The sequence below is a fragment of the Phodopus roborovskii genome, unplaced genomic scaffold (assembly GCF_943737965.1).
Source record: "Phodopus roborovskii unplaced genomic scaffold, PHOROB, whole genome shotgun sequence".
Lineage (NCBI taxonomy): Eukaryota > Metazoa > Chordata > Mammalia > Rodentia > Cricetidae > Phodopus > Phodopus roborovskii.
This window is the reverse complement of record NW_026125489.1, coordinates 1,164,285-1,225,232: the sequence shown is the minus strand read 5'-3', so window position 1 is coordinate 1,225,232 and position 60,948 is coordinate 1,164,285. Positions and strand designations below refer to the sequence as shown.

The 60,948-nt window shown below is 51.7% G+C and overlaps 5 protein-coding genes and 1 non-coding gene across 6 annotated transcripts in view; 3 read left to right on the top strand and 3 right to left on the bottom strand.

Moving 5' to 3' along the window:
- The first annotated feature begins 568 nt into the window (after positions 1–568).
- Positions 569–20,666, top strand: Cs (citrate synthase). Its single transcript, XM_051176065.1, has 11 exons — positions 569–780; positions 11,798–11,848; positions 13,062–13,169; positions 13,646–13,711; positions 14,412–14,543; positions 14,757–14,945; positions 16,547–16,746; positions 17,522–17,651; positions 17,750–17,851; positions 18,252–18,461; positions 19,124–20,666. The coding sequence occupies exons 1-11, from the start codon at positions 739–741 to the stop codon at positions 19,292–19,294; spliced, it is 1,401 nt and encodes a 466-aa protein (XP_051032022.1). The 5' UTR covers positions 569–738; the 3' UTR covers positions 19,295–20,666.
- LOC127215862 (U8 small nucleolar RNA) lies at positions 10,938–11,062 on the top strand. Its single transcript, XR_007833980.1, has one exon. It is a non-coding gene; the product is annotated as a U8 small nucleolar RNA (small nucleolar RNA).
- Positions 20,667–21,288: 622 nt separating the features above from the next.
- On the bottom strand, positions 21,289–26,356 carry Coq10a (coenzyme Q10A). Its single transcript, XM_051176064.1, has 5 exons — positions 26,211–26,356; positions 25,642–25,788; positions 22,819–23,011; positions 22,241–22,342; positions 21,289–22,008 (listed from the first exon to the last, which is right to left on the bottom strand). The coding sequence occupies exons 1-5, from the start codon at positions 26,339–26,341 to the stop codon at positions 21,841–21,843; spliced, it is 741 nt and encodes a 246-aa protein (XP_051032021.1). The 5' UTR covers positions 26,342–26,356; the 3' UTR covers positions 21,289–21,840.
- A 7,611-nt stretch (positions 26,357–33,967) lies between these two features.
- Positions 33,968–49,567, top strand: Ankrd52 (ankyrin repeat domain 52). The gene is made up of 28 exons (XM_051176061.1): positions 33,968–34,117; positions 34,456–34,539; positions 35,003–35,081; positions 35,262–35,332; positions 36,260–36,460; positions 37,501–37,588; positions 37,835–37,977; positions 38,189–38,401; positions 38,635–38,713; positions 39,036–39,150; positions 39,338–39,420; positions 39,495–39,612; positions 39,773–39,841; positions 39,951–40,091; positions 40,169–40,249; positions 43,254–43,365; positions 43,549–43,620; positions 44,395–44,596; positions 44,818–44,905; positions 45,318–45,435; positions 46,158–46,377; positions 46,511–46,598; positions 46,690–46,773; positions 46,862–47,007; positions 47,214–47,296; positions 47,427–47,509; positions 47,754–47,845; positions 49,245–49,567. The coding sequence occupies exons 1-28, from the start codon at positions 34,091–34,093 to the stop codon at positions 49,493–49,495; spliced, it is 3,231 nt and encodes a 1,076-aa protein (XP_051032018.1). The 5' UTR covers positions 33,968–34,090; the 3' UTR covers positions 49,496–49,567.
- A 5,056-nt stretch (positions 49,568–54,623) lies between these two features.
- On the bottom strand, positions 54,624–58,828 carry Slc39a5 (solute carrier family 39 member 5). Its single transcript, XM_051176062.1, has 10 exons — positions 58,480–58,828; positions 57,950–58,133; positions 57,122–57,284; positions 56,817–56,986; positions 56,428–56,568; positions 55,973–56,066; positions 55,723–55,890; positions 55,497–55,577; positions 55,202–55,392; positions 54,624–54,883 (listed from the first exon to the last, which is right to left on the bottom strand). Exons 1-10 carry the CDS (start codon positions 58,761–58,763, stop codon positions 54,740–54,742), a joined length of 1,620 nt encoding a protein of 539 aa, XP_051032019.1. The 5' UTR covers positions 58,764–58,828; the 3' UTR covers positions 54,624–54,739.
- Positions 58,829–60,149: 1,321 nt separating this feature from the next.
- Positions 60,150–60,948, bottom strand: part of Nabp2 (nucleic acid binding protein 2) — a 5,993-nt gene continuing 5,194 nt past the window's right edge. Inside the window, exon 7 of the mRNA XM_051176060.1 lies at positions 60,150–60,617. Coding sequence (XP_051032017.1) covers positions 60,421–60,617 — 197 coding nt within the window. The 3' untranslated portion in view covers positions 60,150–60,420. The remainder of the gene's footprint in view (positions 60,618–60,948) is intronic.

Genomic DNA, 60,948 nt, shown 5'->3' with positions numbered 1-60,948 from the left:
AGACAGCACTAAATATTCAGGCGCCCGTTTGTGGCTCCTCTCCACATAGTGGGTGTCAGCATCTATACTGCCAGGGTTTCTGATGGTCTTCGTCAAGCAGCCGGCTTTGGCATCATAGGCTGCTTTCCACATGATGTCACCTGCACGGCCGTGAAGTCATTAACCAAAGACATCCTTTGAGGAAGCATGCCAAGCGGGTGTGTGTGTGCGGGCGGGGGTGTGTGTGTGTGCCACGATCAGTTTGCTGTGGTGCCGTGACCTTCAAGAGTCGCGTGCTGTTGCTGTAGCTTCCACATTCTCTGGAGAATCCGAAACGCGTTAAGGGCAAAGGGAAGAGCCAAAGAAGGAAGTTAACTGAGTTCTCAGGCACATCCTAGGACACCTACGGCCCCCTCTCCGCCCACTCCGAGTTAGCCTAGTCCGCAGGGTCCAATCCCCCCCGCCCTAACATCTGTCAAGGGCTCAAGCCCCGCCCCTCGTCCGCCCTCGACCAATGGCCGCGCCCGAGGCTTCTCCCCGGAGAGGGGCGGGCTCGGGTTTCGGCCAGGGGGCGGGGCCTCGCTGAGGACCCTGGGCTGGGCGCCTCTGCCGGTTCGTCTCCCCTTCCCTCCGCCGCCTCCTTTCAACCTTGTCCGCCGGTTGGCGCGGTCTCCGTCACAGCGGCGGCCGCTGCGGTCCTAGCTGCAGCCTCTCGCTCCCCGTGCTCGCTTCCCGCCGGGTCCCGGAGTCGGTCCCGCCATGGCTCTCCTCACTGCGGCAGCCCGGCTCTTGGGAGCCAAGGTGAGCGGCGGCGTCGCGGGGTGGGGCCGAGGCCACCGCAGGCCCTCCGGCAGCGAGCCGCCCGCCCGCCCGCCCCGGCGCGCAGCCCTCCGCGCCTTAAAGGGGCCCGGCGCCTGGCCGGCCGCCAGCCCTTCCCGCGGCCGCCTAGGCCATGTGCCGCGCCGCCCTTCCTCCCGGCGCTGGGGTGAGCGGCCGGCCGGCCGGCGGGTCTGCGTGCGGCCCGGGGCCCCGGCGCTCCGGCCTGACTGCCCGGCAGCGCCCCGAGGTGCCAGGGAGGCAGGGAGGGATGCGTGGCCCGGGAGGAAGGGCCGGAGAGGAGGGCAGGCAGAGGTGTGGCGTGCCGCCCGAGTTAGGGGAGGGAGTGCCTGGAGGGCCGCCGGCCGGGGGCGGGAGCTGCAGCCGGGGCTGCTCTGGGCTCCGCATGGTAGGGTGAGTCCTGCCAGGACCTGCCTCTCGGGTCGTTGTAATTGAAGGCTCCGAGTGACCCGGCCGCCGGGTCAGTTTTGGGAGAGGAGTAGAACGCCCCCCTCCCGTCCCCCAGCTCCTCTTTGTCCTTGGGACGCCTGCACTTAACTGTATAGGAGGAGCTGGGACAGGGTGGGGCATTTCTGCTAAACCTGCTGATAGAGTATCGCATAGGACTCTGGCGAGAACCAGAAAGGTTCCACCAAGCTGCAGGCCAATAAGAGGAGTAACACCATCCGAGGTCACATGACCGATTCTACTACTTGAGTTGTGCGGGTTCTTGCTGTTTCCTTAAGTCTCCTCTTAGGGGAGTACTTCCTCCCAATTCCCTGGGGCCCTTTAACTTGGACCTTTCTTTTTTGCCTTCTCACTACTTTGGGCTCTGCATGACTCGGCCCTTTAAACAGAGGTCCAGTTGTGCCGAGGGAATCTCAGCCGTCCAATCCCAGTGGGGACAGTTGCCACAGACGACCTTGGCTGTTATAAAGAACAGGTTCTTTTTCTCTTCAGGCAACAGCTTGAAGGTGGTTATGCCTGAGAATGGTTTTGACAGGCGGTGTGTGATGCATGGTTGCCCGACTTACCCATAGGGTTTATCTTGGGGTTCCTTTGAGCCCCCAGAAATAAGGTGGAGGGCCATTCATTTGGTAGATACTTACTTGCCTGTCTTGGCTGTTGCTACTCCTGCTGCCAGGGAACTGGGTAAGGAACTCACTTGGGAAATGAAGCAAGTTCCAGACAGTGTTTTGGCAGAATAGTGGACCTATAATTAGATCATTTTGGAGCTGCTAACCCAGACCAGATAGTCTAACACAAATGAACTGGAAAAGGCCTTTGGATTTACCTTTTGAGTTTGTCTTGCCTATTAAGGCCCTAGGAAATCTCTGTGTTTTGGGGATGACTGGGCTCTCATTCCAGAAATCTTAATTGGTTAGCGGTCTTTTGGACTTGCTTGGCTGGCATGCATGGGTCTCTTGTTTGCCTCTCATTGAGTGTGGTGGTCACATACCTGCTGTCCCAGCACTTGAAGTGGAGACAGTAGCTACATAGTGAGTTTGAGGCCACCCTGCCTCCAAGAAAAGGGGTAAGGTTAACTCTTAAAATCAGCAAGGCCCAGAAGCAGAGCACGGTGGCTCTCAAACACTGGGAGCTTAGGCAGGAGGGTCATTACAAACTCAAGGTCAGCCTGGACTGCACACTGAGTGAGTTCCATTAAGCTTGAACTCCAAGGTTAAGTGCTTGCTATGCAAGCCTAAGAACCTGAGTTCAAACTTCTTTTGGGCTGGCAGCTCACAAAAAGTAAAATGACACAAAGGCTCATTTATTAATTATAAAAGCTTGACCTATAGCTTAGGCTTGTCCCACTAGCTCGTATTTAAAACTTAAATACCCATATCTTTTAATCTGCACTCTTTCATGTGGCTCAGTTACCTTTGTATTGCCCGTCTTGCTTCCTCCATTTCCATGGCAACACCACCTTCCCAGAGTGTTCCCTGTCCAGAAGCCCCTACTATACCCCCTGCCTAGCTATTGGCCATTTAGCTTTTTATTAAATTAATCACAGTGACACATCTTCACATAGTGTAAAGGAACATTCCACAACATAACCTCCACCTAACAGCCATGTTCCATTATGTGTCTGTAACCCTCATAGTACTGGGGTGTGGCAGTTAATCTAGCAGAAACAAGTTTGAATGACAGACTGTATTAAAACTATTAATAAGGCAGAAGGCCAGTAGAGGAAGACACAAAGTTAACTGACACACAACATGTATGTGTACACGAAGACACACAGAGCTAAAACAAGAAATGTATAAAGCTGTCAAAGCCTTAACAAAATTAAGGAGTAGAATACGGAGAGATTCTGCAGTGTACCTAGGATTCTGAGGAGCATATCAGCATCGTTCTTATCTGCCTATACTGTCTAAATTAACCTCCAGTTTGATTAGTCTTTTAATACTAAGAGCCTTTTTTAAAAAGGTAAACCAGGAGGTGGTGGCAAGCACCTTTAGTCCCAGAGCTCTGGCAGCAAGGACAGGCAGATCTCTGAGCCGGAGGCCAACCTGATCTACAGAGTGAGTTCCAGGACTGCTGAAGCTAATGAAAAGTGGTAGTGCTTGCCTTTAATGTGCAAGACCCAAGATTTAGAGAGAGAGTGAGTGAGTGTATGTATGTAATCACCTCACTAAGGCACTAAGGACTAAAGAAGCTGAGGTAGGAAGATTTCATGTTCCACAAGTTTTATGCCAGCTGGGGGCTACATAATGAGACCTGTTAAGGGGAGATGACAATTAGAAAGAAAAAAAAATTTTTCGAGACAGTTTCCCTGTCGAGACAGTATTTGCTTTGAAGCCTCTCCTGGAACTCACATTGCAGACTAGGCTAGCCTCCAGCTCATAGAGATCCTCCTGCCTCTGCCTCACAAGTGCTGGGATCAAAGGCGTGCTCCACCAACGCCCGGCAGATCTTTCTTTTTTAACCCCCCAGGAGGTGTGTAGTTTATATCTCTCCATGCTTAAGCTGGGTTTTTTACAGGTGATCTGGGTTTGTAGTTAGGCCAGGAATTGGAATGACTGTCAGGTCATCATGCTTAATTAGCCCTATCTAAAAGCAATATTGTTTTCTTTTAAGACAGAATCTCATCATGTAGCCTAATCTGGCCAAAAACTCACAACTCTCTCTCTCTGTGTCTTTTTTATTTTTTGAGACAAGATTTTTCTGTAGATCAGACTAGCCTTGAATTCAGAGTTCCACCTGCCTCTGCTTAAGGAGTGCTGGGATTAAAGGTGTGCACCGCCACCACCCTTTCTTTAATGCCATTAACTCTGCCCCAGGTGCTGGAGTTACAGGCTTGCACCATCACATTCATCTTAAGGGGAATTTTGTATCAGTGAGAATTCTTCTCTAGATAGGATATTTGGAAATTTGAAAAGAGCAGTGTGGTTCTACATTAACAGTGACTTAAAGCATGTCTATACCACTACCCATTTTCTATAAGACCTAGTCTGAAATTAATTTCAACAAAACATTCATTTTTCTCCCATGAAATAGGCTTAACACCCAAAACTTTTGAAGACAAGGCTCTAATCTCTATCTACTTTCCAAGTGGAGCTTAACTTTGTGTTAATTGTGGGAAAAGTCTGTTTGTTCCTCCCGGCCTTTAAATTGGGAGCAGGTCAATCTGAAGACATTGGCATAGACGGGCTGCAAAGACAGACTGGTTCTTAGAATCTGAACGTGCTATGCACAAGAAACCAGACTCATCTCAACTAAAGCCACACAGTAATTTCTTGTGCCTTATGTCAGTACTTTTGGAGGAAAAGGGGCCAGGTGTGAAATCTGAATCAGTGGGGGAACTTTGCAGTATCTTCTCTCAACTGCCCTGACTTTGTTGTTACCTGCATGCTTGATCAGATTGTGATTCTGAAGTGGCATGGAATCTGACAGTATTTACTTTTTGGGCTGCTGATGTGTGATGCTGGATTGGGATTGCAGGCGTGACCCACCACACCCAACATTATTTTTTTCACATGACTTAGGAAAGGATTCTTGTAAAACCTAGAGCTAAAGCTTGTTAAAAAGAAAAAAATGTACAGTGAGGAAATCATTTAGTATTTCCAAGAAATGTTGAGGTGACAATCATATTTAGTGTCTGGGTGTATGTCCACAGCACTCTTGGGTGTCAGGATCATTGGTGTGAGTTAATTTTTTTTTTTTCCTTCCACATACTGAGAGCATCAGGCTTGGTAGCAAGTGCTTTTACTTGCCGGGCCTTCTCACCAGCCTAGGCATAACTTTCTAATTAAAAGTAGTAAGAGTTAATGCATTAAAAACAATAATTGAATCTGAAGAGGTGATAAACTGCTTTTTTAAAGGCTTATTTATTATGTATACAATTTTCTGTCTGAATGCCAGAAGAAGGCACCAGATCTCACTATTATAGCTGGTTGTGAGCCACCATGTGGATGCTGGGAGTTGAACCAGGGTCCTCTGGAAGAGCAGCCAGTGCTCTTAACTTCTGAGCCATCTTTCCAGCCCTGAACTGTTCTTGTAGAGGATCTGAGTTTGGTTCCCAACATCCACAATGGGCAGCATTATCATGCTGCCCTCTTCTGACCTTCTCGGGCAGCTGCACACACATGGCATACTCAGACACATAAATTAAAAAGAATCTTTAAAGATACATTTTTAAGCTGGCCATGTTGGTGCTTACCTTGATCCCCTCATTCTATAGTAGAGGTGAATGGAGGTCAGTCAGCCAAGGCTGTATAATGAGACCCTGTCTCACACACACAATTCTAGAAATACTTAGTAAAATAAGCAAACTTATAAAGAACACTGTGGGCTTCTGATGAAAGAAAAGGTCAAGACTCTATTCTTTGTCTTCTATTTTGGCGACTCAGTCCTTTTCTGAGGTTTGAGTGATACCTTTTATGGTCTTTGAGTAATTAGTGGGCCTGTAGGCAAGTAGGACCTCCTACTTACTGTTAGGAAGTGTCAAGTAGCTAGGCGTTGGTGGCACATACCTTTGATGACAGCAAAGGGAGGCAGAGGCAGGTGGATCTCTGAGTTCCAGCTTGGTCTACAAAGTGAGTTCCAGAACAGGCTCTAAAGCTACAGAGAGAAACCCTGTCTGGGGGGGGGGGGGGAGAAAGAAAGAAAGGGACAAGTAACAGCCAGCAAGATGGCTCTTGGCCACCAACCCTGATGAGCACATGGGTCCCACATGTTGGGAAGATAGGACCAATTCTGTAATTTGTTCTCTGACCTCTACACCAAAGCCATGGGGTGTGTGGGTGTCTATCTGTGTCACTTAAGCACAAATAATACTGTAATAGAATTTTTAAAGAAAGATGACAGAATTATCCTGTTAGTATTAAGGGGTCAGGGATCAGGCTAACATCCAGCATGGCCATTGTGAAACACAGCCTTTAAATGGCTTTAGTTAGCTGACCTGGTTCTGGAAAGAGAGGATTCTTTGTCCTAGGCCAGTTTTTGTTATTTCTTTTTGAATTTCTATGAGACAGGGTCCAATGTAACTGAGGCAGGCTTTAAACTCCTGATCCTGCTTTTGCCTCCCAAAGGCCTTCATGTTTTACTTATTTTTGAGATTGATATGCTTAGGAGACTGGTGTTTTTATTTATTTTTGAAGCAGAGGCTCAGGATGTAGACTGGCTGTTTTAGAACTTGATGTGTGGATCAAGCTGTCCTCAAACTGAGTTGCTTGCCTCTGTGTAGAATTAAAGCTGAGCAGGACTGTTGGCTGCTTCCCTTGTTTCACTTTGAGCATGCTTGTGTATTTTCCCCTGAGAGCAGTGCCAGCTTCAGATCCCTCAGAGCTAGCATTGAAGGGGGTGGAGCTGTCCAGCATTGCTGTCAGGAACTGGACTCCATCTGGGCTTTTTTTTTTGGGGGGGGGGGAGCAGGGTCTCACTATGTATCCCTTGTGATCTGGAACACACTATATAGACCAGGGTGGTGTTGAACTCTCAGATCTGCCTGCTCCTCCCTCCAGATTGTTGGGATTAAAGTCATGCACTGCCCCGGCATTGTTTATTTGGTTGGTTGGTTTTTCCGGACAGGGTTTCTCTGTAACAGCCTTGGCTGTCCTGGAACTCAGAGATTTGCCTGCCTCTGTCTCCCAAGTGCTGCCTCCACCCAGCTTCTTTCTTTTTTCTTCATACTACTTCTTTCTGCATTGGAAGGCTCTGTCACTCAGGTTTTTTCCTACCGGTTATGGCAATTCTGCTGGTATTTTTCTTCTGTCTTGTTCTGTCATCTTAATCTGTGCACGTGCCTGTTTTGGGAAACATGAATGAATGAATGATCGAGGCAACAGCGCGTGTGAGGTTTGGAAAGGCCTCTTACTGAGCAGGGTGCTTCCACTGTCCCCACCCGGTAGGGAATCCTGGCTGTCAGCCAGTGTCCTCCAAGCTTGAGTAGCTCTTTCTGGCTCATGCCATGAAGGAACTGACCTATTGAGTGAGGTACTGCCTGACTCACCTGACAGTGAGGTGACTACTTGTGTCAGGCAACCAGAAGCCAGAATCTCTGCTGTCACAGCTCCAGGAGGGGAGGAGCTGGGAGGTAACATTCAAAAGTGAGTGAGTATGACCTGAGTGCTGTGCAAGGCCGGTCTGCAGCTCCATGGCAACCACAGGGTAGCTGAGTGGAGGCATGTGTGGCTTGGTTGCTGGTGCAGGGGTCCAGGTTTTCATGATTATTATATAGAGTTCCAGAATGTGCTTGGATGTAGAGTAATAATAACCCTGTGATCCCAGCACTCTGGGAGAAAACAGAAAAAAAGGAGTTTGAGGCCAGCCTTGGTTACACAGTGAGTTCAAGAACAACCTGTACCATAGATGATCCTGTCCTGTCGAGAAACTAAAAAATGGCACCCTCCCAAGACAATAGGAAGTTGAGATTTATTTCCTGTTTAATTGTTAAAGGAAATTCTCCATTCCTTAGGGTTTGATTGGTTCTTACTGTGATGTATTCTGGCTTGGCAAGGGTTTTGGTTTTTGATTGTTTATTTTTTTAATGTTTATTTTATGTATGAGTACTCTTATCTGCATGTATGCCTGCAGGTCAGAAAAGGGCATCAGATCCTGTATACAGGTGGTTGTGAGCCACCATGTGGTTGCTGGGAATTGAATTCAGGTCTTTGAAAGAGCAGTCAGTGCTCTTAACCCCTGAGCCATCTCTCCAGCCCCCTGGGCAAGAGTTTTGACAATTGATGGTATATTATAGCCACTACAGTTCTGTTTGTTTTTTGTTTTCCTTCTTTTATGATAGAGTATCACAAAGCTTTTGCAGCCTCAGACCAATATAGTATGTAGCCAACACTGATTTTGAATTTTTGATCCCTCCCTCTACGTTCTAAATGGTCCTATTATTCTAGGCCTGTGTGGCCATGTCACCTGGCTCTTTTCCTTTTTCAAATACATGATTTTACTCTGTAGCCCAGGCTACCTGGAACTTGAGTCTCCCTGCTTCAGCCTTTGTAGTGCTGGGATTATAAGCATGTCACTGCCATGCCATACAATACAAGATCAGTGAGACCACACACACACACACACAAAACCGTGTAACAGTTCTGGCTGTCCTGAGATCTGCCTGCCTCTACCTCCCAAGTGCTGGGATTAAAGGTATGTGCCACCACCATCTGGCCTAAGACGGGTGCATTTTAAAGAAACAAGTATTGGCCAGTCATTGGTGGCGCACACTTTTAATCTCAGCACTCAGGAGGCAGCAGGCGTGAGTTCTTTCCAGGACAGCCTGGTTTACAGAGCTAGTCCAGGACAGCCAGGGCTACACAGAGAAACCCTGTCTCAAAAAACCAAAAAAAAAAAAAAAAAAAAAAAAAAAAAAGAAGAAGAAGAAGAAACTAGTATTGAATTTACTATCTATGCACAAATCAGTGTCCTATATGCTTTAGAAAATTTCCTTTAGATTTTAAATTTTTATCTGTATGAATGATTTGCCTGCATATGTGTCTTCACACCACCTGGTTCCCATGGAGATTAGAAGAGTGCATGCAGAGCCTCTGGGAGTGGAGGTGTGGATGGCCGTGGTCCACCATGTGGTGCTGCTGTGTCCAAACCACTAAGCCCCCTCTCTAGCCCCTCTGCATGATTTCATACAAACTTGCTCTGTGTGTGGGACATGCATGTTTAAGTGTAGATACATGTACATGTGGAGATCAGGGACAAGTTTGGATGTCTTTTCTCATTGTCTGCTTTAATGCCTGGGAGCAGGAAGCTCGCCCTTTTCTGGATAGATTGACAGGATTCTAAGTTCTGGGTACAAGCTGCCATGCTGTTGTGTTGCCATTTTTTTCTTTAATAACAGCCTATATTTTTACAGGATACTAGCTATGGACTAGAAATGCATTTAAAACATTCTGGCCGTGGTGGCCCACGCCTTTAATCCCAGCACTCAAGAGGCAGAGGCTGGTGGATCTCTGAGTTCAAGACCAGCCTGGTCTACAAGAGCTAGTGAGCTAGTTCCAGGACAGAGAGACTCTGTCTCCAAAAACCAAAAAAAAAAAAAAAAAAAAAAAAAAAAAAAAAAAAACAAAGAAAGAAAGAAAGAAAAATTCTGAAAAGAATTTATAGATTACATTTATTTGATAATTATATGCCTAGTGATTTAACAAAGCACAATTTAGTGATGTCTGGCTTTCATGCTGGAGATTTGGGCTTGGTCTTAATGTTTGCAAAGTAAATGCATACTGAGTCAACTCCCATATCCCTAAAGTTGGCTTTTTATTACTGTTTGAGATTTAAAAAGTGACACTATGGTAGGTCTCATAGCCAAAGGAACAGTAAAATGTCAGACCTGTATTTAGGCCTTGATGTGTTTTCTCATGTAAACTGTAGATTGAAATTAGGGCTGACATCCAAGTGTGAATTTTCATTAATTTTTTTGGGCGGGGACATGGTCTCTTTTGTTTAAGGCTGGGTGGGCCCAAACTTTTGCAGCTGGGGGTGATCTTATTCTGATTCTTGGCCTCCTGGGTGCTGGGATTGTTTATTTTTTGTGTGGGTGTTTTGCCTGTGTGCATGTACCCTTTGTGCCTGGTACCTGTGGACACCAGAAGAGGGCATTAGATTTCTAGAACTATAGTTACAGATGGTTGTAAGTTGTGTGTGGCTGCTGGTAACTCCTGGTTCCCTGGAGGAATAGCCAGGAACAGCCATCTCTCTAGACATGTCTCACTGTATAGTCTTAGGCTGGCATAGAAGTTGTGATCCTCCTGCCTCTGTGTCCCAAGTGCTGTGCTACAGGTGTGCACCGCCCCATGCTTAGCTTTCCATTCGAAATCAAGTACTCTGCATTCTTTGTAATTAAAGTTATTCTAACTTGAATTTATCCTTTTGTCATTTTGAATAGTTTGTGATCAAGGTCTTAGAGAGTCAGTAAGATTGTGTGTGTATGTGTACAGTATACAGTATGTGTGTGTATGTGTACAGTATACATAGATACTGTATAAAAATGCCAGGAGCACAGGCCTTTAAACCCAGAACTTGGGAGGCCGAGACAAGCTGATCTGAGTTCCAAGCCAGCCAGAGCTCTTTGAAAAATACCTTGTCCAAAAAAAAGTAAATGTGATATTTGTGTGTGTGCTCACAGTTACAGAAGCAAGCAGGATACATGAATAATGGTGCTACGTTTCATTTCAAGTCCATGCACCGGACAGCCTGAGAATTAACCAGTACAAAGGCTGAGGTCTGTGGGGAAAAGTATTTTCTAGCTGGGGGTGACAAGACACTGATTACCTTTTCTGGTTTTGCTCTAAGAGCCCCTGCTGATGAGGTCAGACCCACATTCTTTCTAATCACTTCTGGAAACACTGTTACCTTAGGTATTTTTAATCTCTCAAGTTGACATGTAAAAACAGAAGTCACATATAGCTTGCAGGGTGACTTACTACCTTAAAAATTCTTCCAATTTCCTTAACTTTTCTTTATCTTGTGATGTTTAATTTTATGTGTGTGGGAGTTTGCATGTGTGCCTGAGCACCTGGTACCTGCAGAGTCTACAAGTGGGCATTGGATCCTCCAGCACTGGAGTCACATAGGAAGGTTGTGAGCTGCCACTGGGCCATCGCTCTAGCTCCTCCATTGCTGTAGTCATCTGTCAGTTGCTCTTTTGTAGATATTCTGTGTGCTTTTAAAACCGGAAGGGATGAGCAGATGGGATAAACCTTACTATTCCTCTTTTGGGGGAGGGGAACGGGGCAAAACAGAACATGATGCTTGAAGCTTACATCAGTTGTGATTAGTATCTGTGTAATCAGGGTACCTGTCTGATTCTCTGGAAAAGTAAAATAAGCCAGAAGGGTTAAAAATGCTATTGTGAAAGATTGCCCCTGCCTGTGGGCTGTCCTAGATTGGACAGGTAAAGTGATGCTAAAAGACTAAGTAATGGGGTTTGTTTTGTTTGTTTTGGGGGAGGTTGAGACAGGATTTCTCTGACTGTCCTGGAACTTAGAGGCCCAGCTGTGATGGAGATTTCATAGCAGCATCAGTAGTAGGCCAGTTTTCTTGGGGGCCACTCACAAATATTGACAAGTGAATCTACATGGACTAGATGCTCTATATAACAACTATGTGGTCCAGGAACTTTGTGTGTGTGTGTGTGTGTGTGTGTGTGTGTGTGTGTGTGTGTGTGTGTGTGTGTGTGAGAGAGAGAGAGAGAGGGAGAAACTCTTATAAGAATACTAGTGATGCTGTGGATATAAGAAGCAGACTTCTGCCAGGCTATTTATGGCCTGATAAAACTTTATGCAAACTGTCTCAGAAGGTGAAAATGGAGAGTCTGTCTGCAGCTCCTTAATGCAGAGGAGGGAAGGGTGTTAGCTAATAAGGTTTGTTTTGTTTTTCGAGACAGGGTTTCTCTGTGGCTTTGGAGGCTGTCCTGGAACTAGCTCTTGTAGACCAGGCTGGCCTTGAACTCACAGAGATCCTCCTGCCTCTGCTGGGATCAAAGGCGTGTGCCACCAACGCCTGGCCAGTTAATAAGGTTTTGTCTTGATCTCTTTTGCAGAATTCGTCCTGCCTCGTTCTTGCTGTCCGGCATGCCAGTGCCTCTTCCACGGTAAGATCTGGCAAGGAGTGCAGAGTCCTTGCAGCAGTCTGACCTCAGGATAGAGAGTTCAGCAACTACTTGCCTTATTATCTTAAGTCTATTGGAATTAGCCAACAAAACACCTTTTCTACAGTCAATGAAAGACAATTGTAAATTAGTTTAGACATTCTGCATAGAAAAAGAGAAAAGTAAAGTGAAAATGAAGTATGTTATTTCTTTTTAATTGCTCTAAAAATTAGCTGTTTGTTTAAAATAATAATAGCGCTGGTGAGCTAACTCTGACAGAGTTCCTACCTAGCATGTGCAAGACTGTTATTGTTATGATTATTATTAGTTTTAAAAATATTTTTCAATTTTATGCACATTGCCTGCATGTGTGAGGGTATCAGATCCCCTGGAACTGGAGCTACAGACAGTTGTGAGCTGCCATGTGGGTGCTGGGAATTGAAGCCTGGTCCTCTGAAAGAACAGCCAGTGCTCTTAACTGCTGAGCCATCATCTCTCCAGCCCCCCCCCTTAAATAATTTATCTTTTACTTTATTTGCATTGGTGTTTTGCCAGCATGTGTGTGGGTGTGTGTGGGTGTGTGTGGGTGTGGGTGTCAGATGTTGGAGTTACAGACAGTTGTGAGCTAGCATGTGGGTGTTGGGAATTGAACCTGGGTCCTCTGGAAGAGCAGTCTGCTTCTAACTGCTGAGCCATCTCTCTAGCATCTCCTCCAGTACCCCTCTCCAGCCCCTTAAGAAATAATTTATTCAGTGGAGTAGTGCTGTGGAAATAGCAAATCCCACCCCCTTTTTTAAGTGCTGAGCATTAAACCCAGGGCTTACATGTGCTAGGCAAGGACTTTACCACTAAACCATACTCATGACCCCTAAATGAAATAAACTTACTATTAATGTCTTTTGTTTTTGTTTCCTAATACAGGTTCTTATATATAGCCCTTTTGTCAAATACCTGAGACAGGGTGGCCTCGCTCATTCTTCTGCCTCGGCCTCTTGAATGCTAGGATTAGAGGCATTCACCCACCATCCCTGACTTTTTAATCATTAAGTGAACACCACTGTCCATATCCAGAACATTTTCATCCCTGCGTCTTCCCATTCCCTCCTCCCAGTGCCTGGCAGGTAGAGATGATGACAAGCAGTCTTCACATACCTTCTTTACAGCAGGAAGCCCTACCTGGTTTCCTATCACTTAACCCTTCTATTTCCCTTTCTAGAATCTGAAAGATGTACTGAGCAATCTGATACCCAAGGAGCAGGCCCGAATTAAAGCCTTCAGACAGCAGCATGGGAAGACAGTGGTGGGCCAGATCACTGTGGACATGGTAAGGGCTGCAGTGGTGTCTTAGCTGTGCCACAGGGAGCCATTTTCTTCACTTACTCACCTATGACAAAGATGAATGTAGCTTCTAGTCCTGTTCCCAGCTCTTTAGCTAGGGCTGGGCTGCCTTTTGATTGAAGTTGTGGCAGCCATCCAGTTAAACTGTAGCCCCAGTAAATCCTCTGGTGCAGCCTTAGGATATCTTTTCTTTGCCCGTGGTAGCGCTAATCCCAAACTATAGATTTAATGTGGACGGGGTTAAGAATGATCAGGAGAAAAAACACTGTTAAGAAAAGGAAGGAAAGGTAGGTATATTAAAGAAACAGTAGAGACTTAGTGCGAGCATCTAGAAATTCTACCCCAGAAATGGCCTCCTAAGTGTAGTCTTGCTGAGAGAGTAAACTTCTCCAGAGTTCCATGAAGCTCTGACCACCACCCTGGCCCCAGCCAGCCTGACAATGGTACATCTTCTTTCCTTAGATGTATGGTGGCATGAGAGGCATGAAAGGACTTGTGTATGAAACATCTGTTCTTGACCCTGATGAGGTAAGAGACCGTGCGTGATGGTCAGTGGGTCTGACCATACAGATAGTGTGAAAACTGAGCAGTGCAGGGAAGAGCTCTCTCTAGGGCATCAGAGAACAAAGGCCAAAGTCAGTGTGTGAACAGTTAATACCGGGAAGTGAGCACTCACGTTTGGTTTTCGTTCTTGTTTGTTTTGAAATAAGTCTCCTTGTGTAGCCTTGGCTGGCCTGGAACTTAGGGTGTACACCAGACTGGCCTTGAACTCATGGCCTGTGTTTGCTTCTTTGTTTTGCATTTTAATTGGAAAACAAAACAAAACACATTTATGGAGCTAGAGAGGTGGTTTAGCAATTAAGACATATTATATGCACACACAGACTTACACACTCATAGCCAGCTATGGTGGTCACATCTTTAATCCCAGAAGGCAGAGGCTGTTGGATCTCTGCAAGTTCAAGCCCAGCCTGGTCTTCATAATGAGTGAGTCCCAGGACTACATTGACATGCTGTGTATCCAAAAAAATTTAAATGAATATTTATAAAATCAATCTATCTTTTTCTTGTTTTCTGTGGGTGTTTGGTTGTTTGTTTTGAAACAGGGATCAAACTCAGGCCACTAGGCAAGTGTGTTCACCTAGTCTGGTATGACTAGGACCAGTCTATTTATTGTGTGACTGACAGATAATGCATTTGATTGTGATTCTTTCTCTTCTCTGTCAAGGGCATCCGTTTCCGTGGTCATAGTATCCCTGAGTGCCAGAAACTGCTGCCTAAGGCTAAGGGTGGGGAAGAGCCCCTCCCTGAGGGCCTATTTTGGCTGCTGGTAACTGGACAGATGCCTACGGAGGAACAGGTATGGTCAGCATTGGCTCTCCCATCCCCCTGCCTTGCTTTGCTCTGCTCTTCAGCATTTAACCTTCATAAGCCTCTGCCATGGCTGGGATTTATAGAGAGCTTTGAGAAGGAACCAGCAGGGTCTGACTGTGACTGAGCAGGTTGTACTGAGCCCTGAGATTATCTTTTCTCGGGTATTGTTCTGTGTTTGATCAGATCTCCTTTTTCACAGGTGTCTTGGCTCTCACAAGAATGGGCCAAAAGGGCAGCTCTGCCTTCTCATGTGGTCACCATGCTGGACAACTTTCCTACTAATCTGCATCCCATGTCTCAGCTCAGCGCGGCCATCACAGCCCTCAACAGTGAAAGCAACTTTGCTCGGGCGTACGCAGAGGGCATCAACCGAACCAAGTACTGGGAGGTAGGAGCCCTATGTAGTGTGACTGGGCTGTAATGGGATCACAGAGCACATGCCACGAGTTGTCCCTAACACTAAAATTCCTTGTAGACATGCTTTCTGTTAATTATAAAGAAGATAGAGCATCCTTTCCTTTCCTCCTGTTAGTTACTTTGTGCACTCATACAGTATGTGAAGGTCAGAGGACAACTGATAGGAATCTGTTTGCTGCTCCTCGTACAATGTGGGTACCAGGGATCAGATCCCATCACCCACTGAACCTTATCACCAGCCCCAAATAAGGGGAACTTTCATGACACCTCAGAATTTGGGTGAACGATAGCTAACCACATTGCAGTCTAGGAGGACTAATTAATGCCTGTCACATTCTGGGTTAAACCCAAGATACTGTCAGGAGAGGGAAGATCCTGAAACACTTAATTTTCTGAAAATGAAAAGTGATCTCACTAGTTTGAATCTTGTTGTTGGTGTGTGGAAAGGCCACGGTATTGTCCCACCACACACTACTACCATCCTTTTCCAATTCCACACATACCACCAAGTATAAATTATGTAGCTAGGTTTAAGAGGACATCCCATGTGTGTGTTCCTGAACAGGTAAATATAACCTGCTAGGTCTGTATAATGTTACTTGTGTATGTTTTGTTTTCTTTTTCTTTTTTCCTTTGAGACAGGGTTTCTTTTGGAACTAACTCCATAGACCAGGCTGGCCTTAAACTCAGAGATCTGCCTGTCTCTGCCTCCCAAGTGCCAGGATTATAAGTGTGCACCACCACTGCCCAGTGATATGTTTTCAATAACCAGTTTGTGTGCTCTTCTTGGGATATGTTTTTCAAGGTTTTCTTTTACATGTGTGGATGTTTTGTCTGCAAGTGTGTCTGTGCGCCACACGCATGCTGCAGTACCTGTGGAGACCAGAAGAGGGAGTTTGAAACTGGAGTGACATCATTGTTAACTGCCCTGTTGGGTGCTGAGAACTGAACCTGGGCCCTTTCCAAGAACAAGTGCTCTTAACTACAGAACCATCTCTCCAGCCCCATATTTTGGGTAAATTTTTAGGCAAATGCCAGGTATCAACCTAGGCTTCCTACATGCTGGGCAAGTTTTCCATCAAAGTATATGTATATCAAAGCCTTGTATAAGAAATATATCTAGCATATAATACATATCTAAAACCTTGAAGCTTTTGCTATTCAATAATTGGTCAGCACTGGAAGCTAAGAAACAGAATTAATTAAACATTAGAATAAAGAAATAAAGACTTAATTCTAGACAATGGGCCAGTGAGAAGGCTCAGCAGGCACTTGAACATTCCAAGAATTCTGACCCTGAGCCTACAGGGATGGCAGGAAAAAAGGGACTTCACAGAGTTAATACTTCTGAGTTCCTCCTCTGTGAGTGGACAAAGTGTAGTAGATGGGAACAACGGAGGATTGTGTTCACGTGGATTCATGGAACATAAGAGAACCCCAGTTGTGTTGTTATTGTCATTCCGTACCCTGAATACAGAACCACCCAGAAGCTGTTGAAGGACAAACAAAACAGTATTGCAGCCTAATGCTTGGCTCGTAATTCCCTTTTTTCTCCATCTTTTCTTTCATCAGTTGATTTATGAAGATTGTATGGACCTGATTGCAAAGCTACCTTGTGTTGCAGCAAAAATCTACAGGAATCTTTACCGGGAAGGCAGCAGCATTGGGGCCATTGACTCTAAGCTGGACTGGTCCCACAATTTTACCAACATGTTAGGCTATACTGAACCACAGTTCACTGAGCTTATGCGTTTGTACCTCACCATCCACAGGTGAGCTACAGTTAGTAATTATATCCCTCAGGTGCCTGGATTGATGGGAAACTCTGAGACAGGATCTACATAGCCTTGCCTGTCCTGAGCTCAAACTCTTAAAGACCCTCCTGCCTCTGCCTCCCAAATGCCAGGATTAAAAAGGTTTCTACCACCATGCCCAGCAAGTGGGAGGTGGGGTGGGATAGGGTTAGATACATTAAAAAAGCTCCTTTGCCGGGCGTCGGTGGCCCACAACTTTAATCCCAGCACTCAGGAGGCAGAAGCAACTGGATCTCTGAGTTTGAGGCCAGCCTGGTCTGTCTACAAAGTGAGTTCCAGGACAGGCTACAAAGCTACAGAGAACACAAAAAAGAAAGAGAGCTCCTTCATGTTATTATCTGAGAACAGATGGTCTGTAGCAGAGAGATGGAAGCATCTTGTAAGATTGGCAGTGGGCAAGAAACAAGGGAGAAAAGCTGAAAGCTGAGGCACATCCTTTCTGATTGGGAAAGGATAAGCGCTTTCCAGGAGCGCCCTCTTGTGGCCATCATTATTAAAATGGGGTCAGTAGCTGAGAACAGTTTGCCTAATGTGTGGTTTGAGCTCTGCAGTTGACCCTAATAGTGGGTTAGGGTGAAGAAGAGTGGGTGTGGGAGGGAGGGAGAGAGGAGGGCCAGCTGACTGCCATAGAGTGTTGGGAGCCCGTGAGGCCAAGATGGGACCCAAAAAAGCCATGTCTGCTCCATAACTAGCCTTTCCTTTCTCTCTCTGGCTCTGCCTTGTGTCCCCACAGTGACCATGAGGGTGGTAATGTAAGTGCCCACACAAGCCACTTGGTTGGCAGCGCCCTTTCAGACCCTTACCTGTCGTTTGCGGCGGCCATGAATGGGCTTGCAGGGCCTCTGCATGGACTAGCTAATCAGGTGAGCTAGCCTTTCCTTCTTCCTGTGCTTTATCTTGACATTCCTTCCTTGGCATGTGTATTGACATCTGTCTTCCCCACCCTAAACCTACCACGTAGGAAGTGCTTGTCTGGCTAACACAGCTACAGAAGGAAGTGGGCAAAGATGTGTCAGATGAGAAGTTACGAGACTACATCTGGAATACACTCAATTCAGGACGGGTAAGCAACCAGGAAGAGACTGAGACCCAAACACTGCAATTTGAAAGAAAATTCCAGGCCATTGAGACGTTGTCTCAAGGGGTAAAAAAGAATAAAAGCGGCTCCTGCATTAGCCAGAAAAGGCCACCTTTCCTATTGTTTCCCATCTGTTTAACTTGTGGGTTTAGTTTCCTTTTCTGTGATGCTTGGCTTGACCCCAGCATCTTCTGGCTAGACTGGCGCTCTACCACTGAGCTGTATACCCAGCCCTTACATTATTCTTTTATTTTGAGACAGGGTTTCTCTGCTTAAATGGACTGAGTTTACAGTCTTGTTTGAGCCACCAGGACCAAATCACCTTAAAACAAAGGGGAATGGTGTGCCTGAATATGCTTCTGTAATTTTCCCCTGCCCTTGACAGGTTGTCCCAGGGTATGGACATGCAGTGCTGAGGAAGACTGACCCACGCTATTCCTGTCAGAGGGAGTTTGCCCTGAAACATCTGCCTAACGACCCCTTGTTTAAGCTGGTAGCTCAGCTGTACAAGATTGTACCCAACATCCTCTTAGAGCAAGGAAAGGCCAAGAACCCTTGGCCCAACGTGGATGCTCACAGTGGGGTGCTGCTCCAGGTGAGTGCTTTCCCTCTCACGCCACGCCCGAAATCAACTCCTGATCACAACAGGGGCATGGGACCCAAAGCCTAGTGTGTGGCTCTTGAGAGCTTTGAGTGGCTTGGAACTCAGTGTAGACAGTTTGGCCTTGAACTCCATCTGCTTCTGCCTCCCAAGTGCTTTGAATTAAGGTGTACACGCACCCCCGCCTGACACTGTCTGTGCCAGAGGTGACGTAAATGTCTTCCCCTGTTGCTTTCCATCTTACTTTCAGAGACAGGGTCTCTCTCTGAACCTGGAAGTCATTGATTCCACTCCTCAGTGACAAACTCCCCACTCACGGGATCCCAGACACATGCCACTACACCCTGACTTAGATGCTGGGAATCTGAAGGACAGTCTGCCAGCCAAGCTGTTTCCTTGGTCTCTGACCTAAAGCTTTTGATCTCCTGCCTCAGCCTCTTAAGTAGATAGAATTTCAGGTCTACAGCCCCAGGCTCTGCTAGAGCAAGGGCTCCTCTGTCACCTCCCTTACAGAGCGAGCCCTTTGACACAGTTGCTCATGCTTTACTTTCCCTGATGTTCTTTGTAGTTAAGGCTGAGTGGGCTAAGACTTGGTGAAAGGGGGAAATTGGTCTCTGGCTTTTAATAAAGCCTCCTCTCCTCTTCTTCCTTAACAGTACTATGGCATGACGGAGATGAATTACTACACAGTCCTGTTCGGAGTGTCGAGGGCTCTGGGTGTTCTGGCACAACTCATCTGGAGCCGAGCCCTGGGTTTCCCACTAGAAAGGCCTAAGTCCATGAGCACGGATGGTCTGATGAAGTTTGTGGACTCTAAATCAGGGTAAAATGGGAGGTTGGGGGAAACTGACTATTAGAAACTGAGGAAGCTTAAAAATAAAGTATAATTTTGTTTTGTTTCAGGGGCCTTTAAGACTTAAGATTAAACTGTATCTGAGGCACTGAAAATACATTTGATGTTAAAATATAAATTAAGACTTAAGAGATGAAAAGCGACCCCTCCTGTCCTCACCAGCTCACTTCCCTACCTGGTATGAGTTGCCCACACTGTAGGTTGACCAGGGCTAATGCATGTGGTCAAGTTAGAGCTGGCTGCCCACCCTCTCCAGACAGAGAATCTGGCTCCTCTTGTTTAGGTCAAAGCAGGTTACATGAGAGCTGTAGTCCCGGAAGCTTCTGCTTCTACTCTACCAGCCTCCACCATTGAGGCCAGGGCCGGGCCCTTTTTTTTTTTTTTTTTTTTTTTTTTCTTCCATAGGAACCCTGTTGGGTGTCAGCTGTGTCAAACCTTAGGGCCTTTTCCTGTGTACACAAGCACCTCCTAGCAAGATCTGTTGTCTGGCTGGAAACGCCTTGGCAACTTTTTATGCTATTGGTGACCATAAGTGACATGGTATTCATTGTGATTAGTACCCAGCGTACGATTCTATTTCTCTTTTTAAATTATACCATTGAAATTAAGGTCTGGGAGTGTTCTCCTTCCTTCCAGACTTCCTATACCTGCCGTGCCTCAGCTGAGGATGCCCTACGTCTCCCTGTCCTAGCCACTGCTAGGGTCCCCGTACTTAGCAGATCTGTGACCTGTGATCTATGACCTGTGGTCTTCCCAGTCATTCGGCTTTGTCAGTACTTAACGTGAACTAGGCCTTTACTCCCATGGAACATAAGCCACTCTTCTGACATTGGTTTCTCATGTTAATATGCTCTGGCGCACAGAACAAGGGCTCAGGGATGGCCAGCCTCTCCAAGGTCTGGTCCCAGGGGTTCTAGCCTTTCTTCTTGAACAGAAAATCACTTGCAATTGGATATAGTTTCCTTTGAATATCAATTGGATCTAGGGCTGAGAGCATTGAAAACAGTGGGCCACTTGCTCATCCCCCGTGTCAAGGACATGTCCCTTTATTTATCGATGTGTTTAAGTCAGCGCTCATGGGATGATTATTTTAGCAGCTGCATTTGCACAGGTTTTCAGTGACTCAGAACGCTCCACTGCCTCTTCTCTGAGAAGGGGCTGAGATACACTCCTGTTGTGACCCCCTTACCCCAAAACTCCCGCCTGTGTTTGTGTGGGACCCAAACCTCAGTACCACCCTGTTGAGATGGACACACTGTAAACCCCTGGGTAACTGTTCAGTCATGATGCAGACTTCGGGTTGTTCTGTATAAAATGAAAAATAATAAATGTTTTTATTAACAATGCTTGAGCTTGCTGTTAACATGAGGCCTAAAAGAGTCATTATGAGATGGAGGACATGGTCAGGAAGGTTTGAACTAGTGTGTCTTCCTATCTCTTCAGGCAAGTTGGACATTTAGAGGGAAGGCTGATTTCCAAAGCCATTCGGTCTTTCCCCAAGGTTAGGAAATCCTTCACCTTTCACCCCCATCCCTCCTAATTTGGAAAGACTGTAAGAGACCTCACAAGTACTTGCCTGACTAAGCCAGGAGCTGGCCTAGCCCACTGGGTGAAAGGGACAAGGACAAATGGAGAGAGACTGCTAGGTCCAAAGATAGACACTAGAGGGAGCTTGTAGTTTGTGTCTCCGTTACCACTTTCCTTAAGGGGTGGCCCTGGGGGGCATTAGATGTACGGGAGGTCTAAGACCATATGAATCTGTCCTGAGACTCCTGCTACCTCTGACCTTCCGAAAAAGTATGAAAGACTGGCATATACAGGGCATGCTGTGTAGTTAGCAGGGACACTATGTCCAAGAGACGGTTTTCTTACACCTTCCCCACAGGAAAGGAAGCTATGACGTCTTCCACTCTGTATTATATTGTCCCCTGCCTCCCATCCCCCCCCCACAGTACAAAAAAAGACAAATTCACACTGCCACAATTTATTGACGTTTTATAAAAACTCAGGCCACATGGAAGAGGAAGGTATATCCAAGAGTGTAGACGGCGCTCTTAAGGGATTCCTCCTTTGCTCTGTGTCACCCATTGTCACCCATGGTGAAGCAGCTCCTCTCCTGTCAGACTCCATGGACAGTTCCTAAACTGAGGCAGGCTGCCTTTCTTTCCTCCTGAGAAATCTTAGCAGGGTAAAAGTTACCCTGCCAATACCTCTGTGAGGAAGTTGCTAGATTCGCCTGACTGGGTATTAAGGTTTCTTGCCCTGGCCCAGGGACAACGACAGCCCTGGTTTGTATTGGGTGTGTACCGGCCCTTGCCGGGTGAGGCTTTCAGAGCTCCTGACATTTTCCCGTGCATCTCACTTCCATATCTGCTATATTTTCCCACGCATCCAGCCAGCATGCAGCCAGGGTTAGTTAGGAAGAAAGAATAGAGAGGTGAAACTCAGACCTCTCTGAGCAAGAGCCAAACCAAATAAATAAGTGGGTGGGGAGGGGTGGAGGCATGGGGCTGCCCTGTCTCAAGTCTGGTGCACTTCATGGAACATCAGCTCACGGGGGATGGCTGTCTCTGGACCAAACTTGGTGGCTGCTCGGCGCTCAAAGGCAGCTACATTCTGTTTGACAACCTCATCAAAAAACATGGTCGCCAGCTGGGAGTGCAGCAGAGAACGAAATTCAAAGGAAATCTGGAAATGCACATGAGACAATCAGAAACTTGAAGACCACATTGGAAGGGTTCTGATGTACACTTCCTTCTCCTCACCCTCCAGACACTACCTACTACTTACAACCCCAACTTAGAACTGAGTGAAAGACAAATATGGATAGCGACAGACCTGAATACGTATTGACTTGAAGTGTTTAGTGCTCCATTTTACCCTCATGCCTGGTCCCAGGTCTGTGTAAACCCCGACTCACCGAGAAGTCTACAGTGCAGGTTCGGGGGTAGGCAGGGATACCAGGGCTGAATCGCCAAATAGTCTCCAAGTGGTTGAAAAGCTTGCCATCAGTGCAAACAGCCTAGAACAGGATAAGGAGCAGGGGTTGTGTAAAAGGAGTTAGACCACCAGTTATGAAGAGCAGTTTGGGCTGACATCAGTGGTTAAGAGCACTGACTGCTCTTCCAAAGGACCCAGGTTTAATTCCCAGCAGCTCACAGCTGTCTAGTTCCAGGGTATGTGGGACCCTCACACAGACCTACATATAGACAAAACACTAATACACAGAATATTTTTAAAACAATAAAGATGATTTTATGGTTGGGGGGTCACCACAACATGAGGAACTGTATTAAAGGGTCGAAGTGTTAGGAAGGTGTGGTACCTATGATGTCCTGGGTTGGCCCAGCACCACCATCCAAAATAAAAGTGATTTTCCTTTCCTTTAATGTTATATTTGGTAAGTATCTGACACGTAGGAAGCAAGTAATTGCAGGAAAGGCCAAAATAAACTGCTAAGGGACAACCCCCCCCCAGTCCCTCCCAGAATGGCTTTACCTTGACCATGTGCGGTTTGACCATGGAGACTGCAGAGGTATAACGTTCCAAGACAGGTGGAAACCCAACCTCCAGCTGGGCTTTCAGGTGACCCTTGCGGCTGGATACAACCAGTGACTTTTTACACCACGGCACAAACTCTCGATACTCCTGGACGTTGGATACCACCTCAAACATCTCCTGCATCGAGTACCTAGGACAAGAGGAATTAAACAAGGCCAAGGAGCTGCCAGCTGGCTCGGTGTCCTCGCCACTGACCCCGGGGACCCAGGCAGAGAAACCTGTATGATTATTGTTTCATCTCGATAGGGCTATAGATGATGGGGTGTCAGGTTTATTGGTAGTCAAATCTTTTTTTTTTTTTTACATTTTTTAAATTTCGTGAGTCTATACATGGAACATACGTAGAGATCAGAGAAAAACTTTGTGTGTTTATATGGAACATGCATGATAAAACATCAGATAAAAAGCAGTTCTCCCCTTCCATCGTTGTAGACTTAAGGAATCAAATTTAATCAGGTCTTCAGGCCTGGTGGCAAGTGCCTTTCCTTGCCGAGTCACTGGATTTTTAAAAAGAAAATTGTGTTGTGTACAACTTCTGAATAGTGCAGCCTCGGGTAAATCATCTGTGTCTATTGTTTTCTTGTCTGTAATACACTGGGAGCAAATAATACTTGGTCCGTGTGCTTGTGAGAACTAAATGAGACACATTCATTCCCCAGTGCCACATAAACTGATGTGGTGTTTCCAGCTAGGTGGAGAGATAGCCCATTGGCTAAGAACACTAGCTGCTCTTTCAGAGGATCCAGGTTTGATCCCCACAGCTTAACAACCTTCCTAACTCCAACCTCCAGGAAGATCAAGTAAGTCTGGTCTCTGAGGACACCTGTACTCATATATGTGCACATCCGCATACAGTTACACGTAACCAAACATCTTAAATAAACAAATGGGCATGGCAGTACTCGCCTGCAATTCAGCACTTGGGATTGCTAACCCATTCAACCTAGCAGCTGGTAAGTAACAAGGGCCCCAAAATAGCTATTCTGGCTGGGCATGGTGGCACATTCCCTTAATGCCAGCACTCTGAAGGTGGGTTGGTCTACAGTGAGCTCCAAGGCATCCAGGGCTGTTACACAGAGAGACCTGACTCAAATAATGATAGTATTTTACATTTACTTGGTTGGGAGCTGTGTCTGCGTGCACAATGAGGTCAGAAGACAACTCCCAAGGGTTGGCTCTCCCTTCCGCCATGGAGATGCAGGGGACCAAACTCAGTTAATCTTGGCAGGCAGTGCCCCCACCTCCACAGTCACACCACCACCACCTGTAGCTGTGGAGCCTGTGGTGCAGGTTAGTGGGCTGCCGCTGATAGGAGGCCCTCCCTGAGCATCCGGAGTGCGAAGGTTGTGAGCCTGTACCATTAGTCGTGTGTGTGTGTGTGTGTGTGTGTGTGTGTGTGTGTGTGTGTTGTATGTACAGGAGTGCATGTGCCCACAGTCCAGAACAGGATACAAGGTCCTCTGGAGCTAGAGACTCAGGCCACCTAATGTAGGTGCTAGGAGCTGAACTTAATGGCACAGGCTCCTAATCATTAAGCTATCTCTCCAGCACCCCACCCGTTTTTTCATAGTTAAAATTTAGGCTTATTTTTATTATTTTATGTGTATGAGTTCTTTGCATGCATGCACATGTGTGCACAACATACATGTGTGCACTGCATGTGTGCTAGTGTGTGAAGTGGTAGTGAACCTCCATGTCAGGCTGGGAAAACCCGGGTCCTTTGTAATAACCAATGAGCCAACTTTCCAGTGTCTATCATTTTTTTTTAAAGTTTTTTTTTTTTTTTTTTTTTTTTTTTGGTTATAGCTAAGCATGATGGTACATACGTTTAATCTCAGCATTTGGGAAGCAGAGGCTACTGGATCTCTGAGTTCCAGGCCAGCCAGGGCTACATAATAACATAATAAGGCCTTGTCTCAAAACAAAACAAAAAAAAAAAAAAAAAAGGCCTGGCATAGTGATACAAGCCTTTAGTCCTGGCACCCAACACTAAGGCAAAATAGGAGGATCTCTGACTTAGAAGCCAACCTGGTCTATATAGTTCCAAGGTGGACAGCCAGAGATGCATAATGAGACTGTCTCAAAAAGAGAGATGCCTGCCTGGTTGTGATGGTACACAACTTTAATCCCAGCACTTGGGAGGCAGAGGCAGTTTGATCTCTGTGAGTTCGAGGCCAGCCTGGTCTACAGAGTGAGTTCCAGGCCAGTCTCCAAAGCTACACAGAGAAACTGTCTCAACAAACGAACAAATAAGAAAAAGCTGGGAAATGGTTTCTTAGCATGTGCAAGGCTCAACACTGTATGCAATAAGCATGATGTCACATGCCTGTAATCCCAACTCTAGGGAGGTGGGTGGAGGCCCGGTACTTAGAAGTTCAAAGTTACCCTGACTATATGTCAATTCAAGGCCAACCTAGGCTATACGAGACCCTGTCTCAAGTATATGTGTGTAATACGTATGACACAGACTCTGGGCAATGTAACCCAGGGAGGCTTCCACTTTGCAATCCCGCTTTAGGCCTCCAGAGCTGAGATCACAGTCCTGTGCCACCACACTCAACTACCCGTAGTTTTGATTCGTTTCTATGAGGTAACTCAGTTCTAGACTCATTTAACGCTCGTGGGGAGCAGCCGAGGAGGAAAATTTAGGTTGGAAGGCTGGCGCAAAAACTCTGCTGGGGAGCCGGGTGACCCAACAGGAAATCTTATGCGCTCTTGGCACATGGTTGTCTATTTGGAGTGGAAGAGAAGGATGCTCACCCCATGATCCTACGCTCCGAGTAAGCCTTCCGCTTGTTGGTGAAGGGGGCAGCAAAGCCCATAAAGGATCTACAAGGAGGTAGGCCAGCCTCAGCCGCCAAGACCTGGGCAGCGCGGGGCAAGAAGAGGTTACAGGAGATCAGAAACCTAGCGCCAAAGAGGAAAGGAGAGGGAGCGTCACGATTCTTTTTTTGTATCCAGCCAATCCCAGGTGAAGGGGAAGGAGGCTGCATCCCGGAGGAGGAAGGTCGCTGGGGCAAGCTTTTCTCCCGCTAGCACCTGCTGCAGCGAGCGGGGCCGGCTGGCGGGCCAGGCCCGGCAGTCACGAGTGCGAAAGGTCGAGGGCGGCTGAGGACAGGGCCAGGGGTGGGGATGGGGCCCAGGAGGACGCGTCCCAAGAGCCAGCTGCCTTCGGGGCAACGCGACCGCCGCAAGCACCCCTACCCCACGGTGCGGCCGGGAGCGCCCACCCCGAGCCGAGCACGGCACCGGTGTCCCCGGGGCGCCGCGGCCGGGGACGCCACCCCCCTCCGGCCCGGAGCCGACCGACGCCCGTGCCCGCCTCTCACCTCATTGGCCGCGGCGGGCCCGGGGGCGGGGGCGGGGCCGCGCGCGCGCCCGGGCGGAGCGAGAAGCCGCCGCAGCTCCGGGCGGCCGCGCGCGTCGGCGCCCGGAGCCTCCGCGCGCCCGCAGAGGCCATGCGCGCGCCCGTGGCCGGCGAGCTGCGGAGAGGACCGGAGCCCGGGCGGGCGGGCAGGGCGGGCGCGCTCCGGCTGCCTTCGCCCCGATCCGGCACGCTCGCACTGACCGCAGCTCCGGGTCCCCGCACGTCACCGCTGCCCGCGGGATCGGGAGAGGCAGGGCGAGGGAGGAAGGGAAAGGGCAGCCACGACGCTGCCTGTCGGTAGATGTAGTTTCTTTGACACCTCTGCAGAGAAAGAAAGGGCGCCGGGTGCGCGTCGGAGGAGCTGTCGGGATGGCTGGGGGTAGCGAGGTCGCCTGGCACAAACTACTTGGCGAGTCCGCGGTCACAGGACCTGATACGTAGGCGCAGAGGCGACGTCGTGGGCGTGTCGACGGCAGAGGTCTGTGGTTGTCCCGAGGAGCGTCTCTGCGAACCGGCGAGGGAGTCGGAGTTGGGAGGCTCTGCTCATCCCGGTGCCCTCCGCGGTGATTGACAGCTTTGGAAAAGAGTATTAGCGTTGCAAGCTCAGGGCTGACTTGAATAGTTACCCCCCCCCCTCGCTCTACACTCCCTCCTCTCTCTTCCTTCCTCCCCCTCTCGTTACTCTACACGAGCTCCTTAGCCTGGACTGGCCTTGGATTTGCCGTCCTCCTTCATGAACGTCCCCAGGAGCGTAATTTCCCCCTTAATATCTGTGAAAAGGGGTCGGAGGCCGAGGCAGGAGGATTGCCACAAGTTTTGGGCCTGCCTGAGCTACATAGCCAGTTTTAGAGTAGCCAGGTCTACACTGAGGCAAGCCCCAGGCTCAAACCAGACCAAACATACAACATGTTTTCTTGGTTCTTTGAGGGGCCGGAACTATGTGGGCCAGACCGGCTTGGAACTCTTGGAGGTGCTCTCTTCCTCTCGGCTGCTGGGATTACAGACATGAACCACAGGAGGGGATTGCTTTGAGGTATGTATTTTGAGACATGATCTTGGTCTGTAGCTTTCTATAACCTTGAACTCATAGGAATCCTCCTGCCCAATTGCTGGCATTACAGACTTGAGCCACCACAACTGGCCAAAATTTACTCTTTTAGAGAAAAGAGCGGTTATTGTCTGGAAAAAACGTGTACATCACAGGCAAGGCCCAACAGTGAACACCACTTACTACTTCCCATGATTGAAGGAGAAAACAGTGCTCTTGATAAAAGTCAGAGCAAACGGGCTGGAGAGATGGCTCGGCGATTTAGAGCACTGGCTACTCTTCCAGAGGCCCTGAGTTCAATTCCCAGCAACCACATGGTAACTCACAACCATCTGTAATGAGATCTGGCGCCCTCTTCTGGCCTGCAGGCACAGCAATACATACATACATACATACATACATACATACATACATACATATTAAGAACAGAGGAAAAGAGAGAAACAAAACAAGCTACAAATTAGAGACTAGACCTAGATGAGTGCACCAGCAAGCAAAATTCCCCCAGCCTGGGACGTGGGGACTGTCACAGAGCAAACCCTTCTGCTTTATTAATGCTGTCGAACAGTGGCAGGGAGAAGACAGGCAATCAGAGCTATGCTGTGATGCAAGTCCAATGCTACACAAATGAGGCCCTGGATTCTGTCTCAGAGCCAAGATGAGGCTGGCTTGATGGCTCAGTGGGTAAAGGTGCTTGCTGTCGAGCCAGATGTGAGTTCAATCCCCAGGACCGCCCATGGAAAGAACCTTCTCTGACCTACACACACACACATATGCATCACATGCACACACAAACATCACACACACACACACACATACCACACACACACACCATCCCACCACACACACCCCGCACACACCACATACACACACGCTTAATAAAAAGTGTTTTTTTTAAATCACCAAATGCATGTTTTGTGTCTTTCCTCCTACCCCTTTCTCCCACCACCCTGGGGGGGGACGGAACTGCAGAAACAGGACGACTTGACTTAGTTTCTTGCCCTCTTCTCACACTTTTCCCTGGAAGCCCTCCGGGGAGGGCCCTCATCCCCACTTCCCTCCCCCACATCCCCTCCTATCCAGTTCCAATGAGGTGCTCTCGTGGCATATGCCCTTGAAGGGCAGTGTGCTCCGTCCTGCGTCACTCTCTGGCCTGGACCCGCCTCCTCTGACGTAGGAGACAGCTGCTTGGAGTGAAGTGTGAGGAGCAAGTTGAGCAGAAGAGAGAAATTAACTGGGATGCATGACTGAACTGTGACCTCACTAACACCCTGCTTTACCCGAGAGCTAACTGCTTCGGAATCCCAGAGGGCCAGTAGCCCTACAAAACCTATTTGCTTGCTGTTCTTCAACTAATTAAAGAGCTAATTACTTCCCTTTAATCCTTGCCTAGTTCATTCTCTTTACCTCTTGCTATGTTCCTGCCATTCCACACCAATAACTTCCTTTAAGAACCTCCTCCAAGAAGGCTGCCTTGACCCCAGGTCAGTGGTACCCTGAGTACTGAATTCCATGTACACAAGCATGCATCCTTTATTTTCTTATTGTTCCATGTGCTTGTTATGTCTTCCTCGGTTACAAACATTTCAGAATGAGACACTTGCCGTAACAAGTTCCTCACAAACACAGAGTCTCATGTAGATCAGGCTTTCCTCAAACTCATTGTGTGTCCAAGGCTGGCCTTGAACTCCTAACATTCCACCTAAACATATGGATTTATGTGTACCATGCTTGGCTATAACTCCCTTCTTGTTTGTTTTGAGACAAGTTCTTGCTGTATATTCCAGGCAGCCCTGGGACTTCCCATGTAGGCCAGGCTAGCCACAAACTCCCGCAGATCTGTCTGTCTCTGCCTCCCAGGTTCTGGGGCTAAAACTGTGCCCACCACACTCTTAAAATTCCTAAGTTTCTACTTATTGACCAGTTAGTATAGTTTAGGTATATATACTGAATCTTTGTTAGTGTTGTGGGGTAACCCCCAGAGAAGGCTGCTCAGACATGGGTGTAAGCCAATAGAAAGTCTTTATTAGCCACCTGGCAACCATGGTGAATGTTCTGGATCCCAGAGTAGCCCTGAGTCTTTCTTAGGATGAACTTTTCATTCGAAAGAAACATATCCTTGTTGGCATGCTTCAGTCAACAAGAACTGTTAGCCAGAAGCGGAGCTACAGAAACCAAAAGGCAAGGTTAATACTATGGACTTTGATGGATTAGGTGTTTGTTTTCTTTCGGTTTTTTGTTTTTGTTTTGTTTTTTGGGGGGGTTTGTGTGTGTGTGTGTGTGTGTGTGTGTTTGGCAGATAAACTGTCTATGTGCTAACTTTTATGGCCTGACTGGTATTTCCTTCATGGAGTTGGTAGTGCCAAGGTCTGGGGACCCTATTGTCACATTGCAAGAATGAAAAGCAGTCTAAAGGAAGACAAGCCAAATCAGGCTTGATTCTGCATACCTGGGATCTCAGAACTCAGGATGAATTTGAGGCCAATCTAGGCTACATAGTGAGTTTGATGCCATCTAGGGCTACAGAGTAAGACTTTGACTTAGAAACACACACACACACACACACACACACACACACACACAAAGAGGAGAGGGAGGGAAGGGGGAGAGAGCGAGCCTGGAGTTACCCAGTTTACTATTTTTAACGTTTTTGTGTGTAAAGGTGTGTTTTGGCTGAATGTATGGGCACATGGGCTCACACACACACAGAAGGGGACAGTAGACCCTCAGATGGTTAGAAGCACTCCTAAATGCTCCCTCCACCTCCAACAATTTCTGGTTTTGGGGACAAGGTCTTAATGGAACAAGCTGGCCTGACCTGGCCTTGTAGCCAAGGCTGACCTTAAACTCCTGACCTTCCTAGCTCGACCTCCCAAGGGCTGGGATCACAGGTATGTGTCACTATCCCCAGCAAGTTCCACTGTGTTCACAGGTGGCCCCCCCTTTTTTTTTTTTAAAGACAGGGTTTCTCTGTAGCTTTGGAACCTGTCCTGGAACTCACTCTGTACACCAGGCTGGCCTTGAACTCACAGAGATCCTCCTGCATCGCCAGCCAGTGTGGTCTTTGTCACTACTTTCGTTTTCTTGCCTTAGTTTCACTTCACACGTGTCAGGGTTACTAAATCATTTCCTTCTTCACTGGGAAGTCCTCGTTCTGGCTCTGAATATCAGTACAGATTGACTAACCTCCAGCCCTTCCTCGTTCCAGCTGCCCAGAGATCCAGTCTGGCTCTCTGCCGAGTTCACCTACACTCCTGAGCCAGGCCTCAGCACGTGACTCTGGCTCGACCCCTTCCTCAGGTTACTGAGAGCTATTTTGGGCAGTGGAGGGTGTGTATTCCTTTCATCCACTTTGGGTCGTTCCTAGCTCAGCCCTTCCTGGAAGACCCACCACACCCAGCGGCCAAGCTAGCACCCAATGGCCGGCTAAAGCAATAGCATCCATGTGACTGACCTTCAGCTAAGTTCAGCTTCTCTCCCCTCCTCCTGCCTCCTCCTCAGATATAAAGGGCCTGTCCCAGATGCTGATTTTCTAGGCTGAGAAAACCAACTAACCAACAGACAGTAACAACAAAAAGCAACACTTATGTTTTGGGTGTGTGCTACTTTTTTCTTTTTCAGTTTGTAGTGCTGTGGATCAAACCTAAGACTTCACACATGCCAGGCAAGCTCTCTGTCATTTACATAAACAATAGCAACAACAAAAACCCAACCGTTTTTTGTTTTTGTTTTTTTTGAGACAGGGTTTTCATATAGCTTTGTTGCTTGTCCTGAAACTTGCTCTGTAGACCAGGATGGGCTCGAACTCACAGAGATCTGCCTGTCTCTGCCTCCCAAATGCTGGAATTAAAGGAGAGCACCATTCTGCCTGGCCAAAACCCAACCATTTTTACATTTATTTATTTACTTACTTACTTATTGTGTGTACACATAGCATTTGAATGCATGTGTGTCATAGTCCGTGTGTAGTGATTTGGAGGGTCTCCTCTTCCAATGGGTTTCAGGGATTAAACTCAGGTCATAAAATGTGGTGACAAGTGTCTTTATCCACTGGGACATCTTGTCCGCAACCTTTTTACATTTAGCTATGTCCTCAGCCCTCTGGTGGTGGTGCAGGACTTTAATCCCAGCACTTGGGAGGCAGAGGCAGGCAGATCTCTGTGAGTTTGAGAACAGCCTGGTCTACTAGAGCTAGTCCAGGAGAAGAGCTAGTCCAGGACAGGCTCCAAAGCTGCAGAGAAACCTTAACTCGAAAAACAAAACAAAAAATATCTGTTTCATTTTTATTTGGGTATATGTGTGTGTTTAGGAAGGGGGCATGGGGAGTCACATGAGTGCAGTACACATGGTGGTCCAGAAGAGGGCATCAGATTCCTTGGAATTACGAGTGGTTGTGAGCCATCAATGTGGTACTGGGAACAAGCTCTAGTCTGCAAGAACTCGAGTGCTCATACTTAATATGCGGTCTTTTTAGCTCTCTCAGCCCTCTTTTAATTTATTTTTATTTTTTTTAGACATATCCTCACTAAGTTGCCCAGGCTAACCCTGAAGGCAAGTCTGTCGCTTCCACAGAATTAAAACGTGTGATCCATGCCTGCCTCAGCTTCCTGAGTGGCTGGGATTACAGGTGTACACCCCCACAACCAATTCTGTACCGCGCTATAAAGATTGAACCGGAGATGCCATGGATGCTCCGGAGAAGTCTACCAATTGAATTACAACCCTAGCCTCTTTTTTTGGTTGTTGTTTTGTGTTTTGTTTTTCAAGACAAGTTTCTCTGTGCAACAGCCCTAGCTGTCCTGGAACTCAATTCCTAGTCCAGGCTGGCCTTGAACTCCCAGAGATCCACCTGCCTCTGCCTCTTCTCCAAAGTGCTAGGATTAAGATGTGTGCCACTACTGCCCAACTAACCCTAGACTCTTTTAAAATAATTTTCTTAGTGGCTGGAGAGATGGCTCAGTGGTTCAGAGCACTGGCTGCTTTTCCAGAGGACCTGAGTTTAATTCCCAGCAACCACATGCTGGCTCACAGCCATCCACGTAGGACCCGATGCCCTCTTCTGAGATGCAGACATACATACAGACAGAGCACTCATACACACATAAAATACATCTTTAAAAATAATGTTTTAAAAATCCAGGTAGTGGTGGTGCATGCCTTTAATCCCAGCACTGGGGAGACAGAGGCAGGTGGATCTCTGTGAGTTCAAGGCCATCCTGATCTATAGAGTGAGTTCCAGGAGAGGGAGAGAGACAAAGGAAGGAAGGACGGAAGGAAGGAAGGAAGAAAAATTGCCTAGATCAGAGTCACCTGTGACAATATCAGGGGCATTTCTTTTTTCTTCTTTTCAATGTAACTTTAAAAACTTTTATTACGTGTATGGATGTTTTAGCTGCATAACTAGGTCTCCACCAAGTTCATACCCGGTAACCAGAGAGGCCAGAAGCCTACCAAATTATCTGGAGTCGGTCTTATAAAACAGCTCTGAGTTGCTATGTGGGTGGGTGTTGGGAATTGAACCTGGGTCTTTTGGAAGGGTAGTCAGAGCTCTTAACTAGCTGACTGGCCTCTCCAGCGCTAACACTTTCTCATTTGCTAACTGCTGATTGAGTGGGAAGGCCCAGCCCACTGTGGGTGGAACCATCCCTAGGCAGGTGGTCCTGGAGCTGATAAGACATCTAGATAAGCCTGAGCCTGCAAGCCGCATTCCACTCCCGGCGCTCCCTCTGCGAGCAAGCTCCTGTTTGAGTTTCTGTCCTAGCTTTCTTCGAAGAAGGACTGTACCCTGGACGTGTAAGATGAAAGAAACCCTTTAGTCGTTTTGGTCAGGGTTATCATATCAACAGAAAGAAAGAAAGCCCAGACTGTTCTTGAACACACAGTCTAGCCTCAGTTTCCAGAGTGCAGGAATTTTAGGTATGATTCATGTCTGGCTTTGAATTATCTCTTATAAACCGTACCCACCTGTCTATCAATCTCCACTTTCTTTTCCCCATTTCTGTCCGATTGGCTGACCCTTTCTTCCCTTAACTTCACTAATGGGTGAGCCTTTTTTTTTCCCACCGGGGGAGAGTTACTACCCTAGCCTGGCAGCGGGGCAGTCATGGAGTTGGTGTCCTTCTGTTGGCCTTGGAGGCCTTGTGTGCTCTTTGTGGCGGCTTCCTGAAGCGGCCGACTTGCTCGAGGTTTCTCTGCACAACTTAGCAATCGTGCCATTTTCTCTCCTCCCAGCGGACACTCGGTCTGGGGCCACATGTGAGCCTCGGGTGGCCGCGCTCGCTCCGAGTCTGCCCTGTGTGGAGGATGGAGCGCGTGTGTGAGTGAGCGCGGCCGGGAGGCGCCAGCCCTGCTGCCTCCGAGCCGGCAGTTCCTCCCGAGTTTGGGGGCCACTGCGGGAAGCGGGACCCGAGCTCGCGCCATGGCCCGGCCGGGGACCTGTCGGGCCGCCCGGCCGCAGCGGCGAGCACGGCGCGGCCGGCGGAGCGAGCGGAGCAGCCCGGGCCGCACCGCGCCGCGGGCCGGGCGGAGGGAGCCGAGGCCTGGGCGGCGGCGGCGGCGGCGGCAGCCTGTGCGGAGCGCGCCCCGAGGCCCGGCGCAGGCTCGCCGCCAGGGAGCGCTGCGGGCTCCCGCTCGCCCGCCCCCCGGTAGGCGGGGCCGCCCTCTCCCCGCAGCCGCCGCCGCCGCCGCCGCAGCCGCCGCCTGGGCCGCCCGTGTCCCCGGTGGAGCCGCCGCCGCCGCCGCTGCCGCCGCCGCCGCCGCCGCGAGCTCGATGCGGACGGAGCCTGGGCCGGGCCATGGGGATCCTCAGCATCACGGACCAGGTCAGCCCGCCCGCCCTTCCCCACGTCCTCCTCCCAGGGCCCGGCGCGGCCGCCACGCGAGCCCGGGGATGTGCGGCCTAGGCTGGGCCCGAGCCCGGGGTTCCCGCGGCTCCCGCCGCGCCCCACGCCGTGCTCCCCTCCGCGGAGCGGGTGTCCTTGGGGGCCTGGCGACCGGTGGGGGGCGCCGCAGGGATCCGCCGCAGCCCGGAGCCCGTGGCGGAGCCCCTCGAGCGACGCCCCCCTCCCCTCCATCCAACCCAACCCAACCTGCGTGCTCCCCCACCTCCCGGCTCCGCCGCGGCTCGGGCCCGCTCGCTGAAAGCTGGCTCTCCCTGCAGCCGCCCCTGGTCCAGGCCATCTTTAGCCGAGATGTGGAGGAAGTGCGTTCCCTCCTCTCGCAGAAGGAGAACATCAATGTGCTGGTGAGTTAGGAGCGGGGAGGATGGCGAGCCGGAATCCGGGCTCCGGGGTTCGGGACCCCTCCCCGCAAGTGGGGCGGCTCCGTTTCTCCGCCGCTCCGATGGAACTGCAGCTCTTTCCTACTCAGAAACGAGAGCCTGCTCCGCGTTTGAGGTTGGTCAGGCGTGGAGCACCGACCAGCGGGTTTCTGGGGATACCCAGAAAAAGAAAAAAAAACCCCAAAAACCAGTGTTCTCTTCTCAACCATCGGGGTCTGCAGCGCCCCCATTCCTACGGGAAGGAGTAGGTTTCTCGGTCGGTGGCCCTGACTCCACCCTCCCTGGATGCTGACTTTTGAGACACCCCCCCCCTGTATGTGGACTTAAGACCCTGCAGAACCTACAGGAAGGGATTGGAGGTTCTCATACTTGAACCAGGGTCCAGGGTAATTTCTCTCTGCAGCCGGTTCTCTTTCTGCCTTTCCAGGACCAGGAGAGGCGAACCCCATTGCATGCTGCTGCCTACGTAGGCGATGTCCCCATCCTCCAATTGCTACTGATGTCAGGTAAAAGTGGGGAGCTGGAAAGGTGTGGCACCTAGGGAGGGATGAAGTCTCTTCATACCCAAGGATTGCTTGCTGGTGCTCGGTCCAGGAAAGGCTCTCTCTCTGTCCATTCAGGTCCTCCACTGCCATTACTGCCCCCCCCCCCAAATCCTAACAGAATAGGAAATTGTATCCACACAGGTGCTAATGTCAACGCTAAGGACACACTGTGGCTGACCCCTCTTCATCGTGCTGCTGCCTCCCGAAACGAGGTATGGACCCCACCTCAATTCACCGCTCTGCCCTCAGACTATTCTGCCCCTCATAGGGAGGAGACCAGACTTTGGCCCCTCCTTCCTGCCCCTAGAACTGGCTGGTAAGGGGGGCTGAGTGCTGCCAGCTAATGTGACGTCAGAGAGAGCTTTAACACTGGGCTGGCAGACTGCGGGGCCCTGCTGCCAGGCCTGAGTGAGTCATCCCTCCCTGGGGGGCCACCTTAAGTCTGGTCCCCCTGTGAGCATTAAGATTTCTCTTAGTGATGGTGTAGGCAGTAGTGACCATTGTGTCACATTTAAGTTGACCACATAAGGGGCCAAACTCATCTGAGGAGTCCTGTGCTATGGTGCCACCAACCTTAAAGAGAGGGAAAGACCCCTTCTTGGATCCCCATCACTTTCTTAGCGCCAGCTCTTGGGGGGGCAGGGAGGGGGCGGTGTGGGAGGCCCTGAGGCCGAGTAGAATGATGTTTGAAGTGTTGAAGAGGAGCATTTTAGCCTGGATTTTGGAGAGGATCCAGTATGTTTGTTGGGTTAATAGACATGATTTTTGGTGTCTATGGAAGGGATAAAGGGAGGGGTTAGGTTTTTTTTTTTTTTTTTTTTTTGCCATTAATATAGTGGGAGCATCTTTTTCCTGGAAGTGGGCTTGGGGGTATATGGGTTTATCTCGGATGGATGGATGGATGTGAGTGAAGATTTTCAGGAGCTGGGTTGGAGGGTGATAGATGCCAGGTGGCTTGAGGAAGAGAGATGTTTCCCTCAGCCAAGCAAGGATGTTGAAGCTGTCCGGGTATCAGCTTTGGAGACACTGGGTGGTGTCAGGGTGCACTGGGGGGTGGGCCATGTGTGCGCCACGCCAGCCCTTCCTGCTCCGTTATCTTACTCTGCTCTCCTTTTCTCCTGTCCCTTGCTCCTTCACAGAAGGTGCTGGGGCTGCTACTGGCACATTCAGCTGATGTGAATGCCCGGGACAAGCTGTGGCAGACACCACTGCATGTGGCTGCTGCCAACCGGGCCACCAAGTGTGCTGAGGCTCTGGCACCCCTGTTGAGCAGCCTGAATGTGGCTGACAGGAGTGGGCGCAGCGCTCTGCACCATGCAGTTCACAGTGGGCATCTGGAGGTGAGGACCCTTCCAGTTTCCGCCCCGTGTCCCCTGCCCTTCCCGCTCTACCCTGCGACAGGATTCAGAGAGTTACACTAACATCTGGGCTTAAGCACCAGACAAGTGATTGCATTAGATTGAGGATTTATGTGTGTTTTTCTGTTTAGTCTGTTTTCGACACAGGGTCCTTACTATGTATGCTTGACTGGCCTGGCACTTACTGTGTAGATCAGGCCAGGCTGGAACTTGAATTCACCTATGTCTACCTGCCACTACCTTCTGAGGGCTGGGATTTACGGTGTGCACTACCATCCCCAGCCTACAATGAGATTTTATTGAACCTCTGTTACACATACTTAGTAAGGGCTGCATTCTCAACCCATAGATTGAAATTCTTTTGCTTCCTAGTGTTATGGTGAGTGTTGAACTGCCCAGCTTATATCTACATCCATCCCTCTTTTTACGTTTCATTTTGAGGCAGCCTTGAACTTGTGGCAGTCTTCTTGGAAGTTATTGCGGGCAAGCGTCATAACACTTATCCTGAAATTCAACTTGGACTTGAGGAGGACCTTTTGAGATTCCATGGGAATTTTTGTTTGTTTTTCGTTTTGGTTTGGTTTTTCCAGACAGGGTTTCACTGTGTAGATCAAACTGTCCTGAAATAAATTGTGGCTCCTGTCTGCCTGCCCCTGCCTCTAGAGTGCTGGGATTAAAGGTGTGCACCACCACCTCTTGGCGGCAATGTTTTTGTGTGCGTATCTTTATGAAGAGAAGGTCCATGTTATGCAGCATGCTTCCGGAGGCTTCTAAGGTGCTGAGAATCAGCAGAGCATCCGAAGGGACCCTGAATGTCCATCCATGGTCATCTTTTGATTCCTGAGCTCACTGTTGCTGCTGTTGCTTCTGATTGTTGTGTTCATGAACAGAGGCACTAGCTGCTACCCCCACACTGCAAACATGAAAGATACCAGACTGTCTCTTTCAGGAGATCAGCGGCCTCTGCCTTGGGTAGGTTGAGGACATGAACCTGTCTCTGTGTCTTTTATATCCTCATACAGACGGTGAACCTGCTCCTCAACAAGGGAGCGAGCCTGAATGTCTGCGATAAAAAGGAGCGGCAGCCACTGCACTGGGCAGCTTTTCTAGGTGAGAGACACTGTAAGGAAAGGAGGAATTTGGCTTAAAAATCCCAAGGGGGCAGGGGGCTGGAGAGATGGCGCAGTGGTTGAGAATACTGATTATTCTTCCAGAGGGCCCGGGTTCCATTCCCGGCTCCCTCATGGCAGCTCACAACTGTCTGTATCTCTGGTTCCAGGGGATTGGGTGGGGGGTGGAGCTGGGGCCTCTGGGTTTATTTTAGGCACACTTTTCCCCTCCCCCTCCTTTTCTTAGGGCATTTGGAGGTCCTGAAACTTCTGGTGGCACGTGGAGCAGACCTCAGCTGTAAAGACCGGAAGGGCTACGGGCTGTTGCACACAGCTGCGGCCAGCGGCCAGATCGAAGTGGTGAAGTACTTGCTCCGAATGGGGGCCGAGGTCAGAGCCGTAAGCACCGTGTCAGGCTCAGGACAGGGCCTCGGGTCGGAAGAGTATGGTGAAAGTGTCTGGTTAGGGCTTAATAGCAACATTATGCTTTTGGATTAGAAACCGAAGGGGCGGACACAGGATTTCTAGGGCGCTTAGGCTAATTGGCTGTTTCCAACTTTGTTTAAACTGATAATCCGTACCCCTACCCCTGGAAATCCAGATCGATGAGCCCAACGCTTTTGGAAACACAGCTTTGCACATCGCCTGCTACCTGGGCCAGGATGCTGTGGCCATAGAACTCGTGAATGCCGGAGCTAATGTCAACCAGCCAAATGACAAGGGTTTCACACCACTGCATGTGGCAGCTGTCTCCACCAATGGCGCACTCTGCTTGGAGCTGTTGGTCAATAACGGGGCTGATGTCAACTACCAGGTACTTCAGAGGGTGTGGCACATACAAGTAGCTCTGGGGCTCCAGCCACATCCAAGGAGTTCTGGGGGGGTTACCCACCTACGGGTCTTCTGGGGTGATGAGGTCTTATCAGGGTCTTGAGAATGTGGTTGGGTAACCATATAACTTCTCCGTCTTGGTTGATGTGCTCTTAAAAGAGGGAACAGGGCAGTCTCTCTGCTTTACATTTAATAAACACCATCGTGTTTCCACAGAGCAAAGAAGGAAAAAGTCCTCTGCACATGGCTGCCATTCATGGCCGATTTACCCGCTCCCAGATCCTCATCCAGAATGGTATGGACTCGGACTTTGTGCTCTCTTCCTCCAAGGGACAGGTCCTTAGGAACCGCCTTCTTCCCCCACCCCTTCTCCCCTCCCCCCCTTCCCCTCTATCCTTCCTCCCCACCCTTATCCCCCACCCCTTTTCCACTCAATAGATATTTGGAACTCTTTTTCTCAGTCAAAGGCTTCCAAAAAAAAGATGCATGGAGAATGCTTAGTTCAATCCAACCTACAATAAATGGCACTTGAGTGATCACTGACTTGAGTGATCACTAACCAGTATTAGTGGACTTAAGCCTGAGGCGTGCCTGGGTTGTGTGTGTCCTTGCCTCAGGTAGCGAGATTGATTGTGCTGACAAATTTGGGAACACACCACTACATGTGGCTGCCCGCTACGGACACGAGCTGCTCATCAGCACCCTCATGACCAATGGCGCGGATACCGCCCGGTGAGTCGGGGCTGACCCTTGACCTGCTTCTGGGCCACATCAGGTTGTGCGGCGTACTGTTAACATCAGACACAGGGAAGTTTGGGGACCCCCTTGCCCTGACTCAGGGTGGTGGTGGGCCACAGAAAGGGGTGCTGTAACTGGGCCTTCCTTGACCCAAGGGCTGAGTCCCTCAACCTCTTCCCAGGCGCGGTATCCACGACATGTTTCCCCTGCACTTAGCTGTTCTCTTTGGATTCTCTGACTGTTGCCGGAAGCTTCTTTCTTCAGGTATGTGCTGGGTGCTGGGAAGGGAGGAGGCTCAGGGCTCCTGGACGCCAACTGTGGCTGATGTGTTCCTCCAGGTCAGCTGTACAGCATCGTGTCTTCGCTCAGCAATGAGCATGTGCTTTCCGCTGGGTTTGACATCAACACCCCGGACAGCCTTGGCCGCACCTGTCTCCATGCTGCTGCTTCTGGAGGGTGTGTCCTGGGAGCTGGGCCAGGGCGTGGGCTCCCACCGTCTGCCGTCTCTCTCCCTCCAACTGTGAACGTAGTCCCCGATGGCCCTCTCAGCCTGTCCCTTGGTTGATGGCCGTGCTTGAAGGCTGCCACTCACTCTTGTGCCTGGTCTCGCTTTTAGGAACGTTGAATGTCTTAATTTGCTTTTGAGCAGTGGAGCTGACCTGAGGAGGAGAGACAAGTTTGGAAGGCAAGTTAATGTCTGGTTAGAGAGAGAACGGGGAGGGAGGGGAGTGTGGCTGGAGGTGGCGGTGGCCTCCATATCTGTCCCTTTGATCTGTTCTGTGACTACTCTCCAGGACTCCACTGCACTATGCAGCTGCCAACGGTAGCTACCAGTGCGCAGTGACACTGGTGACCGCCGGGGCGGGCGTCAATGAGGCTGACTGCAAAGGCTGCTCCCCCCTTCACTACGCTGCTGCCTCTGACACCTACCGGAGGTGAGGCTCCGCCCTGGTTCTTCTGGGCCTCTTGCACCCCTTGGAACTCTCCTAACCTTTCTGCTCCGTTGTGCCAGGGCGGAACCCCACACTGCTTCCAGCCATGATGCGGAAGAGGATGAGCTGCTGAAGGAGTCCCGCAGGAAGGAGGCCTTCTTGTGAGTACTAAAGAGGATGCTGGGATGTGCCTTCCCACAGTGCCACCCTGGCACCTGGTCCTCACACCATGTTAAATCTCCACGACTGTGGCCTCCTGCTGCCTTGTCTGTTAGCCAGCAGTGTGGGGTGTGCAGGGCTCTGCGTGCAGGGAAAGGAAAGACAGAAATGAGAGGTGGCTCCTGGCCTCAAGAAGCAGGAGCTTTTTTTTTTCTTAGGGTTTTCTGAGACAGGTTCCTCTGTGCAGCCCTGGCTCACATAGAACTCAGTCTGTAGACCAGGCTGACTTTGAACTCGTAGAGATCCACCTGTCTCTACCTCCCGAGTGCTGGGATTAAAGGTGAATACTTGAGCAGGGGCTTCTTAAAAAACTGGAAAAACTACATACATGCGATGCCTTAATTGAACATTCACTCTGTTCCGAGTGTTTTAAGTCCTGAAGTTCTGGGGACTGAACGTAGAATGATCTTTGTTCACTCTAGGTGGGCAGTATGCCACTGAGCCTCCTCCTAGCTGGTACTAAAGGATAAAAGATGAATTAAGCTGGGCGTGGTGGTGTAGACCATTATTCCTAGCACTCAGGAGGCAGAGTTTGAAGCCAGCCTGGTCTATGTAGTGAGTTATAGGTCAACCAGGACTGTGTAGTCAGACCTTCCTCTCTAAAACAAAACAGATGAATTACTCCAAGGCTTTGGTTCCAAGAATGGGGGCGCGGGGTGATTTCACTGGTAGGGTACAATGTTAAAACAGTTTCCCATATCAGAACAACACAACAACCAAAAATGTTTTTGGGAATTTCCCTAGAGTTGATGTCCACTGACATAAGTGAGTGGGGAAATTGTGTTTCCATAAACTTCGTTAAAAAGACCTTTAATTCCAACACTGGGGAGGCAGAGGTGGAAAGATTATGTCTGGAGTTCCAGGACATCAAGGACGACATATCCAGTCCCCGTCTCAAACAATCTGAAACAGCTGGGTGTGGTTGGTGGCGCATGTCCATAATTCTAGTCCTTAGTAGGTGAGGAGGTTCAAGGGATAAGGAAAGATCGGGGTTCAAGGACAACCTTGTTCCAAAGAGTTTGAGGCCATCCTGAGCTACATGGAAACCCTTTTCAGGGAGAAAAAAAGGAGCTAGCTGTAGTCTCTTGCACCCGTAGTCTCCATGCCCATAGTTTCCAGCTAGCACTGAATCTGAGCAGGAGGATGCTGTAAGTTCCAGTACACCTCGTGCTTCGTGAGAGTTGGTCACAAAAAGCAAAAAATCCCACCTAAAAATGAGGTTAAGAGTGCCCACCAGCAGCCACACAAAGAGGTGGGCACAGGAGGGTGTAGGTGCAGGTCTGCCCAGACTACATGGCAAGATGTCAACTCAGCAACAGCCAGGTGAATGTTTTCCTTCTGAAAACCAACTACCAGGGTAAAGAGAGGCCGGGAGAGAGACACAGGGTGTGGCTTGAACATTTGAAACCTCAAAACTCACCCCTCAGTGACAACTCCAGGAGCCACCCAGGACCCTGGCTAATGAGCCTGAGACCTGAGTGGTCTCTGGGACCCATGTGGAAGAGAAGCTGACTATTGGAAGTTGTTCTGACTTTGGACGTGTGCATGTGCACACACGCACACACACACATACACATACTCTCACACTTAAAAAAAACAACACTGAAATCATCTGTTGGGAGAATAGGTAAAAGGACTTTCATACTCACTGCTATAAGAGGTTGGTAACAGGAGATTGATTATGAGGTACATGGAAGCGCTTACTATCATGTTTTTCTGTAAATTTTAGACTTCAGACATTTAAAAAGAGCTGTTGGTCATGGTACACACCTTTGATCCTAGTATTTGGGAGGCAGAGGCAGATCTTAGTTCAAGGTCGGCTTAGTCTATGAAGATAGATAGTTCATGACAGCCAAAGCTATTAAATGAACCCTATCTTAAAAAAAAAAAAAAGTTGGGCATAGTGTCACAGGCTTTTTAACTCTAGTGCTCAGGAGGTGCAACCAGAAGGTGAGGAATTGAAGGTCATTCTGTTAAAAGTGTGGGTTTACAGCCAGCCTGGGCTACAAGAGACTCAAAAAAGCAAAACAAGAAAAAAACCAGGCATGGTGATGTAAACCCTTAGTCCCAGCACTCAGGATGTAGAGGCAGATGTATCTTTGAGTTTGAGATCAGCTTGGTCTACACAGTGAGTTCCAGGGCTACACAGAGAGACTCCAGGAACAAGCAAAACAAACACATTGAAGAGGCTTAGCTTTGTGACTTTAGGAAGGTTCTTTATCCTCTCTACTTAAATTTTTTTCAACTCTAGTAGTGAAAAAAAAAATGTATCTAGCTTACCGGGTGGCGGTGGCGGTGCACACCTTTAATTCCTGCACTTGGGAGGCAGAAGCAGGCCTGTTGTTGTGAAATTGAGGCCAGCCTGGTCTGCAGAGCTAGTTCCAGGACAGCTAGGATTGTTTCACAGAGAAACCCTGTCATTAAAAAAAAAAAGGTATCCAGCTCTGAGGATAATTATGATAGTTAAATGGGTATATATGAGATGCTGGCCACACAGTATCTGATACAATTTGATACATAGTAAAGTTACCGTTAGAATAGGGAAGTGAAGAGCTCCAGGGCAGTGGTGCCTAAGAGGAGGGACTGGCATTGTTAGGAAGCCCCAGAGAGCAGAGCGGTACAATCTGAGTTTGAGATGAGTTGGACTTGAGCCATTTGGGGGAGAAGCAGGCCTGCCAGGCAAGGCTCGGTGTGCTTGGAGGCAGGAATGAGGATACCCACCGGCAGAAGGCTGCGAGCCAAGCACATGCCAAGAAGGTCCAGAGCATAAAGGACAGGGCTGGAGCTGGTAGCCCAGGTGGAGGCAACTAGGGTTGAAGGATGGACAGGCGGGGTCTAAAGAATCTACATAGAACAGAAGGTGGCCTGCAGGGCGCCCTTGCCCCGTCCCCTGCCCCTCCCAGAGCTGCACCGTCCCCGCCTCACAGTGTGTCCCTGGCTCCCCAGCTGTCTGGAGTTCTTATTGGATAATGGTGCAGACCCCTCCCTGCGGGACAGGCAGGGCTACACAGCTGTGCACTATGCAGCCGCCTACGGCAACAGACAGAACCTCGAACTGGTATGTGTGGGGACCTGGCCCGGGGGAGGGGGCAGGAACAGGGCTGGAGTCTGCCTTCAGGTTTGTGATCACAAAACCAGGTACGGTTGAATTGGGATATTGAGGGATATCCGTGAGTGTGGCAGGGGCGCACGTGTGGGGAGCTCTGGAACCTCAGCATGGACTGACTTTCCATCATTGCAGCTCTTAGAAATGTCCTTTAACTGCCTGGAGGATGTGGAGAGCACTGTTCCAGTCAGCCCTTTGCACTTAGCTGTGAGTCCAACATCTTTTCCTTTTGTCGTCCTTTCCTGACCGTTCACAGCTGAGCTAGCACCATGAACCCATCCTTACATCTGCGTTCTTTTTTATTTTGTGTGTGTGTGTGTGTGTGTGTGTGTAATGATGATGTGTGTGTATGGTCAGGCATGCACCATGGTGTGCGTGTGAAGATCTGAGGACAACTTTGTGGAGCTAACTTTACCTCCTGTAAGCAGATTTTTTTCATCCTGGGAGCTGCTTCCAAATTACTACACAGAGACTTACATTAATTGTAAATGCTTGGCCAGTAGCTCAGGCTTATTACTAACTAGCTCTTACATTTTAAGTTAGCCCGTATTCCTTTTTACACCCTGCCATCTGGCGGTACCTTTATTAGTATGGCTCCCTCTGGGTCTGGCTGGTGACCCCTGACTCCGCCTTTTTCCTTCCCAGCATTCTCAATTTGACTTTCCCGTTCAGCTATTGGCCAGTCAGCTTCTTTATTAAGCTAATCACAGCGACAAATCTTCTCAGTGTGCAAAAGGATTGCTCCACAGTATTTCTGCCTGTATTTGGAGCTCAGGTTCTCAGGCTTGCACAGCAAGCTCTTTACCCATTGAGCCATCCTGCGAGCTTTGTGTCTGCATTCATTCTCATTGAGATGTGGCAAGCAGGTTTTCTGGAAAGAGCCCACGGAGGTGTGGTACTCGGAGCGCCCCTCCCCCCCCCAGTCCCGGCAGCAGAGTAGGAAGAGGAGTTTCCTTAGCCGTGTGTGTTGGTTACCCGCAGGCCTACAATGGTCACTGTGAAGCCCTGAAGACACTGGCTGAGACGCTGGTGAATCTGGATGTAAGGGACCACAAGGGCCGCACCGCGCTCTTCCTGGCCACCGAGCGAGGCTCTACTGAGTGTGTGGAGGTGCTCACAGCCCATGGTGCCTCTGCCCTCATCAAGGAGCGTAAACGCAAGTGGACACCCCTACATGCTGCTGGTTAGTGGACTCTGTCCAGCTGTTGCCAGACCCCACCCACCCCCCAACAGCTGGGTTGGGAGTAGGCTAGGGCAAGGAGGATGCAAACTTCCAGTGTTGACTGATAGCTTCCCACCTGAAGCTTTCTCCTTGCCTGGACTGTCACAGCTCCAGTCCTTAAGCCCAGAGCCAGCCCGCCTCCCCTCCTGACACGGTCCTGACGAGCTCCCCTTGCCTTTCAGCTGCCTCCGGCCACACCGATTCCCTGCACTTGCTGATAGACAGTGGGGAGCGAGCTGACATCACAGACGTCATGGACGCCTATGGACAGTGAGTGTGTCCAGAGATAATTTCTCCCGTGCCAGACCTCACCTCCACACAGCAGCCATGGCCCTCACCTTCTCCACACAGGAGCCATGGCCCTCACCTTCTCCACACAGGAGCCATGGCCCTCACCTTCTCCACACAGCAGCCATGGCCCTCACCTTCTCCACACAGCAGCCATGGCCCTCACCTTCTCCACACAGCAGCCATGGCCCTCACCTTCTCCACACAGCAGCCATGGCCCTCACCTTCTCCACACAGCAGCCATGGCCCTCACCTTCTCCACACAGCAGCCATGGCCCTCACCTTCTCCACACAGCAGCCATGGCCCTCACCTTCTCCACACAGCAGCCATGGCCCTCACCTTCTCCACACAGCAGCCATGGCCCTCACCTTCCCCCTGCGCTCTGCTCTGTAGGACCCCACTGATGCTGGCCATTATGAATGGTCATGTGGATTGTGTACATCTGCTGTTAGAGAAGGGATCCACGGCCGATGCTGCTGACCTCCGTGGCCGCACCGCCCTCCACCGTGGGGTGAGTGGAAATGCGGTTGCTCGCAGGCAGGCCTCGGGTAGGAGCCCAGGACCCACCCGAGTGGGCATCGGAACCTCAGTATTTTGCTTCTGAGTCTTACTGGGCCTGCTTGCTCCGAGCTGAATGCCTCCCACTCCTGGTGACATTATCTTTCTCATCATGCTCAGCCATTTGCTCATACCACCCAGACTGCGGGCTACCCATATACCCTGTTGCTACTATCCTATCAGGGTTTGTTTCTTTTTCTTAATAGACAGGATCTCACTATGGAGTCCTGGCAGGCTCTGAGCTGACTGTGTAGGCCGGGATGGCCTTCAACTCACAGAGGTCTGCCTGCCTTTGGTTTCCAAGTGCTGGGACTAAAGGTGTGCGCCACCGTGTCCAGCAGAAACTTTATTTTGAGGGGTCTCGGTATATTCACCCAGGCTGGTCTTCCACTCTTGGGCTTAAGTGACTCTCCAGCCTCGACCTCTTGAGTAGCTGAGACTACTTTGATCTGTGGGTCGTCTCCTCATTCCCTGGTTGGTCTTGTGTTCCGAGAGCTTCAGGGTTGGCTCTGGCCATTGTGTGTGTCAGGAGAGTAGCTGCTGATTCCTGACACTGGGATTATTGTAGAGATGAGGAGGGGTCCCTGGAAATGGTCCCTGCTCCTGGGCCAGCCCCCAGCACTAGCCCCAGGAAAGCGCAGCTTGTCACCGCTTTGACCTCTGTGTGCCCTGCAGGCAGTGACTGGCTGTGAGGATTGCCTGGCTGCCCTGCTGGACCATGATGCATTTGTGCTGTGCCGAGACTTTAAGGGCCGCACACCTATTCACCTGGCCTCAGCCTGTGGCCATGCTGCAGTGCTGCGGACCCTGCTGCAGGCTGCCCTCTCCACAGACCCCCTAGATGCTGGTGTGGATTACAGCGGATACTCGCCCATGCACTGGGCCTCCTACACTGGTACTAGTGGGGCTCAGGCAGGCACAGGGATGTGTGTTGTAGGAAGGGAGCTGGAAGTAGATTGGAGGGACAGGACAGGACAGGACAGGACAGATGGCTGCGGTTTCTCAGCGTACTCTCTTCCTTACGCCAGGACATGAAGATTGTCTGGAGTTGTTACTTGAACACAGCCCGTTCTCATACTTGGAGGGAAACCCCTTCACTCCTTTGCACTGTGCAGTGTAAGCACCTTCCCTGAGGGTGAGACCCTGGGCTGAGGGCAGGGAGCCCCTCTCGCTTCAGCTTCTGATGGTCCCACCTCCCCCACTCCAGAATTAATAACCAGGACGGCACCACAGAGATGCTGCTGGGAGCTCTGGGTGCCAAGATTGTGAACAGCCGAGACGCCAAAGGACGGTGAGTGACACCAGTGCTCTGGCTTTGCCCTCGATCGGCAGGAGAGCCTGCCTTCCCCGTTTTACTCTCCTCTGCTCCCCTCCCCCAGGACCCCCCTTCACGCCGCTGCCTTCGCGGACAATGTGTCTGGGCTCCGGATGCTGTTGCAGCATCAAGCTGAAGTGGACGCCACTGACCACACTGGGCGCACTGCACTCATGACGGCAGCCGAGAATGGGCAGACTGCTGCTGTGGGTGTGTAGGGGCCGCCGTGGCAGGGAGCCCCTGGCTGCCGATGGGTGGGCCAGCCCACCCTGCAGGGCGTACGGGGCCTGGGTTCATAACGCAAGATGGTGCACTAGGCCTGGGAAACAGTCCGTGCAGAGTGCAGACGGGAGGGGGAGAGGGAGGGGGTGGCTGCTGCTCTGCAGGAAGTCATCTGTCTGTCCTGTTCTTTCTAGAATTTCTGCTGTATCGAGGGAAGGCTGACCTCACCGTGCTGGACGAGAACAAGAACACTGCCCTGCACTTGGCTTGTAGCAAGGTACCCTAGAGTAGGCTCCGTGAAGCCGGTGGCCTGGATCACAAACGGGGGTTCTCTCCCCTGCCCCTGCCCCTGCCTGCCCTGTTGTCATTATGGTTCTGATCTACAAGTGTCTGTCCCTCTCCCTCAGGGCCATGAGAAGTGTGCCCTCATGATCCTGGCAGAAACCCAAGACCTTGGCCTTATCAATGCCACCAACAGTGCACTGCAGATGTGAGTTGCTGGGGGGGGGGGCTGCGGCTGGGGAGGGGGGAGGGGGCTGGGGAGGGGGAGGGGGGCTGCCGCTGGGGAGGGGGAGGGGGGCTGCAGCTGGGGGGGAGGGGGTGAAGAAAGAAACCTATGTTAGAGGCTATCTGGAGCCCAAAGTATGTGCTCAGTGTCCTTGGCACCCATCTTGGGGTGGCAGGGCAGCCTGGCTTCCTACTCAGTGTCCCTTCTTCGCTTCCCTTCTTCTCAGGCCACTCCACATTGCTGCCCGGAACGGCCTAGCTTCTGTGGTGCAGGCCCTGCTGAGCCGTGGGGCCACAGTGCTGGCTGTGGATGAAGAAGGTGGGTGGGGTCCAGAGCCCCCCGCCTCTCCTAGGTTTGGGGTCAGGGACATTCTTCAGGAGGTGACTTCTTAACCTTGCTATAAATGAGATTTTCTTCCCAGGGGACCTCTCGAGAGCAGGGACCCAGGACTGTATGCTAGGTCTCAAGGGCAAGTGTGTGTGATGGAGCCACACTGCAGCCTGCCCTCCCCCACACTGCAGCTGCCCTCCCCCCACACTGCAGTCTGCCCTACCCCACACTGCAGTCTGCCCTCCCCCCTCCCCCACACTGCAGTCTGCCCCCTCCCCCCACACTGTAGTCTGCCCTCCCCCACACTGCAGCCTGCCCTACCCCACACTGCAGTCTGCCCTCCCCCCTCCCCCACACTGCAGTCTGCCCCCTCCCCCCACACTGTAGTCTGCCCTCCCCCACACTGCAGCTGCCCTCCCCCCACACTGCAGCTGCCCTCCCCCCACACTGCAGTCTGCCCTCCCCCCTCCCCCACACTGCAGTCTGCCCCCTCCCCCCACACTGTAGTCTGCCCTCCCCCACACTGCAGCCTGCCCTACCCCACACTGCAGTCTGCCCTCCCCCCTCCCCCACACTGCAGTCTGCCCCCCTCCCCCCACACTGTAGTCTGCCCTCCCCCACACTGCAGCCTGCCCTACCCCACACTGCAGTCTGCCCTCCCCCCTCCCCCCACACTGCAGTCTGCCCCCCTCCCCCCACACTGTAGTCTGCCCTCCCCCACACTGCAGTCTGCCCTCCCCCCTCCCCCCACACTGCAGTCTGCCCTACCCCACACTGCAGTCTGCCCTCCCCACACTGCAGTCTGCCCTCCCCACACTGCAGTCTGCCCTCCCCCTCCCCCCACACTGCAGTCTGCCCTCCCCCCTCCCCACACTGCAGTCTGCCCTCCCCCCTCCCCACACTGCAGTCTGCCCTCCCCCTCCCCCCACATTGCAGTCTGCCCTCCCCCCACACTGCAGTCTGCCCTCCCCCTCCCCCACACTGCAGTCTGCCCTCCCCCTCCCCCCTCACTGCAGTCTGCCCTCCCCCCTCCCCGCACTGCAGTCTGCCCTCCCCCCACACTGCAGTCTGCCCTCCCCCCTCCCCGCACTGCAGTCTGCCCTCCCCCCTCCCCCACACTGCAGTCTGCCCTCCCCCACACTGTAGTCTGCCCTCCCCCTCCCCGCACTGCAGTCTGCCCTCCCCCACACTGCAGTCTGCCCCCCTCCCATGTGCTGCCTTTGCCCTGCACTCGGACTCCCTAGGCCCTTGCCACCTGGATTTCTGGCTACAATGGGTGTTTGTGCACTGAGATGCCCCTCCACAGTCCAGAGAGCTCAGGACCCGGGAGGAGTGGGGGCCTTGGGGTGCGGGACCCTGAGCCTCTGTCCTCTCCCTTTGCCCACAGGTCACACCCCAGCACTGGCCTGCGCTCCCAACAAAGATGTGGCAGACTGCCTGGCCTTGATCCTTTCCACCATGAAGCCTTTCCCACCCAAGGACGCCGTCAGCCCTTTCAGCTTCAGCCTGCTCAAGAACTGCAGCATCGCGGCCGCCAAGACGGTGGGTGGCTGTGGCGCCCTGCCGCATGGGGCCTCCTGTCCCTACAGCCAGGAGCGGCATGGTGCCATTGGGTTAGATGGCTGCTACTCCGAGTAGCCCCCTCCAGGTTCCTCTCCCTGCCGGTGGCTTGATACCCTATTCTATTTATTTAGAGAAAAGTCTAACCCTTTAGGGCACTTTAAAGGAGAACACGACCGGGGGTGGGCAGAGGTGGGGAGGGAGCAGCTGCTCGCCCCTTTGCCGCACGGCCTGGCCCGGCAGAGGCCTGGGGCCCACAGGGAGCACCCAGGCTCTTGGTACCCCAGGGCATCCCCTTCTGCCAAGTGTCCCAGAATGATTGCTAAATGCCTGGCTCCCCCTCTGACTCCATCTCTGTTCCCGTTTGCTGCCAGCTCCCCAACTCTTCCCTCCGACCCTCCTATGCCCTCCTTTGCCCCCGCTGCCAGGCAGACCCCTCTCCCTCCATGCCCATCACTGCCTCCCCGCTTGGCCCCTCCATCCCTGCAGCAGTGAGAAAGCCTTAATCTCTGGTACTGTGTGAGCACTCGGGGCCCCTCCCCCTTCAGGGGCAGCTAGAGGATGAGGGGGGAGGGTGTTTAGCACTGGGGCCTAGAGCTTTCCCCCCATATCCTGTCACCCCTAAAATTCAAATGCAGACACTTGAAGCAGCAACTACTGAACCTGGCCCTTACCCCTGGCCCCTCGTGTGCAAACCAAGGGCTGCTCTGCCCCCACGGCCTGTCCCTGGCCCCCAAGGCCTGTCCCTGGCCCCCACGGCCTGCCCCTGACCCCCCAACCACGCACTTTAACCTTGCTTCTTTTAACTTCCTTTCTGGGAGGGGAGCCTGTGGCCATTTCCTCCACGGCTCTCGTCTCCCTGAACTCTGAGGCTTGTCATGAATTTTTAAGTAAGCATTTTATTCTTTAGAGGAAGAAACAAATTATTATCCTGCTCATTTCAAAACTATATCCCTAGTATGTCCTCTGTGTTTCAGGCATGTGTTTGCATGTGAGTGGAGGTAGGGAACGTGTTCTTCCTGTGCCCCTCTGTCCCCGTCTGTCTCTACTTTCTGTCTTGTCCGAGAGTCCCCACTGCCCCAGTCACCCCTGATATGAAGCCAAAGACGGTAGGAATGGCAGGGGCGGGAATGGCAGGGGCTGTAGGGACCGCTTGTTAGGGAAGCCACACCTTCCTCCAGTGGGAATGGGGAGCACTGGTCCGGGGAGCGACAGACGACACTGAGGCTCAGTCCCTGCCTTCCCGTCGCCGCGGGGAGATGTGGGGTTGAGTAGGGCGCTGCACTGATAGATTTCCTGGAATGTACCTGAGAAGCCAAACTGGGCTGGAGTGGGGAGGGGCAGTGTTCTCTTTAAATGTAGCATTGCATCTGGCCCTGGTCCCTTCAGATGTCCAGTGCATCCCTCTCCTTGGTGAGCCTCTGCACAGTCAGACCCAGTCCCATAACCCAGTGTCCCTTCCTCACACGCAATACCTCAGCCAGGGGCCAAGACACAGAACTTGAATAGAGGTCCCGCCCCCTCCACCCCACAGTGCACCCTTGCCCGGTTTGGCTGCCATCAGTATTGCCCCCTGAGAACTGAGAACTGGATGAGCTTCGTTTACACAGTACAGGGGTCTCTCCCAGGGACCCCCACCTCCTTCCCCTCCCCAAGCTTGCTCCACTCACATTACCTGTTCCTCAGCTGTGTCCCTTGAATGTCTCGCCACCCTTGCCAAGGGTGGGCTGAGGGGAGAGGGGCTGTCCCAGGGAGCCCTTCCCCCCACAGACACCCTGCACCATACCTCATGCTGGTTCCCAGAAGCCTGGGGTGTTTGACTTTCCTTTCCTGGTCCCGTCTCTGTCTTTCTGTCCCGACCCTCAGATCCTAGACCATTTCAAGGCTCCCATGTGACCATTATTTGGTGAGAAGGATTGTGCAGCTTTTAGTTTTTATTTTTGTTTTCAAAGCCAAAGGGCCTTGCAATGCCCCTCTTGCCCACCTCCCTTCATGCCCTCTCCTTCCCTATACGACAATCAATGTGACCTCTCTTAAGGGCTGCCGCCCCCACCCCACCCCACCCCCACCCTGCCGGTTCTGCATAGCTTGCCCCTAACCAATTCTCTCTCCTAAAATCTTCCCCTTTCATCCTCCCTCTCATCTTGGTGCTGGGAATTAGGTGGTGGGGGGCGTGGGGAGAAGGGAAATGGTCCCCCAGGGATGACTTGGGGTATCAGTCGTGTTCTCCTTTATCAATGCTTGACCGTGACAGAGGAATCTGACTCAGCGTCTGCCAGGGCCCCATTGTTGTGTTTCGCTAGATGAGATTTCTGGTGGCTGTTTGTTCCCTGCTGTCCTGGGCACACTGTCCGCAGTGCTGGGAACCACGGTGACAGGGAGCCCTCTGTCCCTCCTCATGTGGCTATGAGGAGGCCTGGAGGGGAGCAGCCCCCTCCTTATGCCAAAGGAAATCCCGCACCCACCCTGGGCCCCAGCCCCTAGTGTTTTTGAAGCATTTGACCGCGTTCTCATGGCCACTGCATATTTATTTTAATGTTAAGATTTTGTTTTTTAACCTCTTTGACTTAAACGGGTGTGGAGAAGTAAAACAGGCAGAATGCCCCCCAATCTTAAGGGGGTTGGGGGGAGGGGACATCTCCTGCCCTCCCCTCCTCCTCTCCCCTCCCCTCTCCCCACCGCAGCTCTAAAGCACTTGCTTCAAGTAATAAGCACTTTTGTGAAAAGGCCTATTTCAAGTGAGGGCCCTGGGGACAGCCCTGGGTCCCAGCAGAGGAGACAGGGCGAGGGCTACGTAGGAGACAGGGAGACAGACCCGGGAATCGCAGGACGAGTGAGAAGAGCCAGTTTTCGTTTCCGATCGGGCGGTGGCTATTACTGTAGGGGTGTGTACCATCCTTCAGAAAAACAATTGGCACAGGACTGCGAGTCCCAGGATGGACCCACAGACCAGGTCACTGCCACTGCCCGACTGAGACTCTCAGGCGGGCGGGCCACCTCCCCCACCCCGTGGCCCCCGAGCCATAGGACTGCTGGAAACCACTGAATGTACAGCCCAGGTTGGGGTGGGGAGCAGCCCCTGGGGGAGGGGGCTTCTCCTTTTGTTTGGTGCTGTGGGGGGTGGAGACATGAGCCTGAGGGACTGCCGCCCCGTGTAGACACGTGTCCCGTGGGGTGGCGGGGCTGAGGAGGGCCGCCTCCCTCTCTAACCCCAGCCATGCCCCCTCTTCCTCCCTCACCCCTATCCGTTTCGACTGTAAGTCCAGCTCACCTTTGCCTTCAATATGTAACCAAAGGAAAACTCAATACCGTTTCCACCGCTGTCTGCCCACCCAAGCACCTTCCTCCTCCCTGGATGAGAGGGGAGAAGAGGCTGGAGGTGAGGACGGTGGGGCCTGAGTGAATGGTTCTACAACTGTACCCCAAAGCCCTCTCTGTGGTCTTGGAAGGGGTCCCGAGAGGCAGGGGGCCAGGCGTGCGCGCACTGTGTACCATGCGCACAGGAGTGTTTCCCCGGGAAATGACTCCAGTAACGATACTCCAGCGGGGGCCCCTTCCTCCTGCCCACCCAGCCGATTCTCCCTCTCCCACACCCAGTGCTCATCCCCTGCCCCCTCCCACCGCAAAGGAAAATAGCCTTACAGACCCTAGCCCAGAAGCCCTGCCCCTGGGACAGGCCAGTGGCCACCCCTCCTGCCAAGTCTGAACCCTACTGTGGGGGGAGGGGCGGGAGCAAAGCAGCCTCTTCCCTTCGGTGTGGCTCCAGCCCTCCAGCCTTCACCCAGCTTGGGCGAGGATAGAGGTGCGGACGCTTTGAGGACCAAGCCCGGTGGTCGGGGAAGAGGGAGGAAGAGAAGGGTCTGACTTGGGGACCCCTCCTCCCAGCCCAACCCCTGTAGAGAAGCGACCAAATTCCCAGAGATGGGAGGGAGTTGGGGTGGGGAGGGTCTGCTCTTTGAATTACTTGAAGGTACTGACTCCGAGGCTGCTGTTGCCCACGTAGGTGTGAGGGGGGCACTGTCACTGCATTTGGGAGGGCAGAGGATGGCGGGTGACGAGGACCCGCCCTTGGCCCTCGCTCGCTCCTCTCCCTGGGCCCTCCTGTCCCCACCCTCACTCTGGGCGCCCCTCCAGTTGCACTAAAGTAGCTGTTGTGCCAGTCTTAACCCATGCCAGGGTGGGGTCTCTGCTTCCAGCCCTTCCTACCGCCTCTGCTCCTACCCTGGACAATCTTGTTCACTCGTATTCCTGGATAGCTCAGCTTTGTGTGTGTGGGTGTGTGGGCGCGTGTGGGTGTGCGTGTGGGTGTGTTTCGGGGGTGGGTGGGTTTGGCTGGAGTGGGTCTGGCAGGAGTTTGGGAAGGGTTAGGGGAATGATGGAAGATGGGATCTCCTACCCCCTTCCCCAACTCCAAGCCGCAGAAGCCTGGGAGGGAGGGTGCCTACTCTCGCTGCCGTGTGTCTTGCAGATGTGCCAAAATCGGGGTGGTGGGAGGGGCGGGTGCCTGGCAGAGCAGCCCCAGGGTGGCTCTCTCAAAGCAATACAGTTCTCCTGCTGGGGAACAGCAAGACAGGGGAGAGGGTTGGGTGGGGACCTGGGGTTCCCATGTACAGCTGTGTATATTCAGGGGTGTTCTCTGTCTGGTACCCACTGTGGGCATCTATGTGTGTGAGCCCCCCTTCCCCATGCCCTGCATGACCTGTGATGCTGCAGACACCACCATCCTGTGTGCAGGTGTGTTGGGGGGCACGGAGGGGCACGCCCCATGTCCTCTTGCACCCTCCACCCTGTGACCCATGTACTCGGTTGTAGGAAGTAAAGCGAACTGAGCACAACTCACTGGATTCTAGTTGAATCTTTCTCTAAGCAATTTTCCCACTGTGGCCCTGCTCCCTACCCTCGATCCACCTGTGGTGCTAGTGTTGGGGGTCAGGGGTGTTTAATGCTGGCGGGCAGCAATAAAGCCCAGGTACCTGCATCCCCAGGGTGCTGAGGGCAGCAGAAAAAAGGGGGGACCTTGGTGCATTTGCCCTGCCCCTCCCCCTCTTACCTGGGCTAAAGCACAATGCTATCTACCCCCGAAGACTGATGCACCCCACGTCCTCCTGGCCCCCACGCTTGTCCCCCCCACCTGCTTCGAGTCCCTCCCACCACACCCTGGTTTTCTATGCTGTTTTGGTGCGAGTATAACTGTCGTAGTCATGGCTTTGGGACGGGTTCTGTTTATTAAAGTCCTGTTGCTCCTACTGGCCCGGTGTCCCGCCTCCGTTCCTCTGGTTGGGGGGAGGAAGGGCAGCCTGGATCCTTTGCCACTGGCCCCCGTCAGCCATCAGGAACCACGGGCAGTAGCTGCTCCTCGAGCAGGGCTATCGTAAGCATGAGGCTGCCCCCCAGCAGCAGCCCCAGCCCCTGCAGGAGCACATGGAACACAGGCAGGGGCTCAGGAGGGCGGAGCAGGACTGCTAGCTGGAAGGAAAGGAAGCTGTCAGGACGCTGCTCTTACCTACCACTCGCTTGTCTACTTCTGAGCCAAGAGCTCACTGTCTAGCCCTGCTGGCCTGCAACACTGTGTGGACCAGGTTGACCTCGAACTCCGCTGCCTCCTGAGTGATGGCGTTGAAGGTGTACGCCTCCCAGCCTGCCCCATCCTCTGCCCCCTGCCTTTGGATACTTTTTTCTGGTGGGGCCATGGGTCAGTACTCTCCAGACCTAGAGGTGGAGCTGGACGGACTGGCACTTCCCTCTCCTCAACACCACCCCCCCGGCCATTCCCACGCTCCTTACCATATCCACAAGGGCCACATAGAGGAAGACCCCAGCCGTGACCCCAAACACCCAGGGAGTGAGGGGAGCGGGGCCCAAGCTGAGCACCACCCCGAGGGCTGCGCCGCCCAGTCCCAGGGCTCCAGAAACCAGGCTTAGCAGCAGCAGCCTCCGGAAGGACAGCCCTGCCTGAAGCAGCATTGCGAAGTCACCTGTTGGGGGGACAAAGGACAGAGGGTGAGTCAGAGCCGCCCCTCGCTTTGCCCTCAGAGGTCTCCTTTCTGGAGCCCACCTACCCCGTGTTTGCCATTCCTACCCAGTTCGTGGGGCAGCTCGTGGCAGAAGACAGCCAGGGTGGTGCTGAGGCCGCTGGAGAAGCCGTCAGAGAAGGCGGCACCTGGAATCAATGAAGAAAGTCAGGAGTTGCTCTCTGCACGCTCGCGCGGGCTTTCCCTTGCCTCCCCCACCTCCCTGGCAGCTTCTCCTGTCCCTACTGGCTCAGAGCCCTGCCCCCTCCTCTGCTCCCCTGGGTAGGCTCAAACCTAGGGCCAGCCCATCAGTGAAGTTGTGCAGGCTGTCTCCCAGGAGAACCATCCAGGCGATACTGGTACTGCTGCCACCCTGGTGCTGGTGGCTGTGACCTTGGTGCCGAGGAGCGGCTGGAGCCGGTGGGGGCTGGCTGTCCTCCCTCTGGCCCTGAACCTCTGGCTCTGGTAAGAAGGACAGTAGAAGGGTCGGTAACTGAAAGAGGGAACTACAGGCTCTTTCGCAGGGTACTCCTTTCCTACTCACCTGAAGTTGCCTGTAGGGGTCGAAGGACCATCCCACTGCCGTCCTCTGGGTCAGGGTTTGGTTCTTCAGGAGCCCTTTGGTTCCTGCAGCATCTCTGAAATGGGAGGGCATCCCTCCTGGTGGAGGAGGCAGCAGGGCCGGGGGCTAAGGGGAGGCCAGGCCAGCAGCTGGGAAAATGAACACCTGCACCCACTTCTAGCACCTGGAGAATGTTTTTTGACCTCCGCCCTTTCCAAGGTTGGCATTTTCCCCTCTGTTTAATGCTGATATGAACTGCAGAAAAGAAGCCGTTTGGCCAGAAGTCCTGTGTCTATGCTAAGAGGTCCGTGCTCATTCAGTAGTGCACAAGTCCTGGACAATCGGCCAAGCTGCCAAGGTCCAGAAACACACAGCGCCCCTTGCCTCCTTGCCTGGCTGGGACTCTGGGTTTGGCAGAAGAAAAGGGTGCCACTCACTGGCCTGAGCCTTCTGTGCCGCACAAGTCCTAGCGTGTTCTCTAGCACGAAGAGCAGGAAGAGGCCGCCAAGCGCTGAGAGTCCCGGACCCAGGTCCTCTTCTGGTTGCTCACTAGGTCCTGTGTGTCGCCCCCCTCGTGCCTGTCAGGAAGTAGATCAGAGCACACCCTGGAAACCCCTATACCCAGTAGCATCCCCTTCTCCCAGTGAAAGGATAGCAAACTTGAAGTCACACACCCAGTGGAAGGTAGCCGTGGCTGAGGCCAGGGGTGAGGGGTTAGGATGTGGGCACTGATGGAAAGGGCCGAGGGGTCCTGTGGCTAGGAACACATGGATCCATGGAGGCTAGCCGCCACTGGGTCAGGGTATGAAGGTGCTGTCTCACGTACATGTGGTAACAGGTGTAACAATGCATCCCCACAAAGGGTGCCCACGGCCAGGGCCCCCAGGAATCCTAGCACCGGCCGCAACAGACCGCGTCCCAGGAACCTCAGCAGCAGCAGGGAGAGGGGAGCAGGGAGGCTGAGCAACAGGACTGCCAGGGCACTATGAAGCAGGGCTGGGAAGGAGAAATTGGGGCTAATGTTAGTTAGGCCCAGAGGCACTCTGCTGAGTGGAGCCCCCCCCCCTTCCTTAGCAGGGAGCCCCTTGCTGCCAGGATGCAGGGTGCTGCCCACCCTTCTCATTCACTGACCAGGCAGTATGTCTCCTGGAGGTGCTGGAGCTGGGGTTTTGATGCAAACACGGCTGTCAATCTGATACAGCAGGGCTGGACATAGCAGAGCAAATTGACGAGGGGTCAGAGGAGCAACAGGGTTCAGGCCAAAATTGACCAGCAGCTGGGAGCCATTCAGACACTGATTGAGGAGAGGATGGTGTATTAGGGAGTCACAGGGAACTACAGCCTAGATCTCGACTCTCTCAGGGTCCCCTTGGCTCACCCTGGCATGTGCATTAGAGCTGGGGATAAGGGGACTTAATGTGTGTTAATCACCGGTGAGCATTCAGTCCAAAGTAAGTATTCAGCATACATTTCTCAGTTTTCTAGTGAGTATTGCTGTCATTTCTATCTCATGCCCTGGTCATTTCTTTGTTGTAGTAATGGAGCTGTTTTGGCAGCTAGACTAGAACCCTCTGTACCAGAGTTCTAGAAGGGAAAGGAGCCTGACATGCTGTCTGTCTTTTGTCAACACTCGACTGTCATGTTTGATCCAGCCTAGGCCGGAATGCTCCTTTTGATTGGGCATGTCAACTGATGTCAGAGCCTGACAGCTTTGTGGGCCTTCCTGTGGGTGTGAAACAAGGAAAAAAATGACTGTTTCTAGACAGACATAGCCATCGTCTCCAGGACAACTCTCCACATAACCATCCTACCCTAAGATGCTTCTCTGGACTGTGTGTTTGCTAAATTTGGTCAGCCTGCACTAAAGTCAAGGGATATACCTTTCACTATTAGAACATCCCTATTCAGTTAGACTCCAAATACTTCAGGCCACCTAGTGCCGAGGACCACCAGACTTACGTCTTCATTCAGATGGTCAGCCAACGAATGGTCCAGCAGCAGAAGCCTGTGAAAGAGGTCTAGACCGGAGGGCCCCGGCTCATGGGGCAGGTCATGGGTCTCTGGCTCCTGCAAGTCACCCCAGCCTGAAGGACCCAGAGGCATTCCTGCCCAGACATTCACACTCAGCTCCGGTTCCTGGAGCCTAGGTCAGAAGGATTAGAGTCACACTCAAGTTCCCAGTCACCTGGCCCGAGTCTCGTGGAGGAGGACAGCCTCCGTCCATCAGTCCCAGGAGTGTCTGAGAGCTGTTTGGAGAGCCTAGGGTGGGTAGCTGTGAGTCTGGGTGGGGGCAGCCGGAAGGCCTCCACATGGAGAGCCAGAGCCAAGTCAGCCTGGAAACGTGGGAATGAAGGGCTTTGAGGACCCAGGGATCTGGAGCGGGAAAAGGCCGCGGAGAGAGGACTTCTCATCCCAGGGCCTCATTTCAGGAAGCCAGCGTGGCCGCATTGAGTGGGGGCGTGTGACTTTTGGGGGTCGGAGATGAATACCTGTCTGTGAAATTGTGGTCACTGGGGGCTGCAGCCCGCCCCGTTGGAGACTCATGGTGTCCCAGGCGAAGGCCCTGAACTCGGCCCAGCCCTAAGCTGTGGAGAAGCCGGGCCAGCCCTCCTGCAGTCAGTGTCCCGTTCTCTCCATACAGGCCAAACAGCTGGGCCAGGTAGTGGTTCTGCTCCTGTTCAGCTGGGCCCAGGCTGGGGACTGAGCCTCCTACCCAGCCTAAGACCACCCCCATGCACAGGCCAGCCAACAGACAGTGCACTGGGGGGCCCATCACTGGGGTGTGGGGTAGAGCCTCTGATTCTGACTTCTATTTCCCTTGGAACATCCTGAGGCTCGTGTCCTAGAACGAGGAGGAGTGGGGGTATCAGGGTCAGGTCAAGGGCTCTGCCCTTCAGCTCTGGGCTGGGGACAATGTTCATATGCGCTTGAAGTAGCTTGATCTGAGACTGGCTCAGGCTTCCTCTGTCCCTCCCCTCTGCCTCTGCAGCAGCTTCCTGACCCAGAGTTCTCCTGACATCTGGTCCGGAGTCAACTAACATCCCTTAGACCCCCCCTCTCACTTTGCTCCAGCTCTTTATTCCCTCCCAATGTGCAGGGCCTCACCCCTACTGGCAATGTGAGAGCTGTCACCGAAGGTCCCTGGAAGGCTTCACTGTGGCCCTTAAGAGATTCCTGAGTCAGGAGTCCAGCCTTCAATGCAATGGAATCGACTTCCCATACAGGACTGAAATGGATAGGTTCCCCCTTCCCAGCTGCTCTGGGGCGGAGTCAGGGGTGGAGCAAGTGTGGGAAGGTTCATATAGGAGTTAATGGTTCACTGGTCTCTGGGATGGGGGGGTCAAAAGTCAGTCTCTGTTAGGACCTGACTGGGGAGGGGCCACCCTCTGCCCCAGGGAAGCCACATGGTTAAGAACCTGTGCTCAACTTTTTCCTCTTAAATATTGTATAACCCATTCAGTATCGACAGAACCTTCTGAATATCCCCTCCCCTCCCCAGGTACCTTACATCGGGGACTGAGCTTCATCTGTTTCCCACCCCATCCCCACACTCCCTAAACTGGAGGGGAAGAGGCAGATAAGTAGCAACAATCCCAGACACATTCAGGGAAGAAACTGTCCTTAGCAGTCCCCCACCCTGGGATGCAGAAGAGGGCAATGACCCACTCCAGCAAGCAGTCACTGTCAGCATGCCCGGCTCTGGAATCAATGAACAACAGCGGGGAAGCCCAGTTGAGGAAAAGGAGCCGGAACAGGGTTCCCCTCTGACACCTGGCCTGGCTTAAGGTCAGGGATCAAAGTCTGATCAGGGTGACTGGTCCAGGGGTTTGGGGTTGGCGTTACCTGACAGCAGGGCCGGAGACAGAAGGACACCCAAAGGAAGGGGCACCCAGCCTTCTTGTGGCAGGCAAGGCTGGACAAGGGTCACCTGGGGGGGGGAGGGGGACACACGACAGCAGGGGAGGGGCACTACCTTAAAGGGGCAGGCTTGCATTGCTCAAGGCCTCCGCGCCTAGGCACTACACTCCCTAAGTACACACCTGCTAACCTCCATTGCTACGAAAAACAAAGGAGTCCAGAAGAGAGTGGGCACATTTATTAGGAAGGAGGGGTTTCAGTTAGACCCTCGTATCACACACACACACACACACACACACACACACACACACACACCAGACTGTCTTTTCCAGAGGGAGGAGGGCAGGCAAAGGGCCCTGGATCCCAGGGGACAGGCCATGTCAGCAGGACAAGGAGGGCAGGAGCTTGAGGTGGGTAAGGCCACTGCTTACCACCCCTCCGGGGAAACTTAGTGGCTAAAAGGCGAGCTATACCACCCTCCAATCTCAAGGTCAGAAGCCCAGCAGGAGACAGTGTTGTCTGGCAGGGACCTGGGGCGTGGCTGTGCTGGGAGGGAGAGGTCTGCTCTCCTGCTATCTCTTGCTCCTGCGGGTTTCTTTGCCGTTGCTGACAGGGTTGCTGGAGGGGCCAGGGGGCCCAGAAGGTGTGTGGTTCGGTTGGCTCCGAGTGACTCGGGTGCTGGGGGCATGTGAGGCAGGGTGAGAGGGGTGGGGGCCACCACTGGGGCCCGATTGGGGGCTTGGTCCGGTCCCGTTTTGGCTCTCGGAAGCTGGTTGTAGGAAAAGAAACACAGAGTTAGTTAAGGTGAGGGTCCACCCTGAAGGCCCTGTGAGTGGGTGAGTCGTCACCATGCACAATGGCATGGATGCGGACAGGGAGCTGTGCCCTAGCCTTGATAATTATTTATTTACTTATTGTTTATATATATAAAAATAAAAGTGTTCTGGGGCTCACAGTTCTGCAGGTAAGTTCATGACCATCCTGGCAGAGGAGCCTTGACAATTTAACTGTCAACTTGACACAACCTAGCGTCTCGGGTTAAGAGTCTACGGGCGTGTATACGGGGGATTGTAATTGACTTAATTTTGTGGGAAGAGCCA

Excerpts from the sequence above, each read along its gene's own strand:
- Cs (XM_051176065.1), top strand. The coding sequence starts at position 739 with ATGGCTCTCCTCACTGCGGCAGCCCGGCTCTTGGGAGCCAAG. Across the intron at positions 11,849-13,061 it reads ATGCCAGTGCCTCTTCCACG|AATCTGAAAGATGTACTGAG; the intron begins GTAAGATCTGGC and ends TTCCCTTTCTAG. Across the intron at positions 13,712-14,411 it reads CTGTTCTTGACCCTGATGAG|GGCATCCGTTTCCGTGGTCA; the intron begins GTAAGAGACCGT and ends TTCTCTGTCAAG.
- Coq10a (XM_051176064.1), bottom strand. The coding sequence starts at position 26,341 with ATGGCCTCTGCGGGCGCGCGGAGGCTCCGGGCGCCGACGCGCGCGGCC. Across the intron at positions 25,789-26,210 it reads GGCCCGCCGCGGCCAATGAG|GTTTCTGATCTCCTGTAACC; the intron begins GTGAGAGGCGGG and ends CTTTGGCGCTAG. Across the intron at positions 23,012-25,641 it reads TCGGAGCGTAGGATCATGGG|GTACTCGATGCAGGAGATGT; the intron begins GTGAGCATCCTT and ends CTCTTGTCCTAG.
- Ankrd52 (XM_051176061.1), top strand. The coding sequence starts at position 34,091 with ATGGGGATCCTCAGCATCACGGACCAG. Across the intron at positions 36,461-37,500 it reads TTCACAGTGGGCATCTGGAG|ACGGTGAACCTGCTCCTCAA; the intron begins GTGAGGACCCTT and ends ATCCTCATACAG. Across the intron at positions 40,092-40,168 it reads GCCTCTGACACCTACCGGAG|GGCGGAACCCCACACTGCTT; the intron begins GTGAGGCTCCGC and ends CCGTTGTGCCAG.
- Slc39a5 (XM_051176062.1), bottom strand. The coding sequence starts at position 58,763 with ATGGGCCCCCCAGTGCACTGTCTGTTGGCTGGCCTGTGCATGGGGGTG. Across the intron at positions 58,134-58,479 it reads GACCACAATTTCACAGACAG|GCTCCAGGAACCGGAGCTGA; the intron begins GTATTCATCTCC and ends CTTCTGACCTAG. Across the intron at positions 55,393-55,496 it reads CGAGCTGCCCCACGAACTGG|GTGACTTCGCAATGCTGCTT; the intron begins GTAGGAATGGCA and ends TCCCCCCAACAG.